Source organism: Natator depressus, chromosome 2 (assembly GCF_965152275.1).
Source record: "Natator depressus isolate rNatDep1 chromosome 2, rNatDep2.hap1, whole genome shotgun sequence".
NCBI classification, from domain to species: domain Eukaryota; kingdom Metazoa; phylum Chordata; order Testudines; family Cheloniidae; genus Natator; species Natator depressus.
The window spans coordinates 258,237,994-258,309,553 of NC_134235.1; the positions used below are offsets into that span (position 1 = coordinate 258,237,994).

At 49.2% G+C, this 71,560-nt stretch overlaps 1 protein-coding gene across 1 annotated transcript; it reads right to left on the minus strand.

Moving 5' to 3' along the window:
- Positions 1 to 6,632: 6,632 nt before the first annotated feature.
- On the minus strand, positions 6,633 to 47,751 carry MYL3 (myosin light chain 3). Its single transcript, XM_074946445.1, has 7 exons — positions 47,478 to 47,751; positions 28,351 to 28,378; positions 18,324 to 18,473; positions 14,998 to 15,171; positions 10,942 to 11,019; positions 10,472 to 10,507; positions 6,633 to 7,475 (listed from the first exon to the last, which is right to left on the minus strand). Exons 1-6 carry the CDS (start codon positions 47,607 to 47,609, stop codon positions 10,479 to 10,481), a joined length of 591 nt encoding a protein of 196 aa, XP_074802546.1. The 5' UTR covers positions 47,610 to 47,751; the 3' UTR covers positions 6,633 to 7,475; positions 10,472 to 10,478.
- Between the last annotated feature and the right edge of the window lie 23,809 nt (positions 47,752 to 71,560).

The following is a 71,560-nucleotide window of genomic DNA, read 5'->3' on the forward strand; positions in this document are numbered from 1 at the left end:
CTTCCCGCATGGTTCTTATTAGTCCTGTTATGGCAATCAGGGCTCCATTGTGCGAAGTGCTGTAGAAACACAGAGCAAAAAGTCAGTTCCACCTGCAGAGAATTTAGGAACAGATCCTCAAAGGTATTTTGGTGCCTAACTCCCTTTTATTTCAGTGGGAGTTAGGCACCTAGGTACCTTTGAGGATCTGGCCTTATCAGCTCAGCGTAAGATGAGAGACAAGAAGTGGATGCACCAAACTGATGAGGACGCACAAGGGAAACAGTTACGAATGAAGCCCTGAGAAAATCATGGATATATGTATATTTTTTCAAATGCACAGCAGTGTCCTGACTAACAGTTTGAATTTCATGGGCTACGCATGGGCGTTGAGTCCTCCCCATTCCCTGAACTACTGTGATTTTTTTTGCAACAGCAGGGAGGTGGACACAGGCATCCCAGCTTCTGCTTGAGGCTGCAGCTGCTCCTGGAGGGTTAATGGGCCCATGCAAAAGCGGCAAGGGAATGTGGAGTGCTGGTCCTATCTTGGGGAGCAGAGGGCTGGTCTCACCAATGGCCAGGGTGATGAACATCACCTGGATGAGCAGCAAGAATCAGCTTAGTGTGTAGATGAGTCACATGGTACCAACCACTCCAGCCCAGCCCAGGTAGGGGATCTAGGCTACTCCACACTCCGTTCCAGCCCAGGCTGCCTCTGCTGCTTCCTGTCCAGCCAGCAGGGGGTGGTGCTGACAATGCGGTGACCGGGTGGCCCGGCCCAGCTCCGGGGAGACACCGCAGTGCTGGCAGGTGAGGAGCTGAGACGGGGAATCCATCCGGCTCCCCCAATCCAGATGGGGGGAGGGATAGCTCAGTGGTTTGAGCATTGGCCTGCTAAACCCAGGGTTGTGAGTTCAATCCTTGAGGGGGGCATTTAGGGATCTGGGGGAAAAAACTGAGGATCGGTCCTGCTTTGAGCAGGGGGTTGAACAAGATGATCTCCTGAGGTCCCTTCCAGCCCTGATATTCTATGGTTCCATGCTGGGTACTGGAGCTGGCTGCAGTGGTGGGATGGATCCTGGTTTTTTCGCTTCTTGCCAGCTGGTTTGTGGTATTAGCACCCCCCGCCGCCTTTCCCCTGCCAGCCAGCCACGAAACAGCGCTGAGCAGGGAGCAAGCTGGGCCCCGATCCCTGCCCCGGGCCGGAATGCCGGCGCGGCTGGTGCCACGTGGCTCATCGCGGCAGTGGGCTTTCGCCGCATATGCAGGGGGGGTTTGTCACCCTAGCCATCAGCGAGCCCCCCCCCAGGATAAGACAAGGAGAGGTGGGAGAGCACCCGCCTCCCCTCCCCCCCCGGGAAGGAATCAGCCCCCTTACCACCACCCCCCGTCGGCATCACAGCATCGGGCAATCGTGTTTCCTCAGGGCCACAGTTACCAGCCCGGGACGCCGAATGAGCCCTGAAAACCAGCCGCGGGGTGCCGGGGGCGGCGCACACAGCCCGGCCCAGCGGGGCGGCTACACCCCGGAGCAGCCTCGGGCCGCCCCACGGCCGCCGGCCGCTGCCCCGCACCGCGCCATGAGCCGCAGCAGAGGAGAAGCCACCAACGCCGCTCCCAAGTCTCGCCCTGAGCCAGATGCTCCGGCTATAAAAAGATCTGCGAGAAACTTGGCAAGTCTCCTGGCCCCATTTTAGGAAAAAAAAAAAACAAAAAACCAGCAACGTTCTCCCGAGAGGATGTTGTTTTCTTAAGGGGGGCGTGTGGGGGGGATATTATTTGTTTATTCTTGTTAGCTTGTGAGTGACTCTTGTGCTCATGAAAGCCAGGGGCTGTAACGGCACGTCCCGGGACAAGCCGAGCACGGACTGAACACGCGGCGAGCGCCCAGCCCGCGCCCGGCTCGGCCAAGTCGCCTCAGCGCCGCACCGCCCGCTACGCCGGCCCCGCGCCCACCCATCGCTCCGCGGGGGCACCTCCCCCGGCGCAGCGCCGGCTGGTTCGGCCTCGCCCCCTCACCCTGTTCGGCCGCTTCCCCTCCTTCCGCCCCTCCCTCCGTCCCGCCCAAGGGCGCGGTGACCGCCCCCCTCCCTCCCTCCCTCCCTCCCGAGCGCCCTGCGGCGGCCTGGCTCCCTTCGCTCCGTCGCAGTGCCCTGGGCGGGACTTTTCGGCCCTGGGCCGCCTCCCCCGCTCCTCGCGTTCGCTGTGTGAACGGGGTGAAGCGGGAACGCGTTGCCCTACATTTGCAACAGGCCCCTGCGGCGCCTCCTGCTGGTCATTGGGGAATTAGCTCTTTCCAGCGCAGAGCGCCCTCTGCAGGCCGGTGATAAGCACGGCTCTGCCCCCCGTGTCCCTCACAGACCCCGGTGCCCCTTTCTCTGGGTTCTGCCCCCTGGCAGCACCCCCACACTCTGCCTCTGGGTCTCCCCTTCCTGGGGAACCCCCAACCCACTATCCCCACCTTGCCTCAGTCTGGGCTACTGCCAGTCATCACCAAGCCCCCGTGCCCTGGGGCAGACTGCCGTGTAAAGGCCACTCATCTAGGCAAGGGGGTTCGGACCGGCTGCCTTCCTCTGCCTCCCAGGACCTCCATGGGCCTTGGACCAGGCCCTACAGCCTGGGGAGTTGCCAGCCTGGAGCGCCTCCGCTCAGCCTGCTCCTTCCCCAGCACGGCACCACCCTCAGTACCCGGGCGGGCGGGCAGGCCCTGCTCTCTCCCGGCCTGGCGAGAGACTCCTGGCCCGCTGGCTCACAGCCTTTCCGTACAGGCCAGCTGGGGCCTGATTGGGGCGTGGCCCAGCTGCGGCTGCTTCCCCAATCAGCTATCCCCAGCCACAGCCCTCTCCAGGGCTGCTTTTAACCCCTTCTATTTTAGGAGCAGGGTAGCCACCCCGCTACAGGCACCTAGAAAATTACAGGGACGCGAGGTGGGGAGGTGCCCAAGCTAGTCAATGGGAAAAGCCCACCTGGGGGGGGCGCCACCCCACTCTCGGAGTTCGGCACCTAAGTCCGGCCCTCTGGGAGGTGCCGAGGTCTGCTTACGATCCACAAACCAGCGGGAAGGTGGGCGTTCGGGGGTGATCCAGTCAGCGTGCCTGGAGGGCGCTCACCCTGCCAGTCCTTCAGGAGAGTTCACACAAAGCAGCAGGGGGTTGGAGGACCACTTCCCTTATAACCTGTAGCCCAATGGTCAGAGTACTTGGGTAGGACGTTTGCCACGTCCCCCAGCTCAAGTCCTGCCGGGATTTGAACAGGGCCGTGCTACTTCTCTCGTGAGTCCCTAACCACCAGACTCCAGAGTCATTCTGACTCTTTCTCTGGCCCAATTAATATTTAATTATTCAGTTACTTAATTAAAATGGACCAGCTGCAGTAGGAGAGACTGGAGCAGACTCCATGAGAGACTATCCCAGGGTTTAGAGCACTTACCTCTGAGGTGGTAGATCCCAGTTCAATCCTCCCCTGAGGTGAAGAGAGGACTTGAATGGGAGAGGGTCTCCCATCCCAGATGAGTACCAACCAGTGGGCTAAAGGTTACAAGGGAGCTCTTCCCCTTCCCCCTGCCCAGCTGTTTTGCGTTGAACCCGCCTGAGGGGCCTGATCCAGTGGGTCGGGCCCCGCATGCAGCGTAGATGGCCAAGCGCCCATCTTTCCGGGGTTGTGAATTGCCCTGGGGCCCAGCTGGGAGAGGGGCGCCTCGAGAGAGGCAGCAGAGCACAAGCCCAGAGGCAGACACATCGGCGCCTTGGGAAATTTCGCTGCACACACTTAGGCGCCAAGTGAGGTTAGGTGCCTACAGCATTCGGCAGGAGTTTTGTGCCGCCTAAAACTGGTCCTCGGGCACCTAAACCTGTGATTTAGGCACCTAAGTCTAGGGTGTATTAGCCTACGGACCTTTGTGCGTCCCACCCTAAGTGCCCAATACCAACAACCCATCTTGGGGTCTGGTTAAAATTCAAAATAGATACAGAAGACCCTCTTCTGAGCAGCCGCTCCCAGGCCTGTCTCCCCAGAGTCTGCCCCTGCACTTTATTGTTGCAGGACCCCCAGACTTTTCCACCTGGAGTCTGCCACAGGCTCACAGCAACCAAGTGACCCTCCCAAACTCTTCCACCAGCCCAGGGTCTCCTGCAGGGGCCTCTGGAGCAGAGTAGCTGTGGCCACAGCTTCTTCTCTCTCTCCGTTTCCTGGCCCTTTCTGGCTCTGTAGAGATGCCAGCTGTTCCCTAGCACAGTGGTTTTCAAACTTTTTTCCTCGTGACCCAGTTGAAGGAAATTGTTGATGCCCGTGACCCAACATAATTATATCTTTTGACCAGAGTTTTCATAAAATCATAATATTGTAATACATTCCAGCTTAACCCACTTACATAACTAACACTAGACACTAGCCTTAGTAAGCCAATGGTAAGGAGTGTGGTAGGTGGCCCAGGGTAGGGCAGAGGGTGCTGAGGGCTCTGTCTGGGGCAGAGGGCTCTAGGGTGGAGCTGGGGATGAGGGGTGCAGGGTGCAGGAGGTGGCTCAGGGCTGAGGCAGAGGGTTGGGATGCAGGGGGTGAGGGCTCTGGCTGCGGGGGGGTGGGCTCTGAGGTGGGGCCAGGGATGAGGAGTTTGGGGTGCAGGCAGGCTGCCCTAGGGCTGGGGCCAGAGGACTCCCCCAAGCCCTCTCCCTGCTGGCAGCAGCTAGTCCTGGGGAAGGGCCTCTCTCTCCCTATGCACGGAGCCCTAGGGGAAGGGTCCCTCTCTCCCCGCTGGCAGCAACATGCTCCGGGGCCAGGGGAGAGGCCCACAGCAGCCCTGCAAGCCCCAACTTGTTCCCCTCCCCAGTTCCCACCCACCCCCTACCAATCTCCTCTCCAGGTCCCTGCTGCGCAGCAACGATCGTTATGATTTGAATCAGCAAGACGACCCAGTGTCTGACATTCCAAGACCCAGTACTGGCTCGCGACCCGTACTTTGAAAAACACTGCCCTAGCAGGCCCCTTAAAAGTCTATTCATGAGCCACAGTGGGCTGGACCCAATCCCTCTTCAAGGGCCCAGCTCTGCTGGTGTTCATGACTCCTAACGAGCGATGCTCCTTGGTCGTCTAGTCCTGGGCTCTCACTCAGTTCTGCCAATGACCCTCGGTCCTTTCCTGCAGTGTTACCCACCCTCATGGTTTTATTGTGAGACTCCTGATGTTTGGGGTTTTCTTAAAGTCCCAACTCCCGGAGTCAGTTGAGTGTGTCTTCACACTGGGGTAGGAGATCAAAGTTTGGATTTCAGTATAGTTTTGTAATCTACACCTTGAGCTCAGCGCCCTGTGGTGAGGGGAAGTCCTGAGGCCAGAAGCCGCCTGATTCCTGCATGAAAAGGACGCCTGCCAGCAGCAGTCAGCAGCCCCTCTGCAGTGACTGAAGAGTCCAGAGTCCTCTCTGAACCTGAGGCTGATTCACATAATTATGAGTCACTATCTTTTAGTTAGCTAGTCAGGGAAATTGTTTGGGGGACCCTCTACTCCCTGAACTGTGTCCTCAAGCCAAGGGGTCAGGGTTTGGGGATTTTGTTATCTGCTGCCCATTAAACCTGCAGAGGGACTTACCACCTTATCCCACTTGTGAGTCTTTTGGGCTGTACCGAGTCCAGTCAGCCACATTGCTAACTGCTGCACAGAAGATATCATGGTCGCAAGTCATTGAGGGCCCCTACAAAGTTTGTGTACCAATGGGATACTCATTTTCATTGGTTATATCAGGTCACATGACTGGGAAACATCACAGGTAGTATGAGCGTGGGCACCGGTGACCCTGAGAATAATGTTCTACCCTGTTAGGTTATATTTCTCTCCTGTTTAATATAATGACTGTGTTCAATATATTGTAGGTGCCAGGAAGGAGCAAGGAGGGGAGGGAGGCACTGCCAAATAACTTCCTATGGAAAGAAAATAAAGAAGTTACATATTGATGAGTGGGTGGCAGGATCCAGAAGAACCCAGGCCTGTCCATCACAACCTGTAAGCAGACTGGCATTTAAGAAGGTAACTGGGTAGATAGGGGTTGCTATGTACGCAGCTTCAAGTCAGTGCCGCTAAGGTTCTATCAGTTGCATGGTAGCAAGTGTTTGCAAAATGTTTTATATATAACAGTGCGTAGCAAATTTCATTGTGACCTAAATCATTTTGGGGACTTGTCTAGAAGGCATCTAAGTGATGTTTTGTCTCCCCTTGGAGAAAATGGCTGAGTTTTATCTATTCAGTTGGACCTACCCAGAATCTCAGCTCTAGATTCAGATCCAAGTTTGCATCTTGAAACTGTACAATCCGGCTCAATAGAGCCATAGGTTTTAAGGCCAGAAGAAACCACCGTGATCATGGACTCTGCATTCCTGCATAACACAGGCCATAGAAATTCACCCAGGGATTCCTGCAGTAGAGGGAATTAAGCTCTAAAATGTACGAACACAGAATCCAAATGCCCTGCCATCAGATTTGGAATGCATCTCAAACCACCACATTACAGAAGGGTTGGAACCATGATTTTGTTATGCCCATCACAGAAATGAGAAATTGAGACCCCCATCTGCAGTTCAGACTTGTGGCTTTAGCTATGGCCCCTCTCTAATACACACACACACACGCACAAAATGCAGCGAACAAGGAACAAAGACCCCCCCCCAAATGAGAAAAGAATGCTTTAATGAGAAAAGCTACAGTAACAATAGGCATGTATATTAGAACATTCTCCAATCTGAACCGGGACAGACATTTCACTTACTCCATCATTCAGGCTGTTGACCTGGAAGAGACCTTTATGGACAAGGTGGACTTTTTTTGTGACACCTTTTAACTGACATAAAAACAAGTTAAAATGCCCACACTTCATGCCAGAAAAGGGGTTTTCTTCAGGTTGAAACTAAACTTGCACCTTCTATATCCCAGAAGCTGGTGCATTAGGTTGCATTTGTTGGCGCATTGGTGGGTATTACGCATCTCCCTCCTCCACGTTCCCTCAAGGTCCAGTACACCCCCAGACAATATTTCCTGCCCACCAGAGAGATCTTTACACTAATCAGTGTTAATTCCACCTATTCCAGCTTACTTCTGAGCTAACTTTGAAGCCTCAAATTCCTCCGGACGCAACAAATGCAAAGAGATGGATCCAGTTGTGTTAGGGGGAAAAAAATCTCTGCTACATTTCAGATCTTCCAGTTCTTTTTTGGTATGAAATAAGTGAAATATCCTTCCCCCCAGCCTATATGATTCAAGTCGCTGTTTTATCTCAGGTATCAGAGAGCAATGAGAGTGCCCAGGTACTCAAAATTCAGACCCCAGTTCCTTCTGATTGCCACATCTCTGTAAAGGCCACCCATCCTCCCATGAAAAAAAAAATTATCCAAATAACCTCAGGGCTGGGACATTTTGTAGCTTTGTAACAGGAATCTGGGCTGGAAAATGAAGAGACATTCCGTTACGTCAAAATCCAAGGCCAGCATCGGGGGTTCATCGGAATCTGTCTTGTCCTAAAAACAAAGTTATTTTTAAGCACGAGGGGGGAAAAAGAACAGCAAAAAGCAAAGCCCCAAGCAGCTCCAGTTTCTCTTGGATCTGCACTCGGATTATCAATAATGAAACATCAAACTGATTCTCACTCCAGTGTTATTATTTATATTGCAGTAATTGCCAGAGATTGGGGTCCCACTGTGCTAGGCACTGTACAAAGTGAAAGACAGTCCCTGCCCTGATGAGCTAAGGGTCTTAAATAAAAACACAGAAAAGGGAATAGAAGAACAAAGAGGCAAAGTGACTTTCCCAAGGACATATGGCAACCCAGTAGCAAAGCCAGGAACAGTGAGTTATAGCCCAGTGTCCTATCTTCTAGACCATACTATCTCCCTATCTTGTTTCTTATATTGCACTCATTACTCTTATCTGACCACAGTTTCCATCCCACAGAGAGGGAACAGCATCGCCCGTGCCTTGTACCTTTTCTGAGTTATTAGCGTAAGAAGTGAAAAGAGCAGCAAATCTGGGAATGCTTCCCTACGGCCAGGCTGAATGTGAAGCAAGAAGAGCTGGCTGAGATCCAGAAAAGCACTTGGCCCAGAGATCTAACAAAATAAACTGAGGATTCACTAGCAGAGGATGTAACAAATTATACTGTATTATCAAGAGTTTGCAGCAGCCGGTTGGAGAGTAAGTGGAGGGAACAGTCTGTGGTTGAGAATAAAGATGCAAACAGGCAAACTAGTGGTGATAACCCATGATCATAAACAAGAAGAACACAGATGAGCTTAAGCTGCTACATATGGCTCCAGATCCATGCTTCCCTCAGTGCTTGGGATGTTCAGGCCTGATGCTTTGGTTTGACCTATTAAACAGAGCCATGCTCCTAATTCAGATTCAGATCCAAACCTCCACAAAACTCAAATGGATTCATGTCCAGGGTTTGGAGTTGGCTTGTTATACCATTAGGGGTCTGTTATACATTTGGGCTCCAGATCTGAATTTTCCCAAAGCTGCGGTGGGGTGACGTGCATTCGATTTGGGACTATCTCTAAATAATAATCATTATGCATTATGTTAGCTGTGGGCACAGTCCATTCTGGATGTGGGCCAGCAGGATTTTAAATGTGCCAGGCATTTGCTAAAACAGTGTGTATGTAGGGATGAGAGAGAAAGGCCCAAAAGAAAGAGAACTGGACAGTGACAAGAAAACAGCAGCTGTTTAAAGCCAACTCACATTTTAGTGGCAAATTATATTTTGGAACAAAAGTATTGGAGACCTGGACTTGACTCCTACTGAAATGAACTCAATCTCTGGGGCCTCAGCGAGCACAAAACCAAAAAGCCACTATTCTGCTGTCCTGTCCGTGGGTTGTGACAGTGCCAGATCTCACAAGCTAAGCAAAGTTGGGCCAAGTCAGTGCACAGGTAGAAAAATAAACCAAAGCTGAAGAGAAAGGAACTGGTCCAAATGAAGCCAATCTCTTTCCCGGCCTATCAGATCCTTTGCGAAATAAGTGGGGTGGTTGGTTCCTAGGTCAGACTTTTCCCATGGGCTGTAAAGATATCAATACTGGGATAAGACACTCAGAAATGTTTTCCAGGAAGGGATAAAAAAACGATGGGCAGTAAATACTGGAAATGAAGTTCAGCCAGTTTGGCATGGCGACACTTGGGTTTGGGGTACTTAAGCTCTATTGTGGTTTGGAGAACACATTACTGAATGGGAGGCCAAAGGTACTGCCTGGAACAACTGAGGTCTTCATCTGGAAAACTGGGATAGCTGCCCATAAAGGTGGAGAATCTGTGTTGTGAATGGCCAGTAATTCTCCTGAGGATCTGGGTTTAGAGCCATAAGCTTGAGTTGCCTCTTTCTATTTAGACATCATTTTTCGTTTACCCGTGACTTCCTCCCTAATCGGTTTCTTCTCGACTTCCCTACAGGGAAAGACTATGACAGCAAAGCCTTTAAATTACACAACTATATTTTCAAAAGTGATGAGTGATTTTAGGGTCCTCAGTTTTCAGGTGTTCAGCTTGGGACACCTTAAGGGGCCTGATTTTCAGAAAGTGCTGAGAGCCCATCTTCTGAAAGTGAGGCCCTTTTAGGGTGCCTTACATTGGAGTATCTAAAATGTAAGCACCCTAAATCACTAGATAGTTTTGAGACGGTAGGTCACAGGGTCTTTGTACTTTAGTTCCAGTGCATTGTGGAAAATTATGTGTAACTCCCTTGAATGGAAGTTCTCGGCTGAGTTCCTCCTACAGTCCACTGAAAATTTTCATCCCCTGTAACTGATCATTTGCATTTCACGCCATGATGGGTTTTCCAAGCCGAACTCAGAGACATAGATAGATTCCATGCTCCCCCCAGCCACCCTTCACCCTCTTCTCAAAGGCCTGTATTATGGCATCTAGCAAGAGATAAGCCAAAACTAAGGGTGAGTTTCATTTTACATCCCCCAAAATTGGTGGGGTGGGTGATCAGACAAATAGTTATGAATTGGGCCTCTCATTATCAGTGTAATGGGGATAAATTATTTCCAGCCTCTTGTGCAATAAACTCTTGATTTAAGAGCTGAAAATCTAGCCCTGAAAGATTTCATCTCTGAAATGCCCTCACACCCAAAAGTGCTGTTTTCCAGAACAGAGATGGAAGAGCAAATTGGAAATATAACTCTGGACAAAACTGAAAAGAAAACATAGCTTCAGATTTCATAATGCTCATTCACAATAGTATTTGTCTTGTGGTCTCCTGAAAATGATCTGAAGGGGATAAATATCCCTATTATACAAACTGAACAACAGATACCACCTCACAGTGGGGGGGTAGCTGGCCAGACGATTCTCCTCAGTGTCCAGGGCATCTTTGACAGTGGCTTTGGAGAAAACGGCTGAGTTCCAGCTACATGGGACCCCACCCTATACCCCCAAGATGAGGCGGAGGCTGCAAAGCCAACAGGGGAAACTGAAATAATGGTGGGATTGGGGGATGAAGAAGGAAGAGGCTCACCTAGTGTTCAGTTGGACATGATGTGCTTCACAAAAGCTGGAATGAATAGAAAGAGATAATTTAGCATCTATTTCCTTCACTTCAGGAGCATTCTGCATCTGTTCAGCACTGTTGTTATTTAATTCCATTCCCCACTCATCGTTTTGCATAATTAATGCAATTTAGCTTTGTAAATAAGCCCCCAGGTGCCATGGTGGCAAGTGCTCTACAGATCTTTAAGATAATATCTACAGTATGTTCTAATGGTCTCTCTAGCCCACATCTGAGTGGCCAGCCTCAGCTGCTTCTGTGGAAGGTGCAAGGAATCTCATTGAGGACAATGGACTTGAACTGGATCATGGCACCCAAACTTTGGGGAAGGTCAGATTCAAATCTTAGCTTTGTGGTTGAGGCCCATCATTGCGCCAAACTTTCACAGGCTTACTGACACCAAGCCTTGTGAGATTAATCCAACCCTAACCACCTCATACCTTCATAGTTGATACAACCATTGGCATCTTCCTGGCCAGCCATTAGCTTATCAACCTCCTCTTCACTCAACCTCTCACCTGGATAGAAAAAAACAAATTCCTGCTCAGTGATTCAGAGTGTCCGAACCATCACTTGGGTTGGGTAGTGGTCACCGTCCAAAAACTACCTACACGATAACAGCACCTTCTTACTCATCTTAGCTGCTCTCTGTCTGTTTGTCTGTCTTCAAGTTATAGCTGCTGACTTGGTGTAGAGAAATCAAACTTTGCAATTCTCATACAGGTTTGGGAGAGACACAGATTCTATGCTACCTCGCATACCTGCTTCATTTCACACTGAAGATCTAAGTAGCAAAAAGAACCTGGATGAAATAAGGTATTGGTAATGTGTGTTTTTAATACTCAGTAAGTGCTCAGGTGCTATGATGATGGATGACACATAAGAAAAGACAGAGAGAGAGAGAGATCCCAAGGTGAATTTGCAACACTGAGTGTTAAAAATCCACTTTAGGGCTTGCAAACAGAGGAAATTTGATCTAAAAGCCAGTGACTCTGAACAAATATGGAAATCCCCACCATATCTTTTTCACATTGTCACTTTTCTAAGTATAACCATACTTTAGGGGCAAAATCTTAAAGCCCTGAGGTCCAGATTTTTAAATATGTTTAGGCACCTCACTTCCATTGAAATTAATGACATCAATTAAAATCAATGGGACTTTGGCATCGATGGGACCTTTTTCCCCTCAGTTTTCACTCAAGAAAAACTCATAGTAAAGTCACTTCAGTTTAGCTTTGAGTTTTAGATCCAGGAGGGATCCAAGATGTAACACAGGACCCCTGCTCTTTCAGGGTCTGCTCCCGCTTCCACTGAAATCAGTGACACAAAAACTATTGATTGAAATGGTGCTCTTGGGAGCGAAGCATGGAGCCATCTGGAGAGTTAACAGAGACTAATTTATAGAAGGAATTTATTTTAGATAGTACTAACTATGATTATGATTTACAACGTTGCCAACTCTGGCAATTTAATTGTGAGTATAGTTTTCTTAAAGCCCCAACTCCGGGAGTCCTGTGATTAAGTGAGAATCTTAGCTCTCGTTTTTTCTAAAAAAGTGAGTTTCTAGTTGTAGGGAAAACCCTGAGAACATGACCCAGGTTAACCTAATTGCTCTGAGATCAGAAGACAAATAAAAAGAACCGAGTTTATTTTTAAAAAGTATCATGTATTTAAACTGATGGCATGATTTTTGAGTACTTCAGGTTAGCAACACTGTGATTAATATATTTATGGTAGTGCCTAGGGACTGCCTAAGGATGCGGCCGCATTGTGCTAGGTGCTGTAGAAAGAGTAAGAGACAGTCCTGGCCCCAAGCATCTTATAGTCTATATAGGCAAGACAGATTCGGGGTAGGGGACAAGGAGTATAACACACAATTTGTGATGGTTGGCAACTGTCATGTTAGTGTCAAAGTTTTTCTTTTGAATTCTGCTCTATTAGGAGGGGATCAGAGAATGGAAAGGCAAGGGGAGGGAGAGAACTTAAAGAAGGAGGGCAGGGCAGGGCAGAAGAGAGAGGAAAGAGAGGAGGGGAGAACAGAGGGCATTTGGAGTGAGGCTGAAGTGAAGATATTGTGGGTTGGGGACAACAGTCAGTCAGCACAGGGCAGAGGCTGTCCAGAGTCCAACCTGTAGGAAGCATCCAGATGACATCATCAGTGCCTGGCCAGTCCCTGCTACAGTTTCTGCACGGGCGGCTACTCTGCATGCCCCTGTCCACACAGTGGGAGGCTGGAGCGTGGGTCCTATTGCCTGCATCAGGTGGATGGGAGTTCTCCCCTGCACTGTACTTGTTCTGTGGGTGGTCCTGGCTGGGCCCCATCTCCCGTCACCTTCCCCCAATGTTGCAGAGTCTGCACAATCTCTCCTGCCCATTGGTTAGGATTGAACTTTCCTGCCCAAGTGACCACAACTTGAGCTGAGTATTTAGCACATTCCCTAACTCCCGGTCGCACCTCTCTGCCCCCAGCCTGCCATGGTGTCTGCCCCGAGCCCATTCCTGGCTCATCCACTTGTCTCCCCCTCTGCTTCCTGGCACCTTAGCACATCCCATTTGAAACTGAAGACTGGCGCGGTGTCTGCTTTAAAATCTGAATTCTTCGTGACGGCCCCATCACAACTGCACTGGACCAATTTGGATTTCAACACTGGTGTAAATGAGAGCAGAGTCAGGCTCATGGACTAATCACATGAGGAAGGGAGCTTCTTCCTCTCTCTGGGCCCATTTCTTCTCCCAGCCTGCGTCTGTCTAGTCTCTTTAGAGTGTAAGCTCTTTGGGGCAGGGACTGTCTCTTTTTATGTGAATGGGGCCTTGGTCTTTTCTGGGACCTTTAAAGCAACACCATAGTAGCAGTATGTAATAATCACCCGGAGCAGGCCCACAATGAGCTGTCTAGCAATTTTACCTTGCTTCACGTACCTTTTGCAATGAAACTTCAAAGTTGGACGCTGACAGAGCGGCTACATGCCTGCCCATTGGTGTGTAGAATGGCCCAAATCTTCAGCTGGGATAAACTGCTGGAGCTCCATCGAAGCCAAGGAAGCTGCACCAGTTTTCACTGGGTGAAGATTTGGCCCTGCTCAAAAGTCCTTTGAAGTCAATGCAAATGTTTCCAGTGACTTTCATGGAGTTTGCTTAAGGGTCTTATTCAGCACCATATGTGACTGCCAGGAAAGTATGCTGCAATTAAAGGGTCCGCGGATGTGAAGTCACACTCAACAGGTTTTCTATTAACTGCTTAATGGCGAATTGAAAAGCTTTCCCCCCCGAAACATAGAGCCAAATACATGTAAAAAGCCACTTCAGATCGGCTAATCAGTAACAAGATATGTGTGCCGATTTTAAAAAGTTGGGGTCAATCAATATTTCAGCTGGAAAGTGAAATTGTCAGGTAGCTTTAGCCAAATATATAGATGGCATTTAAAATATAAATATACTGGTCAGGGTTCACCTCTGTGTTAATCCAATTTTACATCATTAATTTTGGGCACATTGGGCCAGCTGGTGGAAATCTATGTCATTCCACTGAACCCAGATTTACACCAGTTGGGGCTCTAGGCCATTAATTCGAAATCTTAATCTGAATAAAAATGCACTGACTTTTTTGCTAACTCAATGATTTTCCTTTGGACTGAAATATTCCCCACCAGGGCTTGAAAGCCAGACATTACAGTGTTGTGCTGGGTCAGGAGAACCAGAAAGGGGAAATGTCAAGCTAAAGAAGTGAAATTGACCAAACTGAGCAAACTAGTTTCTTTGTCCAAGATGCTTTGAATGGACGCAGCTCCCCTGACCTCACTGACATGGGCCCACGTGCCTCGGCACTGAATTTGGTCTAGGGTGACCAGATATCACGTGTGAAAAATCAGAATGGTGTGTGTGTGGTGGTGGGGGTGGGGGGCGGTAATAGGTGCCTATATTAGACAAAGCCCTGAATACTGGGACTGTCCCTATTAAAATCGGGACTCTGGTCACCTAATTTGGACCCCAAAGTAAACAAACACCATACATGGTAAAAAGGGAATTTGACATTTAAAATTCTATTTTAATCTTCTCAAGTGTCAGTAGCAGAGATGGGCCTAAAATGGAATGCCTTCATCATAAGTCTATGCAACTAAAGAAAAACAACAAAGACACAGATGAATTTTTCACAGTTTACAAAGAAAGTGTCTTCCAGAGCTGGACAATTGACCATATAAATTAACGGTTGTCAGGGAGAATAGAATGATAGAACTAGAAAGAGAGAACTCAGAACTCAGAAAGAGAGAAAATCTGTGAACATTTGAGCTGAAAGATAATGACCCTGAGCTGGAATCATTTTAGGAGTTCTTCGGATCCCTGCCGCTAGAGGGTGACATAATCATCCCACATGCTTTAGTGCACCTGTCTTTCTGTCCAGCAGAGAGCAGTGGTGCACATTCACACCAGTCAGTACGTTACCAGCTGTTCTGAAAAGACCTCAGAGTTGAAATGATATAAAGAAAGCTTTGCCTTACCCAGAGTTGCCAAAACATGGCGGAGTTCAGCACCCATGACCGTTCCATTGCCCTCCTTGTCAAACACTCGCAGGCCTTCCACAAAGTCCTCATAGGTGCCCGTGTCTTTGGTCTGGGAGATGTGCTGGAGCATGGGCAGGAAGGTCTCGAAGTCAATCATTTTGCTGTTCATTTCTGTAAGATCACAGGTTCAACAGAAAGATGCAAGGGATTCTGTGGAGACAGTGGGGCTCAGGGCCATTCAGAAGGTGAACAACACCTTGCAGGATGTGTGTGAGGGAGCTTGGCAAACTGTCAGCTAAACAGAAGGGCAGGAATATGGGACCATGATAAGAACAGAGGGGAGGGAGAGAGAGAGAGAGGTGTATGGAGAAAGCTAGATAGATGGATATTTGCAGTGGTGTTGTAGCCGTGTTGGTCCCAGGATATTAGCGAGTTAAGGTGGGTGAGTTAATGTCTTTTTACCTCAACATAAGTTGGTCCAATAAAAGATATTACCTCACCCAGCTTGTCTCTCAGATAGATAGATAGATAGATAGATAGATGGGGTGTATGGGGATAGATAGATAGATAGATATGTGTGAGGGTGGATGGATGGATGGATGGATGGATGGATGGATGGAAGGGTATGAATTAGGCTAGATAGATAGATGGGTATGAATGGGGATGGGTGGATAGATGGATATGAATGGGGATGGATGGGGAGATAGATGGGGATGATTGGATGATACATGGGAGGGATGGCTAGATGGAGAAGAATCGGGGTGGATGGATGGATAGATAGATAGATGGGATGGATGGGTGCATAGATGAATATGTATGGGTATGGATGGATACATTATCATGGTTGGGAATGGATACATGGGTATGTATGGGATGGACAGACAGCATCTGCAAGTATTTGAAATATGTAAATGTCATGGAGGGGAAACAATTGTTTAGGGTTAATCAATGCTTATTAATTAAGACTAAGTACATGAAACTGAGCAAATGAAAATTAATATCTGGAAAACAGTCCTGGCAGTGGAATCAGTTTTGCTTTGCTGTAGTCTCCCCAGGGCATCAGGGCAGTGGTGGCAGCCCTGTAGCATAGGCATGTTTAAAACTGGGGAGCAGGCAGAAAAGGGGCTGGTTATCAGATGGGCCTTTTCCATCTCTAATTTCTATGGTCCTGTGCCTCCCATACTGAGCTAAGGAACGAGGTCCTCGTAAGGTACAGTTCTTTCTTGGATAGCCCCGCAGTCCACCCTTGTGTCATCAGCCAAACTTGCTGTATCTTGATTGATCACAATTATTCAACAAGAGCCTGATCCTCCAAGGTGCTGAGCGGCCTCCATTCCAATTAGCTTAAATGGAGATGGCAGACAGTGTGGGCAGGTCTGCAGGGCTAGATTGTAGGTGTGGGTCAGGGAGACTCAGCCCTGCATTCCTATGAGCAGATATATTGAGTGTGGGGAGCTTTCAGAGGAGACCTGAAAACCCAACATTAAAGATCATGTGACACTTTTTTTTAAAGAGCAGAGAACACCCTACAATCCAGTCTACCTATCTGCTCATTTGACCCTCAGAATATCTGAGCACCTGCTCAACAGAAATGAATTTTATCCTCAAGGCAATCCTGTGAGGCAGGGAAGTATCATTATCCCCATTACAGAGATGGGGAATCAAGGCAGAGAGAGATTAAGTGTTGAGGGCTGAATGCACAAAAGGAGATAGGTGCCCAAGTTCCTGTTTTAGGTACCTCAGTCTCCGTTTTGGGACCACTGCAATGCTGAACCCTGAAGGCACCTAAACACGCTTGGCGCCTATGTCTCAGCAGTATGAGTTCCCTCGTCACCTATGTTTCTACCTTTGGATGTGCACACGGCTGCCTCCTTGTGGGTGCCCAGGGGCATGAGCCCCAAAGCCATCCACAAACCAAGGGAAGATGGGCATGTGGACGCCTCCCTCACTGGAGGGGCCCGATCCAGAAGGCGTGCCCAGAGGCTGCCTGTGAGCCCCCATAGGGGAGCTTACCTAAAACAGCTGGGGGTGGGAAAGAGGAGAAGATGTGGAATAGGCCTTCCCTCACAACTTACAGCCCAATGGTTAGGATACGCACCTGAGAGAAGGGATCTGAACAGGGATCTGCTACCTCTCAGTTGAGTGCTCTAACCTTTGGGCAATGGGCTTTTCTCATGTGGGGCTCCCTCAGTCTCTCCTGTTGCAGACTCTCCCTCCCTCCCTCAGTCTCTCCTGTTTCAGAGAGAGGGAGAGCATACCCACATAAGCATGACTCCATAGCCTGCTGGTTAGAGCACACCCAGGATGGGGGGGGACCCAGGATCCAGTTCTCCTGTTCCAATGGGTCCTTAATTATATATCCGCAGTGCAATAGCTTCTCCACTTCAGGCAGAAGGAGAGGTGAACCAGGGGTCTCCCACATCCCAGGTGAACACCCTCACCACCGGGCGAAAAGGTCTCTTCTCCCCCTGGCTTCTTGCTAAAATGGCATGAGGCACCTAACTCCAAGGAGGGTTCCCGGCTTCAGAATCACAAGCAGAACTAGGTGCCTCCCTGCAGCTGGCACTCAAGTGCCTATCTCTGTGAGAGGGGACACACCCCTCTGGCCAGCATCTCCCAATGGGTAGCTTAGGCGGCTGCCTGCCTTGTGTGGTGGCTTTGGTGAATCACAATGTAAGGTTAATTAATTAGCCTCTTAGAGTTGATATGGCAACTTCCACCTTTTCATGTTCTCTGTATGTATGTATATATATATATATATCTTCTTACTATATGTTCCATTCTATGCATCTGATGAAGTGGGCTGTAGCCCACGAAAGCTTATGCTCAAATAAATTTGTTAGTCTCTAAGGTGCCACAAATACTCCTGTTCTTTTTGCGGATACAGACTAACATGGCTGCTACTTTGAAAAATGTAAGGTACCTATATCTCCCCATTCATGTGTAAGAGCTTAGGTGCCTAACTCAGGCTTTGAGAATCACTGTGATTTTTCCAGGCACCTAGAAGTTAGTTGTTGTGACACTCATCATCACAACGCCGAATTCCTTTTGAGCATTCAGCCCTAAGTGTCTTGCCCAGGGAATGCATAGTAGAGCTAGGAATTGAGATCAGAGACCCCAGATTCCACTCAAGTGCCTTGACCGCAATGACCATCTCTTCTCATTGCCCCTGATTGACTTGGAACCCCAGAGGAGGCTGCTCCAGGTTGTTATGTTAACCTCAATCCATCTTTCCACCAATCGAGGGAGACACGATCCGACTGGCCTGACAATTTACTCCTGGAGATCTCTCACCGAAAACAAACAGAAAGAGGGTCACTGACCTTCTGGTTTGGGTCTGCCAAGGACTTTGTGGACCTCCACTTGGGTTGGATTCTGCCCCAAAGCCCTCAGAACATCTCCACACTGCGCATATGTGATCTTCATCTCAGAGCTAGGAGTTCTGTCGAAGAGCGAGAAGGCTTCCTTAAATTCTGGGAGACACAAAGAGAAAAACACAGAGAGAGAGATAAAGTAATAGCCTGTCTGAACCTTCCCCCCCAAACTCTCACTCAACCTGACCTTGAACCTTTTGGTTTGCAATTTGGAAGAGTTCATTAACATTGTTGTTCTCTGATATGTTTGCATTCCTCCTCCACCACACTTCCTGCTTCCAGCTGGGAATGGAATTAAACAGGTCAAACGGTTCTTCTTGTGGTATTTCCGACTCAGGGGAAATACAGGAAAGCTCATGGGAAAGCCAGACCTTGAGAGCTATGCACACCAGTGAGAGTGCGCTCCATGGCCCAGAACTCTCATTGGCTTCAATATCAGCTCTACATGTTAATTGCTTGCGTAACAATCCCCTGCATGAGTCATCCATAGGGTTTTACAATACAGGAGCTTCCTATTCCATTTGAGTTAAAGGGGCATCTCTGCTGGCTGGTAGCATTTGCAGGCTGTTCTCTTGTAGTGGATGCTCACTTGACACACACTGCCAGTGTGGGGATCAACCCCCAAGATGTTGGGGTGCTTATCCAGGGTGAACCCTACCTCTGACACTTGAGGTGACTAATTATAAAACAGCCCCTTCACCCCTTCAAGAGGTATTGTCAGTAAAGACAGGCTAATGTAATGGCCTAACTGTACAGTCTGCTCAGATAAAAGCCCATTGAACATAATGACTGAACGACGATTGAACGAATTCAACCTAAGGGAACTATATAGTGAGAATAATTGACTGCTAAAGACGAACAATGTAATAGTGGTTAGCAACCGACTAGGAAGCTTCCCTCTTAGCAATCTGATGAAGCAACAGCAGAACAGGGAGGATTGGTGTTGCTATTTGAAAGCCCTGGGAATCAGGAAGTCTTGTAGGCCTTAAAAGTTAAGGGCTAGATTCTGAGCGGCACAAAGGAGTAGCTGAGTAGCGCAATGGAGCCAGAATTTGGCTGTAGTGTAAAGATGGTAGGAGCTGGTTCCTGTACCAACAGGTCACCTATGCTGTGTGTCAGGGACAGGCAGAGGCAGGCAGTGGGCATGCAGGGGGTAGCAGAACAGAGCTCCACTCTCCGCTACTTCAGTGCACAGTTGGCATATGGTCTCTTAGGGGCTGTAAGCAGTTGTCATAATCGAAAGCAGCCCCTAGGCTACTCTAGCTGCTGTTGGGACAGCTTGAAAATCAGCCAATAACTTACACCACGAAACGTTTTCAAGAATGATAGACATTATTGGTGGGTGGATTTGAAATGTTCTGCTCTGTGATGAGGAAGTGACTTTGCAACAATAGAACTGTCAAACTTCCTGTTTCGCTGTTCCTGCGCGACCCTTGCTTCGCTGTAAATGTGAAGACCTTGAAGTGCAGCAATAAATACATAACCTCACACCCTGCGGTCAGTGCCAGGTTACCATCCAAATCTGTTATTTCAAATTGGAAAGAAAGGCCCAGGCAGTCAATGATGCGTAATACGCCCATTGTCCCATGTTCTCCCGGTTGGGCTGGGAATGGATTGAACTGGCATTAGCAATGGGTATGTATTGGACAGTGTATTTCTGGTCTCTTTGGGACCAGATTCCTTAATGGCTGGACGGGGGAGAAGAACACAAGCTATTCAAGCTGAGAATGTAGGTAGCAATTAGTCATAATAATATATCCACTATGCCTGCAAGTGGTTTAATGGCTAACTTAAGTATAGAGGAGGGACGAGCATCCCCGGTTTCACTGCTCTGAGTGCAACTGTGCGAGCCATTGAGCTCAGAAAGAGGGATGCTTTTGTATACGGCCACAAGCGATCCCCCAAAGCCATAGACCTTGTGCTCTCGTGAGAGCGCACTTTCATTACGATAAAGAACCACCCGAGCTGCAGGTGACTATGGCGCAGCATGTCCTATTACAAGATGCTGCAAGAGGCCCAGTTTCAAATCAAGTTCAGGCCTGCCCTTAAGCTTTCTCGGGGCTTCCACAGCACGGTGAGAGGTTAAGCATCTAAGATAGAAAGGTGGATTTCCCTGCTGCCCCGAATCCCAAGAGAACCGCTGGAAATGGAGCAAATTTGAATACCACGCACTATGGCGTTCTCTGTCCAGCCATCAGCAAGGGTGCCATGAGATGAGCCCCATGCTGTAGCAAATAATTCCCAGGGGATCTGGTGTCTGCCCTGTCTATGGGGACAATGCCCAGGAGAGGGAAAGAGAGAGAGAGAGCAAGAAGAAAAACAGAGAGACAGGGAGAGACAGAGAGACTGCATATCTAGGAAGGGAGAGAGGGGATGCAGAAAGAAGCAGTGGAAGAAAAGAGCAGGGGGGTAGAAACAAGCAAAGTGCTGCAGGAGGAAAAAGGAGAGTGGAGAAGGAAGGGACTAACAGGGAAAGAAAGAGAAAGCTGCCAGGAGATGCCAGTGGAAAGAATGAAAAAATGGAAATAAAGGAGAGAGATGATAAAAAATGAGAGGAGAAGTGAGCAAAATTCTGCGTGCAAACTAATGAATAAGTGAATGAAACAGGATCCAGGGAGGGCTAAGGAAATCTAGTCTCACCAGACTCCCATGACATGCAGTCTGGGGAGAGAAAGGCAGACAGGAGAGGAATAACTGCAATATTAAGGGCCAGATTCAGTAATGTGTAGCTGTTAAAGCTAGAGTGACAATTGTGATAATCCAGCCTAGGGTCCTGCATCACACAGGCCAGAGAACCTCATTCCTGCATTGAGCCCCACCACGAGTGGTGGGACTGGAGCCTAGAGGTTGGTGAGCATGGACTCCAGTGAGACTGCCCGTGTGAACAACTGCTCACCAGCGTCAGGGGCTCATCCTCTGACCCATAGTCCACAGAGCGCTAGGAGGTGAAGGAGAGATGGAATTAGGACAAGTCTGTGATGGGAAGTACCTGCTTGATGATGCACCCAAGCACAAGGTTTGCGAGGTGGGTATAAAACCAATTCTTTGGCAACATTTACTTCTCCTGACATGAGACACATTTCTGGTGACTGTATTTGTTGGCGTACAAAGGTGGAAAGTCTCCACAAGCGATCAGAGCTGGAACCTGGATCTGGGGCATGGATTGAAGGGTTAGAGGATCTTTCTCATAGACTTTAAGGTCAGAAGGGACCATCATGATTATCTAGTCTGACCTCCTGCATGTTGCAAGCCACAGAACCTCACCCACCCAGTCCTGTAATTGACCCCTAACCTCTGGCTGAGTTACTGCAGTCCTCAAAGTGTGGTTTAAAGACCTCAGTTACAGAGAATTCACCATTTACACTAGTTTAAACCTGCAAGTGACTCATGCCCCATGTTCAGATGAAGACGAGCCCCCCCGCCCACCCGAGTCTTAGCCAGTTTGACATGGGGGGAAATTCCTTCCTGACCCCAAATATGGGGATCAGTTAGACCCTGAGCATATGGGCAAGACCCACCAGCCAGACACCTGGGAAAGAATTCTCTGAAGTTACTCAGAGCCTTTCCCGCTAGTGTCCCGTCTCCAGCAGCTGGGGATTTTCTAGGTTTGTCTGTCCTCATTATTAACTGACTGCTAGCTTGTTGGGCCTGATTCACCCAAAGGCCCCTTTACATGCTTTGCCAGTGTAAAGGGACCTTGATGTGGATGTAAATAAACCTTTCCACCGGAGCCTTAGTGTAAATGAGAATCTGGCCCAATAACTTAACACTAAATCAGTTTCCCAAGAAGCAGCCCACTTCACCAGAGAACCGTCCTTTCTTGGACTCGCCTCTCCTTTACCACCCCAACCCACGTGTGCGTGGCTTTCAAAACCATTTATTTTGTGACCCTCCCGTGGCTCGTCTGTAACAAACCAGGGTGACATACATACAGGCTCAATAAGCGGTCAATGCGGATTGAACCCAGCTCTTTCTGCACCCATCTCCCAGGCGAACGGCAAACTCTCTTAGGTGTAAGTAGCAGGTTGTTCTACTTATGGAGGCCACATACTAGATGGCGATATGATCCTGGGATATGCTTGTAAAGTGTGGGTTCTGTCCCCCTCCAGTGGCTGCACCATGCTGAGGATAACAGCCTGCTACTGCTGCCAGCTAAAAGAGTTACTCCTTCAGTTCCAGCGGTGGAGGTCCATGCTAAAGGTGCTAGATTCAAAGCCTGCTGACTGCTGGAGGCTACAATCACATCTCTTCACCCGCAGTGACACACCCAGACCACAGTCTGAGAATCATAGAACTAGATCAGGGACCACTCAGGGCGCTGAAGGCTGGTTGTCTAGGAACAAGAACCATTGGCTAAGCTCCTTCACTTTGATGGTTTGCCAGGGACAGAAAGAGGCTCCTTCTGTGCTCTGACCACTTAGACATCCCGGCCTCTGAAAAATTCATGGCCTTTGAGATAGAAAACAAAATGCCCTTTTATCGTACTGCCTGGAGTGAAACAAATTGATGCCTCTGGAAAGCAGACGTGGAAAGAGACAAACTTGGGGATAGAAGCCTGGCCAGATTCAACACCAGACACGGTGCAATCGGTCTGTTTCCTCCACCCTTTGCTGCCAAGAATGAGGTTCTCCCCAGCCTGGCTGGTTATCACCACGCCATTTGCTGCGAACCTGTCCGAAGATCATGGCCCTTCCATCACCGTGGGCAGAAGGTGAAAGTGGCGGCTCTGGCCTGCCATTGTGGTGGCTCTTGCCTGACTGCAGCTGAAAAAACACACCGGGTTTTACTCGCAGTGTTTCTCTCTCATTTGCTTTGGCCTGTCCTTAACGATTTGAAAGTCCTTGCCAGCAGGAGCTCCGATCTCTGTCTGGCTCATTCAGTGGCGCTCGCAGAGCTGTGTCTTTGAGTTCCAGCGCAGACCTTGGCCTGATGCTGCCGTGCATTGCATGGGGGCAGGCAGGAAGGAAAAGGCTGTTGCACTGTGGGAAAGCAGGTCTGCTCTGATTCCATTAGCCCCCTCGGCAATGCTGCGATTTGGGAACTTCCACCGAAACACCCTCTCGAAGACATTGCTGAAGTTTCCAAAATCTACCCATCATCTTAAACTGTCCAGACCAAACAGCAATGGGACAGGCCTCTCTCTGTTTCCTCGTCTCTGTATTTCTCCTCCTTCCTGGGCACTCTTCATTTTGGGGCTCTTCCCCACCCCATCTTTCTGGTCTCTCCTCTCCCTGTAGTAGCAGGATGAGCGGCAGTAACCACGCTCCACTCCACGGGGGGGAAACTCACTCGAACGCCTCCACTCCATCTCCCTCTGCCTGTTGCAGAATCAAACAGACTAGATTGCTCTCGTCAGTTTCTTGCTGCAGCTGACTCCTTACGCAAAGGGAAAAGGGGCCAGGCATCTCCTTTGATGAAACTCCTAGGTTGAGCCCAGAAGGCAGCAGGGAAAGATCAGGGCTTGATCTACAGCTCATTGAAATCAATGGAAAGACACCCACTGCCAATAACTTCAGTGCTCCAGTCCACAAGGACCGGACGGGCGGGCAGTATTTTTAGCTCATTCAGTACGTGATGCCTTTACTGACCGGTGCTTCTGCCGGCAGTACCCTCACAGCACCCACACCATGGTATGTGGAAGCGTCAATAGAGCAGAGTGGAGTTGGCATGGGCTGGGATTTGGTGTCCTGTAGTGTTCTTCCTCCCCTCAGTAACTCCCACTGTTGCTGATGCAGTGCGGGAGGGGTGTGTTGCGCTTCATGGACGCAAAGGCTGACGTGGTCCCTGCCTGCGGGTCCCACTTTGAGACTGTCACTAGATAATATGGCAAACCTGGATTCTCAGCTCTGTCTGGTAGCCTGTGGGTGAAGGAGATGGGCATGGCTCCCTGATTCGAGGGATGGTCTATACCAGCCCTGGACCTGCTGCACTTTAGAGCAGCCTTAGGGCTGCTCCAAAATACACCATATATCTGTGGTCTCCAGAGGTTCTCTCCTGGCTGAAAGTCAGCAGAGTACAGCAGTGCTCCAGCCATGCCCTCTCCTCTATCCTCCCCTACATATCTCCTATACCAAGGGCCATTGGGGCAGTGGGAGGGGACAGAGCATAGGAGCCAGAAAGGGACTCTCCAGCCTTAGGAGAATCACCTTTTAGGGGCAATCCAGCTGTTTTCCAACCCCTTTGTGCCATTGAAATGGTGCAAGGGGGCTGGCTTGCAGCTCAGAATGTGGCCCTGTGAGCTCAGCATTTGCTCACACACAACCTTGGATGCCAGTAGCTGTGTTCAGTGAGATGGAAACTGTTGTCCAAGACATGGGGCGTTTCTCTTACCCTTTGTGGAAAGCTCTCTGGGATGTGCTTCAGCGCAGCATCTCATTGGGAGCAAAGTGGCTCTGTGTGTCAAGCCACACAGTCTGGGCCCCAGAAATGGACACACACGGAATCTCTAGTCATTTTTTTAAAATGATCTATTATTGTCAGAAGGGAAAGTGAGGCACAGGGTGGTGAAATTACTTTCCCAAGTCTTGCAGTACATCAGTGGCAGAACCTATGGCTCAAGACAAAAGGCATGAATCCAATACGTCCTGGATCAGAAAAACCCTTGAAAGTAAGAAACCCATCCTCCTTCCCTTCAATCAGCCTGTGGTCCCATACCCATAGGGGAGTTTTCCCCTGTGCTGATAACCAGCTTGTCAGCTCTACCTTTCAAACATTTGAGAACCTGTTAAAAACCCCATCAGACGTTCAACCACAAAGCATCAATTATGTCTAAACAAATCCCACATTGGGTGCCAAGCTACAGGCAGCCAGCTACAGCATGTGGTATTTGCAGCACTGCATGAGATTGGCTTCCGTGTCAGTTCCTGGGACCGGGGTGGCCGGCTAGGAAATTGAACTTGACGTTTTTCCTTCGAATGAAATAAAATAAAATAAATGCTCTGAGTTCCATTATGTAGCTGCAACAGATTAAATTCCAATTTAACTCAGGGAAAAGTTTTCAAAGGCAAAGAAGGGCTGTTTTTTGTTTTTTTTTTTAAAGAAAGGACATATGGTTACATTGAGTGATTTTATTCTTTCTCATTGGGGCATTTGTGTTGTCCTTAATGTAATAAATCTGCTTTGCATGTCTGTAATCTGAACGATGTGTGATTTTCAACCCTCTGCCGAGCACCGCAGAGCCATTTGGGAATGTGTCTTAATTTCATCAAGGAGTAAATTAAAGTGCCCTTCCCCTCAGTGTATTGTGCAGCATGTCTCCATGGCAGGCATGGTAAGAACAGGGCAGACACGGCTCAGGGATCAAGTGCTGTGAGATCGAGGAGGAGATGTGTGTAGCTTATAAGAAAGAAAGCGTTGGTCATTGTGAGATAAACAAGCTGTGCTCACCAGGTGGGTAAGGGTCAGGAGATACACCTCATTCAAAGGGACAAACAATGGAACTAAAAAACCCACTTACTGTTCTGAAGGAACATTCGTGTGGAAAGTCTCTGTTCCCCTCTGCAGCATCTCGGTGTGACCAAGCGTCACCAGGCCAACCATATGACCAAGTACCATCAATGATCACTTCTCCAGACTCTGTCAGGGGGCCCACCTCACCCCTGCTTTACATGCTAGATGGTGACTTGCCCAAGGAAGTCAGTCTCTCTTGCACCCCTGCAGGGTCTGCCTAGATCTTGGGTCCAGCAGCACAGGGGCCAGGAGGTGCTATGCACCAGCTTACTCCATGCCCAGAACCGGGGGCAGGGGGCACTGGTGGAGCCTTGGCTCTGCCTTTTCTCCTTGCAGAGAGATGTTGTAAATTGCTTCTGACATAGACCACTACTCTCCCCACCAGTAGCAAGAGACCAATGTGCTAGACCCCGTGCATACACACAGCCAGGGAACTGCTGTGGAAGGATCTGGACCCAAACAAAATTAGCTATCAAAGTAAGAAAAAGAAGAGAAGGACATTTCAACAATTGTTTGGTACATAGGCCTCGTCTACACTACAAAATTATGACAGCACAGCTATGTCAACAAGGAGTGTGAAAAAAATCACACACAGCCCAGCCGACACAGCTATGCTGGCAAAACCCCTCATGTAGACGCAACTAGGCCATACCTACAGGATGTAGGGGCTCTGTCCTGGGAAGCAGTGACTCTGACAAAGTTTTGGAGGACATGGTGGATAATCAGCTGAACATGAGCGTCAAGTGTGACTGAGGGTATGTCTACGCTGCTATTAGACACCCGCCGCTGGCCTGTGCCAGCTGATTCGGTATAAGGGGCTTGGCTAAGGGGCTGTTTAACTGCAGTGTAGATGTGTAGCTTGGACTGCAGCCTGAACTTTGGGACCCTCCCATCTTGCAGGGTCCTAGAGGCAGGGCTCCAGCCTGAGTTGAACATCTACACCGCAATTAAACAGCTCCCTAGTATCAATCCTGCAAGCCTGAGTCAGCTGGGTATGGGCCAGCCATGGGTTTTTAATTGCAGCATAGACATACCCACTCTGGCCAAAACAGCTAATTTAATTCTTGGATGCATAAGCCGGGGAATCTCAAGTAGGAGAGAAGAGGTTATTTTACCTCTGTATTTGGCCCTGGTGCAACCAGTGCTGGAATCCTGTGTCCAGTTCTGGTACCCATAATTCAAGAAGGAGGTTGATTAATTGGAGGGAGTTCAGAGAAGAGCCACGAGAATGATTAAAGGATGAAACACATGCCTTATAGTGATATATTCAAGAAGCTCAATTTACCTTAACAAACGGAAGGATAAAGGGTGACTTGATTACAGTCTATAAATGCCTAGATGGGGAACAACTATTCAGTCTAGCAGAGAAAGGTCTAACACAATCCCATGGCTGGAAGTTGAAGCTAGACAGATTCAAACGGGAAGTAAGGCATACGTTTTTATCAATGGGAGTAATTAACCATTGGAACAACTTACCAAGAGTCAAGGGTCCTGCCATGAGTGCCGGGGACTTGACTAGATGACCTCTAAAGATTCTTTCCAGTCCTATGATTCTATTCTATGATCCTATGGTGGATTCGCCATCATTGACTATTTTAAAATCAAGTTTGGATGTTTTCCTAAAGGATTTACTCTAAGAATTATTTTGGGGAAATTCTATGGCCTGTGTTGTACAGGTGACCAGACTAAGATGATCACAGTGCTCTCCTCTGGCCTTGGAATCTATGAATCTATGGTGGCAAAGTGCTAAAGTTGTATGGGGAGGTGGTGTAGCCATGCCAGTACGTCTGTTGGTTTACACTGCATCTCCACGAGGGGGCTCAGCAGACATAGCTATACCGGCAAAGGCTCTGTAGTGTAGACAAGCCCAAAGAAACATGACCACTGAAATCACTAACGCTAGCTGAAATAACTGAAACTACCTCAGTTTACACCAGCTGAGGATCTGGCTCCAGACATGAAATTAGGGACAACCCTATTTTGCTTAAGCCCAGAGAAAAACCACAGTTGTGATGTGCCTTTTACTCACATTGGAGTACGCTCTCACTGTTAGGTTTTGTGCCCCTGGCTTTAGATAGAACTTGCCCTGACCAGAGCATTTATCTGTTGCCATGGAATTACCCCAGTGGACTGCTGGCATTATGGGGTAGAAAGCTGGGGTGATATGACAGTTTGTTCAGTGACTAAGGCACTGGCTGGGAACTGGAGATACGGGGGTTCTAGTCCCCACTCTGTCCTGCTGAGTGACCTTGGGCAAGTCATTAGCTCATCTGTTCCTTCCCCCAATCCCCATTGTCTGTCTTGTCTATTTATCCCATAAGGGACAAGGATTGTCTTTTTCTATGCGTTTGTACAGGACCTAGCGCAGTAGGGCCCCAATTTCAGTTGAGGCCACCAGGTGCGACCATACCACAAATAGCAAAGCTGTTAATTAAGTATCTTCTTTGTCAAGTTAATTATAAGCTCCAGAGGCTGTGTTCATTCCGCCCACCGCCACCACCTGGAAAGAGAAGCAAATCCTCCTCACCTTCAATCTGATCGGGCGTGAATTCAAGCTGAAAGAGAGCAAGAAAAAAAAGTCACAGTTTAGTCCCTCTGCTGATGTACCTCAAGGACTGCGATCTCTGACGTATGGTGCTGGCCACTGCTGGAGAAAGGCTACTTGGCTAGGTCGACCCCTGGTGTGATCCAGTCTGGCACTTCCAATGGGCCTGTGGAAACCCTCTGTGTAGAGAGGGTCAATGTGAAATAGGGTGAGGAAAATAGGGCCCTGCCACTGTCAACCCAGCACCTTTCTCTGCTCTGTTTCTGATCAAGGATTGTTTTATTAAAAAATTGAAAATATGTCCCATTTTCACTCGGATGGATGGAAATCAAAATGTGAAAATATGGCCACTTATTTAGATTACTCAATCAGCACTGAAAATCTGGCCCATAATACCCAAAGCTAGGCGCTGACTAAATGATTTCACTATTCACTGCTCTTTGCCTCAGTTTCCCCATCTGTAAAATGGGGATAATGACCCTGACCTCTTTTGTAAAGCACTCTGAGATCTACAGATGAAAAGCACTAGAAAGATCTAGGGATTATTCTCAAGGTAACTTTTCTTTCCCAAGGACAATATTTTACACCCACTATTACTTACGAGTGAACCACGGTGTTTGTTTTAGCATGACAGTGTTATTTGGAACGAGTCCAGCTTTCACTAGTGTTTTCTCTGCCAGCCATTGTGTTTCTGAGCCCTTTGGGGCAAGGACAGTTACTGATTATATGTTTGTACAGCACCTAGCACAATTAACCTCATGTGGTTGTGGCCTTTGTGTGTGTGTGCAGGGAGTTTGCACCGGCATTGTTTCTTGCATTCTTTTAAACAACGCAAGCAAGGAGTCCCCAAAATGGAACCAATGTGTTTCTCTTCTACGGCAGGCTAAGGAATTCTAATGTTAATAACGAGGTTCTTAACTAACCAGGGCAGGGCTGGGTTAGGGATTAGAAATGCTGAGGATGGGAAGAGGCCCGGAAACCCATCAAGGTCTGTATCGTGGTGATGAGGTGGCATTTGTGACCTGCAAGATTTTTTTCCACTCAGTCCTTTTTAAAGCTATTAACACACATTGTGCTGGGCAGCAAAACCCACAAATCCATCGGTTTGTGCACAGAGCTATTCCGTTGCATGCAAAAGCCTGCAGTGCCCAGGCCCATGTGTTTATTAGTGTCAGGTCATGCTCCCTGGTTCAGTAGTCCATGAGCTTTGGTACCATCTGCTTCTTGAAATTCTTTCTGATCTGTGAATACCTGAGGTTCTCCATTGCATAATCCACAGAAGAGAGGATGGAGAGAGAGAAATGTGTGTAGGCAGGGGAGGGGATAGATAGATAGATAGATAAAGTGTGTGTATGGGGTAGATATAGCGGTGTGTATGGGGATGGATGGATGGCTAGATAAATTAGATAGATACTAAGTCTGCTCTTAATACTAAGGATGAGTATTATTGTCTGTTCAGTAACCTCTTTAACCTTCCTACAACCCACACCTGCCTCAATGCTCCTTTCATAGAATCATAGAATATCAGGGTTGGAAGGGACCTCAGGAGGTCATCTAGTCCAACCCCCTGCTCAAAGCAGGACCAATCGCCAATCAAATCATCCCATCCCAGGCTTTGTCAAGCCTGACCTTAAAAACTTCCAAGGAAGGAGATTCTACCACCTCCCTAGGTAACGCATTCCAGTGTTTCACCACCCTCCTGGTGAAAAAGTTTTTCCTAATATCCAACCTAAACCTCCCCCACTGCAACTTGAGACCATTACTCCTTGTCCTGTCCTCTTCTACCACTGAGAATAGTCTAGAACCATCCTCTCTGGAACCACCTCTCAGGTAGTTGAAAGCAGCTATCAAATCCCCCCTCATTCTTCTCTTCTGCAGACTAAACAATCCCAGTTCCCTCAGCCTCTCCTCATAAGTCATGTGTTCCAGACCCCTAATCATTTTTGTTGCCCTTCGCTGGACTCTCTCCAATTTACCCACATCCTTCTTGTAGTGTGGGGCCCAAAACTGGACACAGTACTCCAGATGAGGCCTCACCAATGTCGAATAGAGGGGAATGATCACGTCCCTCGATCTGCTCGCTATGCCCCTACTTATACATCCCAAAATGCCATTGGCCTTTCCACCTGCTGAACCTACTCCAAACCCTCTCACAATCATTCTGCTCTGAATTCCCCCCTTGCTGGTCAACCCACCCACTAACCCTTCCTCCCACAAGTCCTCACGCCCTCCTCCCTCTTTCCCAGCCATTGAATCCTCCCGCTCCCCTTTTCCCCTGGAAGGCAAACGGGGACCCCTGTCTGGGTCACAGGAGTTCCTGGGCTTGCTAAAAGAATAGGATGTGGCTGGAGCAAGATATCATGGGAGTTGTTTGCCTGGGGTGGCCCAGGGGCTGGCCTGTTGTTTGGATTAAGTGCCCTTCCCGATGATCGCTAGTCACACCTTCTGCAGTCATTGTGGAGCGTAAACTCCACAGGGATCCCCAGCCAGCTTCGGTGACTCACAGCAGCCCATGCTGAGTGACTTGCCCCAGGCCCTGACAGAGCTAGGAACAAAACCCTGGTCTCCTAGCCCTGCACTGTAATCTGAGCCTATTCTTCCTCTCCCCAGGCGTAAGCGGGTCATCTGAGGTCTGTCCCCATTAACTGGGTTTCCTGATTCTCTCTGTCTACATTACATGGTAGGTGATGTATCACCGTTGTCTGTCTAGTTATTCCAGCACTTATACTCATGGTCTGGGTACAGACTAAAGCCCAGATCCTCAAAAGCCTTTGGCAGTTAGGAGCCTAAATACCTTTGAGGATCTGGGCCAAATTTCCTGTGTTTGGGGCAACCACTCAGGGGCGCTGTGCAGGGAAGAAGGGAGGTAGGGCCAGGTCAGGGCTTTAGCCTGCACAGATCTGCCATGCCAGGTACCTCTCCCTTCCAAGCTGTACTCTCTGACCCTTCTCCTCCCTCAGCCTGTGGAGAAGCTAAATGGGGGAGGCTGGCTGCATGGGGAGCAGAGGCTCGGTGAAGCTCTGGCAGGGGTCTTATTGTTGCTCTATGCAGTGACCAGTGCTCTCAGGCGAGGAGTAAGCATGAGGCTCTACCTCCTGTGTGAGAAGCTGCGGGAGGTTGTGGCGAAGGTTAGGGAGAGGGAGGAGAGCAGTGCTGCTGCCGGGGCTAGGGTCTGGCTGGTTGACTGGCCTTGCTTAGAGAAGGGCCCAAGCTACGACACGTAGCTTCAGGTCTGCTCAGGGGCAGGGTTTCATTGCGGGCCCATCTCTTGTAGGGGAAACAAGAATTCTGTCTTCTGAAAAATGTCAACATGGCCACGTTTGGTTTTGTTTCCACATCAGAACGAGTCTAGCCCTGATGAAAATGTTCATGAAACCACAATGAAAGCCCCGCCCTGTGAGAGGCACTAGCCCAGCAGTGAGCATGCCCTCCCTGATTCAGAGCAAGGTCTTGAACCTGGGTTAGATTCGGAACTTCAGCTGAGCCATGGGAACCCAGGTTCTGGGCTATTGGCTATAACGGGGCAGACCAGAGATTCTACCCTGGACCTGAGGATCCTTCCTGACATTTCTGTTGACACTGATACATTTTTGCAAAAAGTTGCAGTTTTGACAAATTTGACACTCTCCGATGGAGTAATCGTTTCTGTAAAAAATTCTCAACCCGCTCTAATCTCTAGCCTGCAGCCACTAGAAGAGAAACCCACAAACCCTCGGGGTGTTGAGGGCTAAACCTAGCAGCCCATGGGGAACATGAGTCTCCAGTGCTCAATCTCCACTTCTCCAGGGCCACCAACCAAAGAGGAACAGGGACCACGTGCTCACACTTTAGTCTTTCCTATACTATTGGTGCTTTGGTCCCGGCCTGCGGCCAAACCACCCTGAGGTCTTTGGGTGGCTGACGAGCAGCAACCCGCCTTGACAGGGGACGGCCATCCCCAGCCTCCTCCTTGCAAGCATACTTTTTCAGAAGAGACTTTTTGAGGGCCTGGGGTCGCTCTTTGTTCTTTTAAATGCTAAGCCAAGTTGGCAGGGACGCTTCAGTCTGTAAAGTGATAGCCTCTTTCTTTGATTGAGAACATGCTCCTCTTTCTTTTCCATAGCATGGGGAATTCTGAGGCATCAGCAGGAGACGTAGGGCCGCTTTGCAGAAACTGAGACAGTTTCTGGCAACATTCGGCCCCAGAAATGTAAAACATTTTAACCTCACTCTTCCCCTTCAGCAACATGAGCTTGGATTCTCTGACCACTTATTGAAGGCTGGCTCACCTCCTTCTCTCCCCCCCCGCTCCCCCCAAAACGCACACCACACCACAAGCCTTGCAGCAGATGTTTGTTCAGATGTTCTTAACCAGCAAAGTAATATGAAAAATTAAAAACACCCTTGGATAAATGGCAGGGGAAGCCAAATATTGTGTGTGCTGGCTGCTTAAAGGAGAAGACCATAAAGGGCTGGGCTGGGTAGATGGTGCGTTGCAGGAATTACCCTGTAGCTGGGCCTCCAAGGGTATGTCTACACAGCAACCAGACACCAGTGGCTGGCCTGCACCAGCCGAATCAGGCTTGCAGAGCTGTTTCATTGCTGTGTAGACATGTGGGCTCAGGGCTGGAGCCCCCACTCTAGGACTCTACGAGGTGGGTGGGTCCCAGAGCCCGGAAGTCTACACAGCAATGAAACAGCCCAAGCCAGAGTCCACTGGTGCAGGCCAGCCAGAGTTTTTTCTTTGCTGTGTAGACATACCCCAGAGTGAATTCTGGATGACTCAGAATTTCCCGAGAGTCACATAGCAGAGGTCCAGGACTGACTAGGCTATCGAGTCCAAAATATCTTCTCACCGCTAAAGACAGTCCTCTCAGACACAGCCATGTTGCTTTTCCACGGCTCCACAAAGGACTGTGGGAGTGGGTGGGTTGCATCAAGGAATCCCAGGTGGCCTTTGAGTCCCACGTGGATAAAATTGAGAACCTCTGCTCTATAGCCCAGCATTTCTGTCATGGGATGTCACAGTTACAACACTATGAACCTGCAGTAGTAACCCCACAACCCACAACAAAGCAACACAAACAGCATTGTCACAGTTTCAGGGTAACTGCACCCTTGTTCCCTTCCATGGTCCACTCCAACAGTCTCAAGTCTGGCGTCAGGCCCCCAGATATGGTGTCTTTGGGCAGGGACAGAGTGGCTCCTTTCTAACCATGCATTTTAAGTCTTCACAGCCTCCTGCCATGTACTGTGATACCCCCAGTGAGCCAGTCTACCCTATAAGCCAGCACCTGTGCGTTGCTTTCTCTCTGAGACCAACAGTGACCACACAGCTCTTCCAAAGCAAAGTACATTTATTCTTAGGGCAAAAGCATCACAGAGAAAACATATAAAACAATAAAAGGGTTTAAATGTGCACTAAATGTACCAGGAATTGCTCATCTTTTGCAGTAGGCCAATGTCCCTTCCACCTCTTCAACAAGGGTTGGGGCCTCCCCGTGGACAGAAGGGCCTGGCCCTTCACTGAATCAAAATGAAGCTCCTGGATCTGTTTAAACTCAACCTTTTGTACCAAAAGCCCTCTCTTTGTCTCTTGGTCTCTGGAAAAGAGATGAAATCAGTACCTTGCCCTGACCTGACAGTCAAGCTTTATAGACAGGCTTAGGTTTTTCATTAATCGCCCCATAGTGATTCCGGGAACCCCCAGATACACCTCACCTGTATTGATACCAAAGTCTATGAGTATTATACAACTTATGTTGCCTGGTCCATCTCAATATAATGGCTTTTTGAGATTTTCATGCTTTCAATGTCAAATACAACAAGGTTCCCAAAGATACTGACTGTGCTTGCAATATCTGTCACAATCATAGAATCAAAGGACTGGAAGGAATCTTGAGAAGTCATCTAGTCCAGTCCCTTGTACTCAGGGCAGGACTAAGTATTATCTAGACATACTCTTACAGGTATTTGTCTAACCTACTCGTGACCCTGTGACACTGTGGTGAAAATCCCACAGCGCCATCATTATGGTTATAACCGGCATGCTGTGGCATGCCATAACGGTTTTAGTTAGGCATGCAACAACTCATTTGCATGCCGTAGGCGGTCCAAAATGGAGTCCTCCATATGGCGTGGACAGAGACCACTCGTCAGGTTATAAACTAGACACACCTATTGGGGTGTTTCGTCCCCCGTCTGGTATTGAGACAAAACCGGAGGTGGTTTTGTCCGGTATGGGACAGGGGACACCATAATGGAGAGCGCGCCACTCTGCCCCTGCTGGCGTGACCTCACACACACCGTACATGCGAGGTCATGCTGGTGGGGGCGGCGCAGTGAGCGCTTCAAAATGGCATCCCCCAGGAGGCATGACCTCACATGCACCATGCGTATGAGGTCACACGGAGGGGGGGGCGGGGTCACACTAGCGGGGGCAGGTTCATATCATTCCTGAAAGTGCCAGTATGTCCTGTATTCCGGGAATGTGTGAGTGGCCACCCAAGTGGCCTGACCATGCGCCTCTGGTGTGTGAGGTCATGCTGTGCCGAGGTTGGTTCTACAAAATGGCGCCCTCCATGGGGGCCAAATGGAATTGTGCCGTGGGCCAGATCTGGCCAGCGGGCCACCAGTTGGACAGCAGCCAGCCAGTCGGGCATGGTTTCCTGGCATACACTAATGCCTCGCCACCGCCATCCTGGCCCCACCAGTCTGACTTCCTGATGCTGCAGTGAAGGCCTCCTGATATCGTGACACAAATGTCCCAACAGTGCAACCTACACTGGAATGGTGCAACGTGCCCCTGAGGATCCATGCTCCTTGTAGGTTGAATCAGTGCCTTTGCACTCGACAGTATTAAAATTCCAGCAGGGTAAATCATAGCTAGCCAGCTAGAAATGTCAACTGCCTGGTGTCCTGTGTAACCGCGTCCCTGAATAACTAGGGTCACTCCGGCTCTTCCAAAGCTGCGATAAAGAATTGGCACGAGAGAGAAAGCTCTGGTTTTGTTTCAGAGTTGGCAGTCAACCGGCGTGCCTCTCCCGAAATAATCATCCTGGAATTCAGCCATGGTCTTTAATGGGCCAAACTGATCCCCTGAGCAAATCATCGCATCAATGGATCTGCCCCCGGGGCACAATTGGACCCATTACTGTAATTTATTATTGTCCTACAGAGGACACTCTTCATTGCAAACTGACAAATATTGTGTTCTGAGTTTTCTTGGTAATCCCAACTGTTCTAGACACTTAGTCTGGATCGAGGAGTTTACTAAAAAAATGGGAAGCTCAGACGAAGTTTGCTGGTCGGTATTGTTGGAAATGTCAAAATTGTGATGCCCTTTTCCAGCAACATTTCAAATTATAAAAAGGGAGGAGGATCAAAAATTCTGCTGAACTAGACGTGGGTCGCAGCTGCAGAGCTGAACCCAGATCCAAACCTTTCCACAGCTCGGGGTGCTTGGATCCAGGTATTTGGTTCAGCGCAGTTGAGCATCCAGGTTTGAAGGTTGGAGCCAGATGAGTGTGTTCAAATTTTGGCAGTGTTAATGAGGTGTGAACCATGACTGTGTGGTCCAAGCTGGGAATTAGGGGGCTGTTTAGTTAATCTGGGAGTTAGAAGCCAGAGAGAACTACACAGTTTGTCTAGGTCCAACAGCCTCATAAAGAATGCCCATTGCATTCGTACAGCTGAGTCTGTCCTTTTCTACCTCAAAGGACGCAAATCATTCAGATGAATGGACTGTGGTTCAAAATCTTGGGAAATCCACTCTGGCCAAGTTTGGACCCTAAACCAAGTGAATATTCTGCAATTTTTGCCTGTATTTTTCTTTCAGTTTGGGCTCAAACCTGTAATTCAAAATGAAACTCAGGGGGAGGAAGTGTCCAAATCCAGACCGATCCAAGCCCCAAAATTCCTGCTGATAGGAAACCTGAGACTTTCACCACCCCTAGCCATAAACCCTGAGGGGGTTTGCAACTCAAGTCTGTTTCCTTACCAATGTTTTTTCCCCACATCCATCGTACATGTGCAAGTTTACTATTGTAAGGTCGCTTCTAAGCACAGTTGTGTCTTTATAGGGTTCTCTTTGTAGGGCATGGATCAGCATTCACTTTGCACTCCCCATCAGTCCCCAGCCAGGGGAAGCTAATGATCCAACCAGCGGACCAAATTCGGTGATGAATCTTGGTCACCTGCCACCTGAGGCATGTGGCGCAGACGCTAAGAAGGAGGGTTCTCTCTAGACATTGTTTTGTTATGGGAGGGTTGCACACAGGCACTGTTTTGTTACCAAAGGGTCAGTAATAAGCACTGCTTTGGTGTCCTAGGGCCGGTCGTAGGCACGGCTCTGTTATGATAGCGTTGTCTGTGAGCGTCTGATGGATGGTGGCGTTAATATGTGACTCTCCGGACATGCTCATGCACATCCGTGCTTGCAGGCTCGGCTGGCCGTCTCCGGGGAGAGATCAAGAACTGAACGCCATCGTCACGTCCGGGCGCCATCCCTCCCTGCACATCAGTGGGGTGATGTGGGGGAGAGCTCGCCCATGCTGCACCTGCTTTAGGGCTGGAGAGAGGCCTTCACTCTCCAAGGAGGTCATGCCGCCACCTCCCTCCAGCTCTGTATTTATGTGCCATTAGCACCCCGCCCAAAGAGCAGCCAGCACCAAGGGGTGGGAGACATAAAGGGCCATATCCTCGGCAGGCGTAAACCAGCACATCTCCATTGAAATCAATGGACCATATCCACAGTTGGTGTAAATCAGCACATCTCCTTTGACATCAGTGGGCCATATCCTCAGCTGGTGTAAATCAGCACAGCTCCATTTACATCAGTGGGCCATATCCTCAGTTGGTGCAAATCAGTACAGCTCCAATGAAATCAATGAGCCAGAGCCTCAGCTGGTGTAATTAGCACAGCTCTATTGAAATCAGAGGGTCATATCATCAGCTGGTGTAAATCAGTACAGCACCATTGAAATCAATGGGCCAGAGCCTCAGCTGGTGTAAATCAGCACATCTGCATTGAGATCAATGGACTGTATGATCTGCTGGTGTAAATCAGTGTAGCTTCATTAGACTCAATAGGCTGGCTTCTCAGGTGGTGTAAATCAGCCTGGCTCCACTAAAGCTAATGAGCCAAATCTGCAGATGGTGAAAATGGGTGTAGTTCCCTTGAAGTCAGTAGCTCCTGGACATGGACAGATTGTGTGAATTCAAGAGCTCTATGCTGCTTTTCACCAGCCGAGGCTCTGGTCCTGAGTGTAGCGAGATGCCACAAGTAAATGCATCTGAATCTTCCTCGGGCACTATTATTAGCAGTGATAACACCCGGCTCCCTGTACGTGACCATTCGGTACATGATTCTAGGAAGCAGCCATCTCATCTAGGAGAACTTGGCTCCTGGATGACCACATACCTTTGACATAACTTAATGCTTTCAGTTTAAATTTAGTTCCTCTGATGCCCCCCTCCTCCCTTACCACTCCTTGTGATTTGGAGTACAGGCCAGACAGAGAGATCAGGGAACAATGCCTTATAAGATGTCTGCCTGCAGCGGGAGATGAAATTACACTCGGGAAGGGATTTTGCTCAGGAACAATTCTAGCACGGGCTTGTGGTTGCACTGTCCCTCTGGCCATATCGCTTCCCTTTCCTTTCCCAGGTTTCTTTCCAAGCCTTGAAACCTGCCAGTGTTAAAAAAAAAGGATAGGATTGCTGAGTGTGCTGCCTGGCTCTAGCCCAGACTTGTAGCATGACCTTGGGCATGTTTCTTGACTTCTCTTGGCCTCCAGTCCCGGCCTGTCGGATAGGAGTAATACCTCTCTAGCTCTCCTTCGAGTGTTCATTCCCCTGCTATTGCAGGGTCCTCATGCATGGGTGCAGCTTGGCCCCTCCTGTTTTCCGCCTGTGGCACATAATAATCTAGTCTCCTGTGGGTCTCATTTCCATTGCTGGGTTTCGTGTGCAGGGGCCAGGTGATGTTGGTGGCCCATGACATACAGGGCATCTGACTGGATGGTCTGGTGGGCCCTTCTGGACTTAAACTCGATGGCTATGACATAGTGCTAACCATAGGAGGAGGCAGTGGGCCCAGTGACTAGACCACTGACCTGGGATACCAGAGATCTGGGTTCTGCTGCTGGGTGACCTTAGGCAAGTCCCGTCCCGTCCCCCCGTGACTCAGTTTCCCCATCTGTAAAACAGGGTAATGCTACAGAGAGCTTTGAGATCTACTGATGAAAAGCCGGCATTGGTACTATCCCCATTTTACACATGGGGAACTGAAGCAGAGAGAGGCTAAGTGACGTGTCCAAGGTCAGAAAGAAAGTCTGTGGCAGAGTCAGGACTTGAATTCACATCTCGGCCTACTGTCCCAACTGACAGCCATTCTTTGTCCATATACTAATACCTCCATTGTCTGGCTGGTCTACTTAGATTGTAAACTCTTGGGGTCAGGAGCTGTCTCTTACTGAGGGCTCAGTTGTGAACCCAACTAAATACCTGCACCGGGAAATCAAAGGGCATAAGAAAGGAGCCCTTTTAAGCCCATGTATATCTACCTGCATTGCCACAGCTTGGAAGGAGATAGCAGCCAATGGTAGGCAGGGAGTGGGTGGACCCTAGGCTCTGACCCCCTAATGCGGGGCCAATAAGCTGTGCCAAGAAAGGAACTGGTATATGGTACTCTCCGAGTCACATTTCAGTCCCTTTAGGTTTTACTAGTTTATGGGTGAAATAAATACTCCATGCCTACTTGCATAATGACAGGTCTCAGAGTAGCAGCCGTGTTAGTCTGTATTTGCAAAAAGAAAAGGAGGACTTGTGGCACCTTAGAGGCTAACAAATTTATTTGAGCTCAAATAAATTTGTTAGTCTCTAAGGTGCCACAAGTACTCCTTTTCTCCATGCCTACAGTTTGGCTTTTGAGTCACTTGGGAAAAGTTTAGCACTTTGGCTCCAGCATCCTGCATGTATTTAGTTGTGCATTTAACTTAAATTTAATAGAACAGTTATTGCACATTAAACAAATAGTGATTAAAACCACATTTATTGAGGTTTAGCAGCTATGTGAGAAATGCAGATCTTATTACAGAGTTGCTTGGTCTCCAGAGTGTGCTTTTAATAACTCCCTGCTCATCAAGACACATTGTGGCTGGGTTTTAAAAAGAATCGATACGGGAGGACCAAGATCTGGGAGGGCTAGTGGATAGGGCACTGGACTGGGAAACAGGAGACCTTGGTAAAATTCACAGATCAGGTAAAAATTGCCCGTGTGACCTGAGGTAAGATGCTTAAGCTCCTCTGTTCCTCCATTCCTTATCTGTGAAATGGGGGTAAAACTTCCCTACACTTGTAATGATTGTGAAGTGCTCAGATACTACAGTGATGAGGTGAGATAAACATGCAACTAGAGAGCAAATAAGATACTTTGTTGGTGTAAATCAGGAAAGCTTCACTACCAAGGTATACTAGCTGAAGCACAGCGCTCGTCCCCAATCTTCTGACTGGTACCAATAACATTTGTAACTATGCAGACTATGGTAACAAAGATAATACTAAACAACCCTCATGCTTCAAAGCACCATCGACTTGCCTGTGAGAGTCAGGAAGGCATTCTACTCTATTCCCCAAGCCCCAAGCACATTGATGACTAGAGCCAACAGGCTGTATTCTCAGCTAGTGTGAAGCAGGGTAGCTCCATTGAAATTAATGGCCATATCCTCAGCTAGTGTAAACCAGTGTAGCGCCATTGAAATCGGTAGGCTGGATTTTCAGATAGTATCGCTTCTCTGAAGATAATCAGCCTCCAATTGACTTCAATAAGAGCTGGATTGAGCCATGGATTCACACCAGGTCCTTTGCAGGAGCAGATTCTGAGCATTATTAGACACGGGTTGTCATTAGATTAATTACACCAGTGTCTTGGTCCGGACACAGCTCTATCCCTGCGTTCCTGCTTTACTGAACATTCCTGTTATGACTAGACCCTTAAAAGCCACAGACCTCACCTGGCTGACACCACCTTGGCAATGCAGGGGTAGCAATCTCAGCACATCCTGATTGAGCTCAGACAACGACTTTAAAGCAAACCCCCCCAAAAAGATTTACAAACATCTATAATGCTGATACTTAGAGCTGTGCTAAACTATTGTACCAAACTGAGATGCCAGGTGAGACTCTAAATTCAAGCCAGAAACTATGATGATGAGAATCACATAAGTATGAGAGAGGAAGAGAGAGAGAGAGATGGGTACCTATGGAGATGATAGATAATTAGGTGGATAGATGGACATGTATGCATGGGGATAGATGGATGGACAGGTATGCTTAGGGATAGAGAGAGAGAGAGAGATGGTTTTGGCTGGTTTTATGGTAGTTTGTGCCAGGAGATGCACAATGCCAAGTTCAGTTTTAAGCAACCCAGGGTCTACTTTCAAAGAGCCCCCAGCTTGAGTTTTGAATGTACTCTGAGTTTCCTGTGGTTCCATAACCTGGACTGAATTAGTGTAAACGGTGAAAAACATGTGACACTTGAAGGGGTCCCAACGGTGGCTCTAATCTCCTGGGTCCAATACAGTTCCTTAACCACAAACCCTTTCTTCCTCTTGACTTTCTGATCCCTCGATCTGCCCTTGTGTATCTAACCTGGCAGCTCTGTCCCTATCTCCCCATCACTATCTTTCAAAACCAGTCCTTTCCGGGAATACCCCTCAACACTGGGCCTGTTTGTGCTCCAAGAGCTGGAGCAAGTTATGGTGACTCAAGCCCCATCTCTACTTACAAGGAAAGGGTTCGATCCTGCACCCTTTCCTTACATGAGTAACCCCCAAGGAACTGTCAGGTCCAGCCAGTGCTACTGCATACATTTGTTTCCTAGAGTCCAAATACCACCCGCCACGTCAGATAGCGACCAACTCCTGCAGAATTAGTTGCCAGATTCAAGTCAACCCAAGCCAGCTGCTCAGAAGGGAGAGAGGGGGAAAAATGTGCTTTCTCCGATGATTAAAAGCCTGCCCCGCAGTGCCCAGCCTGACGGAGGACGGTCTGTACCTCTGGCTTTACAGGCGCTGTGATAAATAAAGAGCAAAGCTGCCTTTAGAACTGTACTCTGACTTTCTGGTGTTTCAATTATCTTTGCTGCTGGGATCCATCCACAAGCGCCAGAGTAAATTACTAATAGGGTATTCTGAGCATGGCATGGGCTGTATTGCCTACATAAAACAGACGCAGTCTTGGCTGCAGGCTCCTGAATGCTGAGGGAAAACTCGCTGGAGGTAATTGAAGACAACAACCCTTTGCAGCAGAGGAGGCTTGTGAGAGGAAACAGAGATTGTGTTGACAGGCCAGATCTGGATTCCTCTTGCTGAGATGCCCCCTCCCTGGGTGTACGCGCTGTGTGTAACATCACACTTTCCTGCCTCCTGTTACAGAAAGGGGACACAACCGGGGGCAGGGGGGGAGGGGGAAGAAAGACCCTTCCATTTATAGAAGACAAGAGCAGAGGGGAGGCAGACCTCAGCTGTGGTGTATGCCGAGGGTGGCTGCTGGACCCTGATAGAACACTGCTCGAGCCAAAGCCCATTGAAATCAGAGCGAAAACTTCAGTGAACTTTGGATCAGGTGCTTTGCCCAGGCCAAAACGTCAGTAAAGACTGCTACTCAAAGACTGCTGCTCACAGATTGCGACTCAAATTTCTTTTTGCTCAAACTCCTCAGGGAAAAAAAATCACTTACAGGCAGAGGAAATAAAATTTCAGCCTAACAGGTGATCACTGAAACGTACAAGTGCGTGAGCAGAGGGGGCCGTAAGGGAAACTGTTCTGCAAGTATAAATCCACTGGGCAGCACTGGGCACCAGTAATAATAATGGGGGTGATGATTAAAAATATATTTCCTAAGAAAGAAAGAAAGAAAGAAAGAAAGAAAGAAAGAAAGAAAGGCCAGACTGTAGCTAACCTCTGGAGACTATAAGAAGTTTCCACCTCCTTCTTGGGCCAGAGCAAGCCAGAACCCCAATGAGATTCATGTCTTCTGGCATCCTGAAAGATGCCATGTGCCCCAAGGTGGGTGAGGCCATGGCTCTACCTTTTGCCTAGCCAGAAGCATAATTTCTACCTCTTCAAGGATGACCGAGCCAGTGCCCATGGCATATCCAAGGCAAATCCCTTCTGAGTCAGGATTTTGGTTGCTACACCCCTCCTGACATTACACAGAGCACCATATAGCCCGTGCAATGGGACTGCGGGAGCAGAGAGGGTGTCTAATTCATGCACTGTTATAACATCATGGAAAAAGTGACACAAATTTGACCAATTTTCCAGCTTTTCCCAGTGAGGAAATACACAGAGATTGGGTCACTTCCTTTTTTTCTTTCCCTCCTGGCCCACAAACTCTTTAAAGAGACGTGCAGGATTCTTCCAGGAGGGAGGAACATGGTTTATGTTCGAGGCCCTGGCTCAGCAAAGTATTGAAGCGCGTGCCCAACTCCAAGCACGTGAGTTGTCCCATTGAGCAAGATTGCTCAAGTGATTCTGGGTGCCCATCTTGCGATGCCAGAAAGGGCCCTAATTCTCAGAACATGCTGAGCAATCATCCTCTGAACCTCACCCTCTGCTGAGGTTCTGGCCCACCATTTGGTAATGATTTAAAGTTATCAGTTGATGGCTGTTGAGTGACTGATATGAGCAGAGCTGGTGGGTCTCAAGCCATCTCTTGTGGGTTCATGTCCCATAAGCAACCTTCTCACCTGGCGCTAACTGATCTCGTCTAAGGAGGGTTCAGCACAGATGCCAAAGAACGACAGCGGATGGAGAATGTATGCAGTGTAGTTGTAGCCATGTTGGTCCTATAGATGAATAAAATTCAGTTCTCCTCTCACTCTAGGGAGGACCACGTGGATCAGGGTTAAGGCATGGTAATGGACAGGGTGGAAGAAGCCAGCACTTTTGCTGCCCATGCTGCTCCGTGGAGACAGGGCTCCAGATCCCAGGGCCGCCAATCTGCCAGCTTTCGCCAGCCTACTGAGACTTCAGGAATCTGTCTGTGCCAGGACATCCCAATCTTACTTCCAACAGGTGGATTTTCTCCTGGAAACAGAAGCCCCTTTTGCATTTTCTTATGCAATCAGTCCATTCCCCTTTTCAAACGAGCCCCATTCCTCAGCCCCATACACCTGTCACTGGCCATTTAGGATTCTAACTGTGGCAGACTTTCATGTGCCAACATACAAAACACAGAACTACCCTCACAGGTTGAAATCCTCTCGTGTCCCCTATGCACGCACGACCCCCATGCCCTTCCCGCTTCTTGTCCATCTGAGTCTGCCTCTCCTCCACTACCCTGCCAGGGCACAACACGGGGTCTCTGAATGCTCTCCGTGCCTGTGAACTGAACCCATGCCTCTGAGAATGGGTAGGGAACTCATCTTCCCTGTCGCCCACTGCAGAACCAGCTTCACTCCCTCATGGCTGCAGCAGTCCCGGAGCCTTAAAATCCTTCCTTTCCTGCCAAAAGAGGAAGGGAGCTTTGTAACCAGAAACTCAAGGTTATACCAAGGTGTGCAATCTGCAGGGCAAGAAAACCCTGCAGGAGAGGTGGGCTTTCAAGGTTCTAGGACAGTAGGCGCCCAACGAAAATAAACCATGCCCATCCCGTCTCCAAGACACGTACATTCGTGAATATTGTTACGATGGGCAGGTGGAATGGAGACATCTGCCCAAGCTTCTGTAATGGTGATCATTAGCCCAGCCCTTCTAGCTCCCTGCATAGACCTAGTTGGTGTTGGTCCTGCTTTGAGCAGGGGGTTGGACTAGATGACCTCCTGAGGTCTCTTCCAACCCTAATCTTCTATGATTCTCTGACCTACTCCTCTTGGTCTTTGGACTCCAAACCCCCTGGACTCTCCACCACTCTGGGGCCAAATCCTGCCTCAATTTATGCCCTGTGCAATCCATGGGAGCAGAATGCAGGACAAAATTTGGCACCCTGCAACATTATAAGCACGCTACGGGGAGTGAAGGTAGTTTGCACTGTGTGTATAAAGAACCCAATGTTCTGGCTCCAGAACATCTGAAGGACAATTCATCCCTCAGGGGAGGGAGGCTCGGGTGCAGATTTATCAATGCCAAAAGTCTGTGCAGAAAGTTCACGATATTGGTCACAATGAGACAAAATCCAGGGAAGGGCTTATGTTTTCCATGGGCCCAGTCCACTGCCCACTAAAGTACACAGAAACCTTTCCGCTGACTTCAATGTGCTTTGGATCCCATCCGATGTCCTTTACCGTACCACAGTGTCAGACCCAATCCTGTGCTCCCATCCACCACTGCAGCTCCTGAATCACTCCACTGACTTAAATGGAGTTACTCCAGATTTTCACTAATGGAACAGAGACAAGAATATAGGGCCTGATCCTGAACCCATTAAAGTCAATGGCTTTAAAGTCCCATTCATTTCTGGAGTGCAAGATCAGGCTTTTAATCCATTATTTATTAAGATAGAAGCTAGAGGTAGAAAAGACCATTTATCTCCGGCCCCAAGAAGCAGAGTAGCTACACTCCCTGTGTGCATTTACTAACGTTTAGCCAGTCTTGTTTTAAATGTGTCAAGTAATGGCTTTCAGTCAGTTCCCACGGAGACCATCCCACAGACTGATAGATCTCACCCCTGGGAAGTTTTTACACTTCCCCACCAAAAAAATGGCCCTTTTTCCTTTTATGAAAAATGTTGTATTTGAAAATTCTGGTCTAGGAGGATGGAAAATCATTCCGCTGGCGGAAAAGTGCAGCGTATTTATTTTAAAATGAAAAATCTGCCCACTTGGAAAACTAGTGGCGTGAAACTGTGTTCAGACGTTTTGAAAAGCTGGTGAATTTAAAAGATATAGATATATTTTGACCCGCTCTAGAATGGACTGATGCCCATCTCTCTAGCCTACTAATATGGCTCTCATTACTACAGAATGTGAGCGCCTTACAGCCTTTAATGTATTGATGCTCAGAATGCACCATGAGGTAGGGTGGTGCTGTTATCCCCATTGTACAGATGGAGAACTGAGGCACAAAGAGGCTAAGTGACTTGTTCAAGGTCCCTCAGGAAATCTGTGGCAGAGCATGGACTGGAACCTACCCCTCCCAAGTCCTAGGCTAGACCCATAACCACCATCATTAGAGTCCTTTTATGCCTGTTTGTTCTCTCTCTTACTAGGATGCTACAGTTCTCCTCTTGCTGGTCCGCCGTTTGCAGACCGTTACGTCTGGGGCCCTTGCTATGTGAAAGAAACCAGAGGAGGTCCCAGCCCAGCTCTTCCTTTCTCAGAAACCCTCAGCTGAAATATGGGGTCACAATCTCTCCAGGGTAGCAAAGCACCCGCCATGTTCTGCTACTCTGCCTGTGGGCCAAGTTGCTCTGAGCTGAACAAGCACCCCACGTCGGCAGCAGCATGACACATTCATGTCCTCTGGCGTTCCCCGGCTCCTTTATTTGCCTTGACTTTTTAACTAGCAGGAAAAGCTGCTGGAGGTGTTGCTCCCCTCCCCGCCCCTCCACATCTGATAGTTAATCAGTGTCTCTTCAGAGAAGCCGGGCCAGATCCTCAGGTGGTGTAAATCAGCATGGCTCCATTGACCAGTCAAACTATGCCAACGTGCAACAGCTGAGAGTCTGGCCTTTGTACACCAGCTGGGGATCTGACTCCATTCATTCAAGGGAGTGACACCAATTTGCACCAGCTGAGAGGCTGTTCCACCGCAGGTTTTTTGGCCCCCTCTCCCTGGAATTACCCATTTTCTCACTGATGCCTTAAAATCTTCTGCTCGTCCTAAATGGAAACAGTCCTCGGGACACTTCCCAAGCAAGAAGTTGGATCATTATTAAAGCAATGGGCCAGATCCTCAGCTGTTGCACCTTGGCATCGTTTTAAACCAGTCAGTGGAAATATTCTGATTTACACCACCTGACGATCTGGCTCAGGTCCCCACAAGAGTTCGCTGCATGAATTGCCACGGTGGGTCCTTCATTTCCTAGCTCAAAAGCAAACCCTTTGCAAAAGGCAGACAGACCTGCTGTTTGCAAAAGGCAGACAGACCTGCTACTGCCTGGTGGCCTCCATCTGTTGCGTAGCCTTTAACGCGCCAACGGTGTGAGAAAGTGCTTCCTAAAGACATCTGTGGGGCTTCTGGATTTCAATCCAGTCCAGAAAGAGCGAAGGGTAAATGTAGCTGCCCTGCCTTCAAATCTTTATTTCTTTCATTAAGTTTGTATGAACCAACAGGGCAAACCCTCCAGTAATTCATCTCTGATACTGACATTTGGATGCATTCTTGCTCTCTTTCTCAGTCTGGGCCAGATGCTCAGCTGATGTCACAGCCACAGCTGAAGTCAATGCAGCGACACCGATTTACACCAGCTGAACATCTGGCCCTCTCTGTGCTATATAGGAAAGGAAATACACACAAACACAGGCATATGAACACGACTTAACCAAATACTCAAGGGCTCAACAGGATCAGCTGTGTAACAGAGCGGATCTAAGAAAGGTAGAATGGAATGAGGCTCATTGCACTTGGTTATCCTTTGGGGCAGTCCCTTAAGGCAGCAGGATGCTCAGTATGCATGGACTTTCGCCCGGCTTTCTCTCTGCATACCTAGCATACGTGCACACTGAGGCTTCATATGCCACTGTGTTGTGCTCCTCTTAGAAACTGTGGGGTGGATTTGCTCACTTGCTTTAAGGCAAACAAGTATTTCTTATTGGCATGGAAAACCTTGCAGCATTAGATTTCCCATCCCCGTGTGGAAAGGCGGAAGGGGAGGGATTTGCCTCTAACCGGGGGCAAGAGGATCTAACGTATCCCTTGTCAAATGGAATTCAGCCCTCAGCTTTTCTCTTGGGAAAAGAGAAGCCCCTGGGAGTTCGATTATATTGCTCAACTGCAGATTTGACTCCAAGAGCTGGCCCGAGGGCACAGTCCCTCTGCTGCCCACCTCCCGCAGCAGGATCTGGCCAAGTGACAAAGAGTAGCTCCAGATAGGCTCGGCCCTAACCTCATAATGCACAGAAGGCAACAGCCCTGCTCCAAACAGCCCTGGCCATGCCTCCTGCAGTAGGTTGAAAAGATACCTACTTTGATGTTAGCTGGGTCAAACAGGACTTCCTTGGGGGTCTCCGGCTCTGGTGGTGGTGCTGGCTTAGGTGCTGCCTTCGGTTCCTCTTTCTTTGGTTCGGGCTTCTTTGGGTCAGGCTTCTTGGGGGGCATGCTGCTTTTTCGACTGTTTCACAAAGAGGGAAAAAAAGAGAGAGGGAGAGAGAGACAGAGTAGGGGTGGCTGCTCAAGGATAAAGCAGAGCACAAGTCACTCCTCCAGCAGAGGTCTTTATCCCTGCCGGTCCCTTAATGTCACACATTGTGTCATTCACCCAGCCCATCACATGCCAGGGCCCACAATAGGGGCACTGCTATAAAAGGACAAGACATTTACCCTGCTATTTTAGAGCAGTCCGTTATGGCATTGTTATGAATTAGCACTGAAATGGAAAGAGAGTTTGGGGATTTTAGGCATGAGGTTGGAGCTTGATCAAATTTTTCTGGGGTGTGTGTATAGGGGAGGGGGGAGTGGATTACACTGCAGGTTCCCATCTCTTTGTTCTGTGTCCAGTGGACTCTTTAAAGCTCACCTGTTTCTGAGTGACCAGCTCTGCTAGAAGTGATGGAGCTCTGTGCCTTTGCTACAGTATTGAGTTGATTGTCAGTAAAAGCCCTGGTCTACACTGGGGGGAGGATCAATCTAAGTTATGCAACTTCAGCTACGTGAATAACGTAGCTGAAGTCGACGTACTTAGATCGACTTACCGGGGTGTCTTCTCCGCAGTGAGTCGACTGCTGTCGCTCCCCCGTCGACTCTGCCTGCACCTCTCGCAGCGGTGGAGTACAGGCGTCGACGGGAGAGCGCTCAGGGGCTGATAGACGCAATAAATCGACCCCCGCTGGATCGATCGCTGCCCACCGATCCGGCGGGTAGTGTTGACATACCCTTAGTTCCCATCTGAGACAAGAACGGTCTCAATTTTAGATGTCAGCTCTCTGATTCCTAAGAGAGGATAAGGCACAACGGGTCTGTCCACACGGCAGTTAGGCACCCGTGGGCCAGCTGATTTGGGCTTGGGCTGCTTAATTGCAATGCAGACATTGGGCTAGGGCTGCAGCCTGAATTCTGGGACCCTCCCACCCTGCTGGGACCTAGAGGCAGGACTCCAGCCCAACCCTGAACGCCTACACTGCAGTTAAACAGCCCCTTAGCCTGAGCCCGAGTCGGCTGGCACGGACCAGCCGCCAGTTTTTAATTGCCGTGTAGACAGACCCTAAGAACCCTGGCACCGTACATACAGTCCTCTCCCAAGGGAAATTAAAGGAGCCAAGGTGGCCGGATACGTAGCCGGCATGGTTTATCCAGCGAAACGCAGCGATGCGCACACACACAAGCATTCACACTCTAGTGCGATACTAAAAGTCTCTATCGAAAGACGGGTTTCACCATCGTGGGTGAGATTTCCGAAACTGCCTTAGGGACTCAACTGATGAATTAAAAACAACAGGAACTGTGTGGCCCAGTGTCCCAGGGAAGCTTGGATAATGTCAGCTTCTGTTCTGATTAAAAAAAAAACTCACCACCATCAACGTAGGGACTAGGGCAGCCTGACCGTTTTTCAAGCATCCCTAGAAATGATGCAACTTCCCCAGTTCAAGATCGACAATGCACTGGGGGTGTCCCCAGTATTTCAGATGAACAACAGTTCCAGCAATATTCTCTTGCCCTCTGTCATTCTTTCTGGGTTAATGCAACATTCGGGGTTCCATCAGGCAAGCCCCTATGGGACCTGCGTTGATTTATGTTTGACGTCCTTGGTAGCTTACGGTCCCCATCCATCTGTCTGTCTCCACCTGTTGTCTCGCTTCTACCTAGATTTTAAACTCTTTGGGCCAGAGACCGTTTTTCTGTCCTGTGTTTGCACAGCGCCTAGCACAATGGGGACCCGGTCCATGACTGGGGCTTGTAGGTGCCCTGGTAGTACAAATGATAAATAATCAAACTGTATTTATTCATGTGTCTTGAAAAATCATGATTGTCCATTATGTGTTGTCCAGCCAGAATTTCCCTCCTGTAAACCAAGGTGGATGTGAAAATAATCCAGACACTTGGTCGGCTTTTCTAGCCTGATGCTCAGCTTCATTCCTTGTTCCACTGGCTAGTCACTGATTTCCAGAGATCTCTAGTGAGCTGTGGATTATTAGACAAGAGGATCATTTTTTTGAAATGTAGCTTCACGTTATCGAACTGGTTCCTACTCCTGATACCTCCTCACCCTCCACCGCTTGTAAGGAAGGTAGAAAGGATGCAAGTTTCTATTTGGCATTTCTGAGGAGGCCAATCCATAGGCCTCAGAATCTGCAGGCGGGTTAGCACACTGAAATGATACGTACCACCAGCCCCTGCCAAACGGAAGGTCACCTGTTCTTCAGCTATCTTAGGCTGAATGCCAACAAGAGCCGCATGCCCGGCTGGCATCTCACATTTCTTTCTGCTGTATTTGGTCCTGCCAGGGCTCCCGTCTGCAGTTGTCTCTGCTCAGGCCCGGCCCAGGCGAAATGTGACTTGCGAGAAGCGGTGGGGTCCCGCTGAAATGACACATTCAAGAGCCTCCAGGCGACGGGACGAGCGGCTACCCCGCTGGGGCAAAAGTTGGACAAGCCTCCCATCATCTAAAAGGAAAATGTCGGCTCAAAGCTTCCCAGCCTTCTTTGCTTCTCCAGTTACCAGGGCAGATGCAAAGCCACCTCGCCTGGAGTGAGAGAGATAAGAGCAATCAGCAAGGGCAGCCCTTTGTCTGCTCACACCACAAGGACATTGCATTGCTGGCTTGACAGATCCTAGAGCCTGACACCTTCTATCCACAGAAAAGGACTAGGGGCTGCCAACTTTCTAGCTGCTGAAAACCGGATACCCTGCCCCTTCCCTCCCTCCCCAACCCCCACCGAGGCCCCAGGCCCAGCCCTGCTTCTTCCTCCAGGCCCTGCCCCCTGCTCACTCCTCTTCCCCCTCCCTGCATTGTCACTCCCCTCCCCCCATCATCACTTGCTCCCCCCCCCCGTCCCAGGACTCACCTGCTGCCTGCAGAGCTGGGCTGGGAGGAGCTGACGTGGAGCTCGCCTGCCTGCCCAATCAGGACATGGCAGGGCAGAGGGAGGAGGGTCAGGGCCTGGAGCGAGGGGATGGGGAGCAATCGAGGGACAGCGGGGCAGACAGGGGACAGACAGGATCTCCCCCCACACCTACTTCTCTGCCGGAGAGGCTATAGCCCCTCAGAAGCCAGCCAGCCACTTCTGTCCATGAGCTGCTGAGCAGAGAGCAGCTCCTCCAGGCTCCAGCCACAGCTACTCCAGCCATGCAGGCAGAGACCGGTTACTGCAGGTAACCGGTTGTTTAGTGTCTGGTCAGCAATGCTGACCGGACACTGCCAGGCTCCCTTTTCAACTGAACTCACCGGTCAAAAACCAGACACCTGATAACCCTAGGCAGGACAAACTCCCATGTCAATGTGCCTTAGCGCTGCCCTGCAGGGGAGCTCTACTCACTGGTCTATCCTACAGGATTGACACCCAAGGGGTTCATTAGTGCCAGCGGTAACAGAGATGCCAGCCCCCCAGGAGCAGCACTCAGATCCAGCCACTCATTTCACTTAGGCCAGATTCCAGTGCTGTCAATCCGCACAGGCCTGTGGGGGACATACCGATGGGGGTATCCAGCGCCCTTAGTGTTCAGTTTTTGCATCATCATAACTGAGAGCAGAACTTTCCCCTCCCGCCACAGGAAACTGGCTCTGCTGCAGTAGGAAGGGCAGGGAATGGAGATAAGGCGCTAGAGTGACAATACAAGTGCAGAGATGGACAGAAAGCGTGGCAATCACAAGAGCACCCCACTTGGTCAGAGTGGGAAGAGATAGATGTTCATGACCTTGCTGAAAGCAGAGGGAGGGAAGGTGATGGCCATATCCCAAGCCTTCCTCTACGTACTGCAAGGCAAGCATTGACAGAACTAGGGTGCATCAAGTGCAACCACATTTTGCATGCACGTGACCACCCATGTGCCACTTAGCAGGTTATCCCCATAAAGGGTGGTAGCTGAAATCCTGCCATCCTTTATGCCTTCTAAATGGTTGTGTTGCCTTTATGGTAAGTGTCCATTTACTTTAATACTGTCTTGAGGGAAATTCACTGCTGGAGAAAAGTGCCAAATGGAAAACAGAAGTTCTCCATGAATAAAGAACATGGATCCAGCAAAAGCAGAGCCAACACAAGCTTCCACCACATTCCCCCTCCAATGTGCCTCAGCCTAGAGGGACCAGGTCTGAGAGTGGGAAGGGGAGTTCAGACTTCCATTTACTCCTTGATCTCATGGCTGAATCAGCCAACCGAGGGTGCTAATGAGTGCTCAGTGTGGGGGCGGTTTGGGGGCATGGAATCAAGCCCCCTCCCCGATTCATTTCACGCAGACCACTGAACATCCAGCAGATCTTATTTCTGAATTGGCCATGGCCATGAAGAGAGGGGAATATCAGGCATGCCAGAGACAGCTTAGCAGCAGCTCAGCATCTCGTCAGCTCGGAGGTTACAAGGTAATAATAACAACAAGGCATTTTCTCCATCCAGAAGTTCACAGATCACAGTTAATTTCTCAGCCATATTCATAAAAAGACAGTGGAGGACTGATAGTGCAGGTGGAAGACCTTGTCGGGTCAACCTGTATAGACTGGAAAGCCCACCACAGTCTGATTGTACGCCCAGGTTCTGACAAGGGGACAGACAGAATGTAACGAGTCACGGCATCGCTTTGACAGCGATATCACGGCATGTGGGCACTGATAGCTTTTGGGGGGAGGGATAGCTCAGTGGTTTGAGCATTGGCCTGCTAAACCCAGGATTGTGAGTTCAATCCTTGAGGGGGCCATTTAGGGATGGGGGCAAAAATTGGGGATTGGTCCTGCTTTGAGCAGGGGGTTGGACTAAATGACCTCCTGAGGTCTCTTCCAACCCTGATATTCTATGATTCTAACATGGAACAAAGAGCCCAAGAAATGCTGAATTCTCACTGTGCTCTTAGGGGCTGATCCAAAGGACACTAAAGTCAATGGGAGTCTTTCCATTCATTTCAATGGGCTTTGCCTCAGGCCCTTGCTGCAGAGATGCTTTTTGCCCTGGGCCACCAAAGACACAAGTTTCAGCGGGGTTGCCGTGTTAGTCTGTATCCACAAAAACAACGAGGAGTCCGGTGGCACCTTAAAGACGAACAGATTTATTTGAGCATAAGCTTTTGTGGGTAAAAAACCCACTTCTTCAGATGCATGGAGTGAAAATTACAGATACAGGCATAAATATACTGGCACATGAAGAGAAGGGAGTTACCTTACGAGTGGAGAACCAGTGGTAACAAGGCCAATTCGATCAGGGTGGATGTGGTCCACTCCCAATAACTGAAGAGGCGGTGTCATTACTAAGAGAGGGAAAATTGCTTTCCTGATGTCTGATTTGTGTCCATTTATTCTTTTACGTAGAGGCTGTCCGGTTTGGCCGATGTCCATGACAGAGGGGCATTACTGGCACACGATGGCAGATATCACATTGGTAGATGTGCAGGTGAACGATCCCCTGATGGTGTGGCTGATCAGCAGCGTATTAACAGCTAGGCCGACAAGGCCTAGGCCTAGGGCGGCAAATTTGCAGGGGCGGCAAATTTATAACAGCAGCCGGAGGCTGCTTCCCCCAGCGCCGGTTTGCGCCCTCCGCCCCCAGCCCTGCCCCAACTCCACCCCTTCCCCGCCCCCATTCTCGGCCCCCTCCCTGCCCCTATTGGTCCCCTTCCCCAAATCCCCACTCCGGCCCAGCCTCCTCTCCTGAGCGCGCTACGTTCCCCCCTCTTCCGCCCTCCTTCGCGAAGCTATTTCGCTCACTAGCACTGGCAGGGAGCGGGGAGAAGCAGGACCCGATGGCGCACTCAGGGAAGGAGGCGGAGCGGAGGTGAGCTGCGGCAGGGGGGCCGGGAGCTGTGGGGGGGCGGGGCGGGGGCAGCAATTATTTCATATTTAACTTGCTTGAGATCAATTATAGAGCTGGATGCAGAAACCAGGAGTTCTGATTTCCTAATTCAGTGCTCTAATCCAGTGGTTTGCACCCTTTTTTCATTTGAGGACACCTACAATTTTCAAACGGAGGTGCAGACCCCTTTGGAATTCTTAGCCATAATCTTTGGAACCCCCGGGGTCTGTGAACCACAGGTTGAAAACCCCAGTTCTATGTTAATGACACCCATTCGCGGACCTCTTACACACGGTCTGCGGTGCCTCAGGGGCCCACGGATCACAAGTTGAGAACCACTGCTCTAATCCCTAGCTGCCATGCCATTGCTATTCTGATGGCATCCCGGGAGCAGCAACAGATGCAGGAGGCATTAGCAAGAATTTTGCTTCCTATTAATTGACTTTCAGGTGCAGAAAAACATGTTTTTCTGTTTTCAGTCATGCTCACGCAACAGATGTTAGTGGCAGCTTTCTGTGCCAGAAAGCTGTTCCAGAATCACCTGCGCATTTTATACAACATAAGAATGTAAGAACGGCCATACTTGGTCACACCAGCGTCCATCTAGCCCAGGATCCTGTCTGCCAACAGTGGCCAATGCCAGGTGCCCCAGAGGGAATGAACAGAGCAGGGAATCATCAAGAGACCCATCCCCAGTCGCCCATTCCCAGCTTCTGGCATAGGCTTGTTGTGGATCTCCTGAAATACTCTTGTTTATTACGTTTTGAGAAGTTCCACCTGAGAGCTGGGTTGGGGTAATCACCAAAGACAGTGGAGCTCATCGGAAAACGGGCGTTTCCCAGAGATAATTTCACCTTTTTTAGACAAAAAATAAATAAATCAAAAGCCAAAAGATTTCGGGACCAAACCAGAATATTTCCGTTCAGAAATGCTGCCGTGGTGCCCCATGGGAGTTGTAGTTCCGGTGTCTCACGCAGCCCATTCTCCTCCATCAGTCCAGCTCCCTGCTCAGACTACAGCCCCTGCGCGCCTCACAGAGAGGTGAGGAGAGTGCATCATGGGAATTCCTGGGAGCGGTGAAAACGGGAGATGGAGACCAGCCCATATGAAAAATGCGTGCACGAGGAAACTGACCTACAACGCCCGTGAAGCGCCACAGCGGGACCTTTGACTTTAAATATTTTGATTTTCAGCCACAATTTTTCAGTTTTCAGATGCTTTTTTTTTAAACCCCTCCACCCCCCCAAAAAATGAAATTTTCCATGGAAAGCAGGCATGTGTTATGAAAATTTAATGTAGTCAAAAATCTCAATTTTCCATCTAAAACTAGGTTTGATCGAAACATGTTTACGAGACCTAAAAGAGATCCCGGGAGGCTGTTGTGTGGCTTTCCCCAGATAGGAATGTCCTCTTTTGGCATTAAGACAGTGTTCACTTTCAGCATCTTTCCTGGAGAAGGATAGCAGAGAGGCTTTTGCTGACATGCCTGCAGAAGCTGGTGCGTGTTCATGTTCCTTCAATTCTCACCCCACCACATACCATGTCAGTCACTGAATGGAGAGGGAAAGCACTAAACCAGAGGTAGGCAAACTACGGCCCGCGGCACCCTCCTGTCTGGCCCCATAGCTCCTGGCCTGGGAGGCTCGCCCCCGGCCCCCCCCCTGCTGTCCCCCCTCCCCTGCAGCCTCAGCTCGCCGCGCTGCCGGCACAAGGCTCTGGGCGGCCAGGCAGCGCAGTTGCAGAGCCATGGCCTGACCCAGTGCTCTGGGCTGTGTAGCTGTAACACCGCCAGCCACCGGTGTTCCAGGCAGCGCAGTAATGGGGCAGGGGGGTTGGATAGAGGGCAAGGGGAGTTTTGGGGGTGGTCAGGGGCCAGGGGTGTGGATAGGGGTCGGGGCGGTCAGAGGGCAGGGAACGGGGGGGGTTGTATGGGGCAGGGATCACGGGGGGCAAGTCAGGAATGAGAGGGGTGGTTGGATGGGGCGGCAGGGGGCAATCAGGGGTGGAGGGTCCAGGGGTAGTCAGGGGACAGGGAGCAGGGGGTGGTAGGAGTTCCGGGGGGACGTCAGGGGACGGGGGGGGTTGGATGGGGCAGGAGTCCTGGGGGAGCTGTCAGGGGGCTAGAAGTGGGGGGGGTCAGATAGGAGGCTGCGGCCTGGCTGTTTGAGGAGACAGAGCCTCCCCTAACTGGCCCTCCATACAATTTTGGAAACCCGATGTGGCCCTCAGGCCAAAAAGTTTGCCCGCCCCTGCACTAAACCACATCTGCTCAGATGGCAAGTTGAGATCTACACACTGAACTAGCCAAATATTTCAAATTTTCAATCACATTTCAAATGTTGACAATTAAAACAAAACACTGGAAACATTTCTATTAAATTGTCGCCATCCCCCCCCCTATTTTTGAACAATTGTACAGCTATTGAAATTCTTTTCATCGTCAGAAATTTTGAAGTTCACAAATTGAAATTTTTCAGCTTTCAAAATGTCAAATTTTGGAAAATATACATAATGTTTTCAATTTGTAGTCACTTTATGTTAATCTTAGAAGTGGAGGGTAAGAGAACGGCTGGAAGACCCAAAACTAGATGGATGGATATCATACAAAAGGAACTGATTAGCTGAAGAGTTTCCCAGGAACTGCTTCAAGATAGAGTCCTTCTTCTCCATTCCAGTCTAAGAACTGACCCATATAGATGGGACTAAGGCTAGTAGAACAAGGAGATTTTTAGTCACTTTATGACTTATAGCACGATGGAGCAGCACAACCATTCTGTTATCGACCTCTGGGCAACTATCAGCTGACCCGAACTGGCGTGTCGTGAATGACTATACCAGAACATACATGTTAGTTTCTGCATGTCTGTATCCACATGAAACATTCTACAATGCTGCTGTAGGAAGAAGTTATTAATAGAGTTGGGCAACAGTTTTCCAGTTTTCAAAAGGCTGTTGAAATTTTTCCTCAAAATGTTGAACTTTGATGACCAAATTAGCTTCACCCAACGGACTACAGTGGAGCAGGGCCGACTTTCTGACTCTTTCCCAGTCTTCCCCTCCCCTTGTCTCTTCTCTCCCGCTCTCTCCCCCTTTGGTGACAAGCTAGATCCTCGGTTCATATGACACTGTAACTATTTTTTACAGCCTTCGCCTGTTCCCACATGTACCGCAATGCGGCTGCCGTAAATTAAAAAAGCTGAGCATTGCGGAGACAGCTGCCATGCTGGGGGAAGGTGGATTTCTTTTCTTCTCTCCAGCTCTGTTGTTTCCAGCCGGGTCGACTGGAAATCAATCCTGGGGCTATACAGTAACAGCTGCTTGCTTCTGGCAACCTGTAACGCATGTAGGAGTCGACATAGGCCCAGGCTAGGAATATGACCTCCTGCACGTCCACAATGGAACCAGCACTGCATGCGGTTTGACTGAAAGGTTGGACCAGGAAAATCCATGTTCAACCCTTATCAGGGTTTTCTGAGGCAGAGCTCAGTTGACAATTAAATCATGCTCCTCCCTGTACAGATCAGAAGGAGAATTTTAACCTGGCACGTTAAGCATAGGCCTCCACCACTTCAACTAACTGCTTTAGCTGGTAGTACTCGGCAATCTTGCAGTGTATCGGCCATGAACGGGGAATGCAGCACATCCTCTGCCAGAACATCACGCTGTACCCCTTATCACAGAATCATAGAAGACTAGGGTTGGAAGGGACCTCAGGAGGTCATCAAGTCCAACCCCCTCTCCATCCCCAACTAAATCATCCCAGCCAGGCCTTTGTCAAAGCCTGACCTTAAAAACCTCTAAGGATGGAGATTCCACCACCTCCCTAGGTAACCCATTCCAGTGATCAGCAATGGCTATTTTTCCTACTAGTGTAGACAACCTGAGAAGGACAATAAGCTGCCCTTGTGTGACCCGCACTGTTCAGAGTGTGCTCCAGGTCTCCCTTCAATGGCTCAGGTCTATGACTTGGCTGCTGCTTCTACTTGTCGGGCTTATTTCTTTAGCTCAACCGGTAGCGATTCCCGTTTTCAGCATTAAAGGAACTGGCCACAGGTCCTGCTGTTCATCTCCCCTGCTCCAAGAGAAGCGTGAAAAGCCAGCAGGTGAACATGAAAACTGAGCTTGGATCCAAACTAAAAGTGCAGCCCTCCCCCCATGTCCTTTCTTAAAAATAATTCACATGCAGAAAGCTCACAGGTAAGAGTAAAGACCCAGATCCATTCACTTACAGCGGTTCTCTCTGCCCACGCCACGGACGTGTCTGGCAGGGGGGCTGGAGCAATTTGTATAGTGGGGGTGCTGAGAGCCATTTAGCCAAACTGTAGACCCTGTATATAATGGAAACCACTTCAAGCCAGGGGGTGTGGCAGCCCCCCTTACTCCTGGGTTCTAGATTGTGCTCTAAGAACCAGTGTTTATGGCTGCAGAATTGTAATTACATCACAGTGTGGCTGTGGGTTTAACATCCTGTTAAACTGAGTTCTGACAAGCATCTCCTAATGGTAAAACTGTAGGTATAACATAACCCACTGGTGTGTCTTATGGGATTGCTGATGGAACTGATCCTCAGAGCATAGGAGTGTGTTACAGCCCCAGGGGGGAAGCTCAGTCTCTTTATCTCATGCTGTAACAGCTTGGGCTTTTAGCTCTGAAGGTCCCCGGTATGCCAGCCAACCCAGCAGTTATCCCAGCAGAACAAAAATGGCATTGGGGGAAGGTGTTTCACTGTAGCTCCTTGACTGATGGGGTGGCAGCAATAGGATGATAGGAAAAGAAGAGAGAAATGGTTCCCAGGGATGCTTGGGAGAAGCTGATGAGATGGGGACAGACCCAGCAGCTGTGGGACACGGCCCAGACCATGAGGCCCTCGGTGTGGCTGGGAATCAACTACAGATGATTACTGACTGTCGACTTGTGCGGTCATGTCTGACGTTGGGTTGAGTGAGATTACTTATCCCAGCAATACTGAAGAGCCCAGCACAGGAATTGAAGAAGAATGGGTGGGTGATCCTGATGCTGCCAGGGAATGCTGGAATGGGTTACCCAGGGAGGTGGTGGAATCTCCATCCTTAGAGGTTTTAAGGCCCGGCTTGACAAAGCCTTGGCTGGGATGATTTAGTTGGGGTTGGTCCTGCTTTGAGCAGGGGGTTGGATTAGATGACCTCCTGAGGTCTCTTCCAACCCTAATCTTCTATGATTCTATGAATAGCCAGGGCCTTGAGGCAACTGGGAAGTAGCTGAGGTGCAGGACCACCCTGGCCTGCCCACGAATTGGGCCCAGTGAAGTAGGTATCACAGGACCTGGGCGTGATGACTGAGAGGGTTCTGAGCACTTGCAGCTCCTGTTGAAGTCAATGGGAGCTGAGGGTATCTAACATCTCTTGGGATCAGGGGATCACAATCCAGAGATGGAAAAGAGTCCTGTCCCAACATGTACCAGGTTGAGCATAAAACCAGGGATGAGCTCTCTTCTTTGGTTGTTCCCAAGTCCTGGTCAGGAATCGGGAGAGGACATTCCCAGGGCATTGCAAACCTTTCCCATAAGCACACACAGCAGCGCTAAGAGTGCATTGGAGACGCTCCTGAGCTAGTGGTGACTCGAGTACATAAGATACTAATCCCCCTTAGATGTGAGTCGAGATGGTGGGAAACCCCAGCTCACAAGAAAGAGCCAGAGCCATGTTAGGACTCAGGACGCTGGTGGTGCTTTCTGACCGGATGTCAGCAATTGAACGGCTGTTCACCTCGGGCCTGATCCTGACAGGAGCTGAGCAACAGCAACTCCCATTAGCATTATATGGGTCAAATGCCTTCAGGTCTTATCTCTAATTTCCATGTCACCAGAGCCCTGCTACACCCCAGCCCTGGTGCGGAAAGGGGACAGTGTCACCAGCAGTCCTGGTTAAAGCCACTCGAGCCCTATGATAATTTGTATCACAGTAGCACTTTGAGGCCCTGTTGTACCTTAACTATCACCTGCCTCTGTTTCCCCTTCCCCAGCGCCCCTTTAAGAACCCACTGTTTCCCATTTCCTTCTCAGCCCAGAATCCTTTAAGGCACCCTTCACCAACAGTGCTTATCAAAAATAGAACTCAAAAATCCCACCGAGAGCACAAAATTCCCCCCTGCTTTCATCAGTTCCAGCTCCACACAGTCTCCTGGGGTTCCCCAGCTCCCTGCCAGGCCTCCTGGCTTGGACAGTCCCAGTAACTCCTCCCAGCCACCCTCTTCCCTGCCGCATCCTGCTGCCTTTTATATTTGGAGTCCCTGGCTCCTCTCAGGTGAGTCTCGTCTTATAATCAGGGCTGGCTTAGCCCCAGGCTCTCCAGACCCAGGACAGCCACCCTGTTCCAGGCCCCAACAGAGACTGGAGCCCCATTGTATTAGGTGCCGTACAGACCTGTAGATACAGATTGTTCCAGCCCTGAAGAATTTACAATCTAGAGAGACACAGCAGCCAGAGGGAGTATTTTCATCTCCATTTCACAGACCTGAGGCACCGGGAGATTAAGTGATTTGCCTGTGGTCACAGAGGAGCTCTGTGGCGCAGCTAGGAATTAAACCCAACTCTCTAAAGTCACAGTCTAGTGCCTTAACCCCCAGCCAGACCATCCCTTCCACATGTTATTATACTACCCAGTGGCTGGCTACAATCCCTCTATAGGGCACCTGGCAGGAGCGATTATTAATTCCCATGATAGTGATTCTCTCTTACAGTGATAATATTGACGGTGAACAATTTCTTTGGTGTGTACTTGGACGTTTGTAACAGGATTTCCACAGGGGGGCTTGGCACGCAGCCGTGGGATCCTTTTGCATGATGTCACGCGTGTACAGTAACACTGCCTCCCAAAATACACACCTTCCTTTCTCATTCAGTGGAATTTCTGGCCCCAGAGTGAAATCCAATTCCACTTGTGAGAGCTGTAACACAATCTACAGCAGCCGCTCAGGAACAATGCTTGCCCGGGCTGACTTCAGAAGCACCTAAAGCCTGGCCTGGTGGTGGGGATTTCTGGGCTGCCTGTCTCCTCTCTGTGCTCCCGAAAATGTGGGACACTGTCTGACAGGTCACTTGGGTTGAGAAGAGGAGCCAGGCATATTGGAGAGGGCTGGTGGCATAGAAAAGATATGGGCCCATGCACCCAAATTAGGATCCAGATCCAAACTTCTCCAAAGCCTGTGGGTGCTCAGATCTGGCTTTGGTACTGATTCTTTATAGAGATACAGTCCAGTGTGACAAAATTCCTCCTCTGCCTTGTTGAGTCCTGCGCTTTCTGGAGGATTTGCTCGCCTCAGAGGTTCACAGCAGTCCTCAGTTTGGCCACTTTTGCTAGAGGCTCAAACCTGCCATTCACTCAGCTAACCTCATCACTGGCCAGCAAGGGGGAAAGGGAGGAGAACAATCTCTGAAGTCGCTGTTGTCCCACCTAGTGGGTTGGGGACAGGCCAGATCCCTTTCCAAATTAGACCTTCCCCTCTGGCGTGTCTCACAGACCAGGTCAACTCCTCCTGTGTCCGATCAGGAGTTGCGGGGGGATGGGGGGATCCCGGGCCCACCCTCTACGCTGGGTTCCAGCCCAGGGCCCTGTGGATAGCAGCTGTCTACAACGTCTCCTCTATCAGCTGCATGACAGCTACAACTCCCTGGGCTACTTCCCCATGGCCTTCCCCCAGCACCTTCTTTATCCTCACTGCAGGATCTTCCTCCTGAAGCCTGATCACGCTTGTACTCCTCGGTCTTCCAGCAGCACACCTTCTCACTCCCTGCTCCTTGCACACACCCCCCACTAACTGATGGGAGGCCCTTTTTAAACCAGGTGTCCTGATTAGCCTGCCAGCCTTAATTGATTCTAGTAAGTTCTTAATTGACTCCAGGTGTCTTAATTAGCTTGCCTGTCTTAATTCGTTCTAGCAGGTTCCTGATTGCTCTAGGGCAGCCCCTGCTCTGGTCACTCAGGGAACAGAAAACTATTCCTCCAGTGGCCAGTATATTTGCCTCTACCAGACTCCTGCCCCACTCCCGGACACCTGCCCCTTTTGCGGCGTGAGGGAAACCCTGGCGCACGTCTACCTGGAGTGCGCCAGGTTCAGCCCCTATTCCGGCTCCTCACCAATATTTTGTTCAAGTTTTGGTTGCACTTTTCTCCTCACCTTCTTATTTACGCACTCCCTGTCCGTGGCCCCACTAAGTCGCGGGACCTCCTGGTCAACCTCCTCCTGGCCCTGGCTAAAGTGGCCATCTATAAAACCAGGGTGAGGAGCTTGGCCGATGGAGTCTCCTGCGACTGCGGGGCCTATTTCCGATCCTCCGTCCGTTCACGCCTCCGGGCAGAGTTCCTCTGGGCGGCGTCCACCGACTCCCTTGACGCCTTTGAGGAGCGGTGGGCGCTGTCCGGGGTCCTCTGCTCGGTGTCCCCGTCCGGTTCCCTTCTTTTGACCCTTTGACCGCACTCCCATCCCTGTTCTTCATTAGTTGTCCCCCGTAATTACTTGGTTTCCAGGTCTTGTGGATCTCCCCCTTAGGCTGCGGGGGGGATCCTTTAGCAGTGGGTGAGCTTTGCCCGCCCACTTCCTGGATCCCAATAGACCAGACTCCTGCCCCTTTTGCGGCGTGAGGGAAACCCTGGCGCACGTCTACCTGGAGTGCGCCAGGTTGCAACCCCTATTCCGGCTCCTCACCAATATTTTGTTAAGGTTTTGGCTGCACTTTTCTCCTCACCTTCTTATTTACGCACTCCCTGTCCGTGGCCCCACTAAGTCGTGGGACCTCCTGGTCAACCTCCTCCTGGCCCTGGCTAAAGTGGCCATCTATAAAACCAGGGTGAGGAGCTTGGCCGATGGAGTCTCCTGCGACTGCGGGGTCTATTTCCGATCCTCCGTCCGTTCACGCCTCCGGGCAGAGTTCCTCTGGGCGGCATCCACCGACTCCCTTGACGCCTTTGAGGAGCGGTGGGCGCTGTCCGGGGTCCTCTGCTCGGTGTCCCCATCCGGTTCCCTTCTTTTGACCCTTTGACCGCACTCCCGTCCCTGTTCTTCATTAGTTGTCCCCCGTAATTACTTGGCTTCCAGGTCTTGTGGATCTCCCCCTTAGGCTGCGGGGGGGATCCTTTAGCAGTGGGTGAGCTTTGCCCGCCCACTTCCTGGATCCCAATAGGGCCAGACTCCTGCCCCACTCCCGGACACCTGCCCCTTTTGCGGCGTGAGGGAAACCCTGGCGCACGTCTACCTGGAGTGCGCCAGGTTGCAGCCCCTATTCCAGCTCCTCACCAATATTTTGTTAAGGTTTTGGCTGCACTTTTCTCCTCACCTTCTTATTTACGCACTCCCTGTCCGTGGTCCCACTCAGTCGCGGGACCTCCTGGTCAACCTCCTCCTGGCCCTGGCTAAAGTGGCCATCTATAAAACCAGGGTGAGGAGGTTGGCCGATGGAGTCTCCTGCGACTGCGGGGCCTATTTCCGATCCTCCGTCCGTTCACGCCTCCGGGCAGAGTTCCTCTGGGCGGCGTCCACCGACTCCCTTGACGCCTTTGAGGAGCGGTGGGCGCTGTCCGGGGTCCTCTGCTCGGTGTCCCCGTCCGGTTCCCTTCTTTTGACCCTTTGACCGCACTCCCGTCCCTGTTCTTCATTAGTTGTCCCCCGTAATTACTTGGCTTCCAGGTCTTGTGGATCTCCCCCTTAGGCTGCGGGGGGGATCCTTTAGCAGTGGGTGAGCTTTGCCCGCCCACTTCCTGGATCCCAATAGGACCAGACTCCTGCCCCACTCCCGGACACCTGCCCCTTTTGCGGCGTGAGGGAAACCCTGGCGCACGTCTACCTGGAGTGCGCCAGGTTGCAGCCCCTATTCCGGCTCCTCACCAATATTTTGTTCAAGTTTTGGCTGCACTTTTCTCCTCACCTTCTTATTTACGCACTCCCTGTCCGTGGCCCCACTAGGTCGCGGGACCTCCTGGTCAACCTCCTCCTGGCCCTGGCTAAAGTGGCCATCTATAAAACCGGGGTGAGGAGGTTGGCAGATGGAGTCTCCTGCGACTGCGGGGCCTATTTCCGATCCTCCGTCCGTTCATGCCTCCGGGCAGAGTTCCTCTGGGTGGCGTCCACCGACTCCCTTGACGCCTTTGAGGAGCGGTGGGCGCTGTCCGGGGTCCTCTGCTCGGTGTCCCCATCCGGTTCCCTTCTTTTGACCCTTTGACCGCACTCCCGTCCCTATTCTTCATTAGTTGTCCCCCGTAACTACCTGGCTTCCAGGTCCTGTGGATCTCCCGCTTAGGCTGGGGGGGGATCCTTTAGCAGTGGGCGAGCTTGCCCGCCCACTTCCTGGATCCCAATAGGACCAGACTCCTGCCCCACTCCTGGACACCTGCCCCTTTTGCGGCGTGAGGGAAACCCTGGCGCATGTCTACCTGGAGTGCGCCAGATTGCAGCCCCTATTCCGGCTCCTCACCAATATTTTGTTAAGGTTTTGGCTGCACTTTTCTCCTCACCTTCTTATTTACGCACTCCCTGTCCGTGGCCCCACTAAGTCGCGGGACCTCCTGGTCAACCTCCTCTTGGCCCTGGCTAAAGTGGCCATCTATAAAACCAGGGTGAGGAGGTTGGCCTATGGAGTCTCCTGCGACTGCGGGGCCTCATTCCGATCCTCCGTCCGTTCACGCCTCCGGGCAGAGTTCCTCTGGGCGGCGTCCACTGACTCCCTTGACGCCTTCGAGGAGCAGTGGGCGCTGTCCGGGGTTCTCTGCTCGGTGTTCCCATCTGGTTCCCTTCGTTTGACCCTTTGACCACACTCCTGTCCCTGTTGTTCATTAGTTGTCCCCCATAATTATTTGGTTTTCCAGGTCCTGTGGACCCCCCCCCTTAGGCTGGGGGGGGATCCTTTAGCAGTGGGCGGGCTTTGTCTCCCCAATTCCTGGATCCCAATACGACCAGACTCCTGCACCTAACTGGTCTGGGTCTGTCACACCAGCCATGGAGTGGGAATAGCGATCCACAGTTCATGGGTGTTCATCCAGGTCTTGGCTTTGGACCCATTTCTATTTAGAAGCCACGCTGTATCTTTGCTCTAGTACGTTCCTCTCATTCTTTATTGACAGGACCGTTTACCAGGAATGGAGAAGCCAATTCCCATATAGAAAGCACCAAGCAGAGCCCACTCCCCAAACTCTAACTGAATCTTCCTTGAGCTGTGAAAACTTTGGCTAGCTTTTCTCTCCTGTTTTGGGTTCCACCTGCGCTTTTGGGCTCCAGCTGTGACGTATCAAGAGAGATTTCCAGCCTCATTTTGCAGATTCCAGAGGGTTGGGCAAGATTCGGATACACAGCTGAAGTTTGAGGTGTGAATGGAACCTCCCAACTGTTGTCTGTTGCTAATATTTGAAGGGACCTTTATAAGCATCTCATCTGACCTCCTGCATAACACAGGCCAGAGACTTTCACCCCAGCACAGGCCAGAGAACTTCATTTGCTCCCACTGAGTAAGGGCAAGTCTACACTACAAAATTAAGTCAACCTAAGTTACACCAATGTACAGCCACCGCAGTCGTTAAATTGCTTTTGCATGTCCACACTACGTTCCTTGTGTCAGCGGTGCGTGTCCTCATCAGGAGTGCTTACACCAATTTAACTATCAGTGTGGATGGCTTCTGAAAAAGCCCAGGTTCAAAAAATAACTAGATAAATTCAATTGCTATTAGCCAAGATGGGCAGGGATGGTGACCCTAGCCTCTGTTTGCCAGAGGCTGGGAGTGGTTGGCAGGGGATCGATCACTTGGTGATTGCCCGTTCTGTTTATTTCCAATGGGGCACCTGGCTTTGGCTGCTGTTGGAAGACAGGATACTGGCCTAGATGGACCTTTGGTCTGACCCAGTATAGCCGTTCTTATGTTCTTAAAGGCAGCAACAGGTGATGTAAACAAAGTGGTGTCTGCACTGACACTACGTCAACCTAACTGCATCGACCTAGATAACTCCACCTCTCCCCACTGCAACTTGAGACCATTACTCCTCATTCTGTCATCTACTACCACTGAAAACAGTCTAGATCCATCCTCTTTGGAACCCCCTTTCAGGCAGTTGAAAGCAGCTATCAAATCCCCCCTCATTCTTCTCTTCCGCAGACTAAACAATCCCAGTTCCCTCAGCCTCTCCTCATAAGTCATGTGTTCCAGTCCCCTAATCATTTTTGTTGCCCTCTGCTGGACTCTTTCCAATTTTTCCACATCCTTCTTGTAGTGTGGGACCCCACCCAAAACTGGACACAGTACTGCAGATGAGGCCTCACCAGTGTCGAATAGAGGGAAACAATCACATCCCTCGATCTGCTGGCAATGCCCCTACCTATAATCGCAAAATGCCATTGGCCTTCTTGGTGACAAAGGCACACTGTTGACTCATATCCAGCTTCTCATCCACTGTAACCCCTAGGTCCTTTTCCGCAGAACTGCTGCCTAGCCATTCGGTCCCTAGTCTGTAGCGGTGCAGGACTCTGCACTTGCCCTTGTTGAACCTCATCAGATTTCTTTTGGCCCAGTCCTCTAATTTGTCTAGGGCCCTCTGTATCCTATCCCTACCCTCCAGTGTATCTACCTCTCCTCCCAGGTTAGTGTCATCTGCAAACTTGCTGAGGGTGCAACCCACACCATCCTCCAGATCATTAATGAAGATATTGAACAAAACCCGCCCGAGGACCGACCCTTGGGGCACTCCACTTGATACCGGCTGCCAACTAGACATGGAGCCATTGATCACTACCCGTTAAGCCCGACAATCTAGCCAGTCTTTCTATCCACCTTATAGTCCATTCATCCAGCCCATACTTCTTTAACTTGCTGGCAAGAATACTGTGGGAGACCGTGTCAAAAGCTTTGCTAAAGTCCAGGAACAACACGTTCCTTCCTATATGCTCTATTGATTCATTTGTGGGAAGAATAACTGTATTTTTTTCTTGTGTTCTTTCTTAGTACATTTGAAGAAATCAATTGCCCAATTTTTTTTAACATGATGGTCGTACAAGGTCGCAAAGGCTCAGGAAGGATAAGATGAATGCTAGGATGATAAAAGAGACAAGTCCTTATTCATGAAAGGAATGAGGGGGTAGGACTGTCAAGCGATTAAAAAAGATAATCCCAGAGAATCGCAAAATTTAAAAAAATTAGTCGCCATTAATCGCAGTTTTAATCACACTGTTAAACAATACGAGAATACCACTTTAAATTTATTATACATATTTTGGGTGTTTTTCTACATTTTCAAATATAGTGATTTTAATTACAACACAGAATACAAAGTGGACAGTGCTCACTTTGTATTATTGTTATTATTACAAATATTTGCACTGTAAAAAAGAGAAACAAAAGAAATCATAGTTTTCAGTTCACCTCAGACAAGTACTGTAGTGCAATCTCTTTATCGTGAAAGTGCAACTTACAAATGTAGAATTATTATTAATTATTATTATTATTATTGTTATATAACCGCAGTCAAAAACAAAACAATGTAAAACTTTACAGCCCCCAAGTCAAAGCATGAAGGGGCATACAAATGTTTAGCATATCTGGCCTGTAAATACCTTGCAACTCCATCTACAACAGTGCCATGCAAATACCTGTTCTCGCTTTCAGGTGACATTGTAAATAAGAAGTGGGCAGCATTATCTCCCGTAAATGTAAACACACTTGGTTGTCTTAGAGATTGGCTGAACAAGAAGTAGGACTGAGTGGATTTGTAGGCTCTAAAGCTTTACATTGCTTTGTTTAACAGTGTGATTAACACTGCAATTAATTGCGATATTTTTAAATCTAGTTAATTTGTTTTGTCTTAATCACATGCATTAACTGTGATTAACTGACAGCCCTTGGGAGTACCTTTACACTTAGCAGACTGGCCAGATTTCAGTTTGTTATTTATTTACCTCCAGCCTGCAGCGTGATCATCCCAATACCTTTCACCAGCACAGAGTCTGGGTCAGTGTTTGTTTCATTGCAACTGCTGGCCAGGAAGTCTAGCAAACTCAAACACAGGCCCTTTCAGCCTGCATTCTAGTGACAGCTCCTGGAAAACAGGGCTCCCATGCTGGCTGCATGGTAACCACTAAACCTCTCATCCACCAGTGAATCATCAGCAGAGCGTGAAGCCTTGCACTAAAAGCATGAAGCACTTCTTGGGATAAAGGACGAAGGTCCACATTCTTATGAGTATTTAGACACCTAATTGATTGATTTTGATGGGAGGAAGGTGCCTAAAGACTTTTGAGGAGCTATGCCAAAATCCTGTTGTTGGAAGCAATCACAGACTTCTAAATCTATTATGTGGAACATTCACTAGAGGGCGACAAAGACCCACATTCTGGCAGTTCCCCCAAAGATGACTTTTGTATCGCCATGTCCTCATGCAATCATGATGCGGCCAAGCCTCCCTGCAGGAACAAAATGGAGTGGATCAATAGATGGGAAAGCACCTGCCTCTGCCAGGTGGGGCTTGAATTTCCACCCAAACCTTCTGCCTAAATTTATCCCTGCAGAATGGGGGTGGGGGCGATGAAATCAAGTCTTCCCTGTCTGACGTGAAATCCTGCTGCTTGCAGTGAATGGCAGAGGATGCCAAGCAGTGAATCATCAGCGGGCATGTCTATTTGTCATGAACTGATCTAATTTTCCACTCTCAATCAAGCAGCGGCCTTCCAAACTTTGCAGGCATTAAGGCATATCCCTTACATGACATTCACACCCAGGAGCAAATCCAATTTCTCAGTGGGCGGCCATAGTCTAAGTGTTTGGGCCACTGACATAAGAGGATGAGTTTTTTGCAATGGCACGGTCATCATCAGCTTGCTATTTGCATTTGGGTGCTTGCAGTCCATCCATTCCAGCTCTCCTTCCCTCTCCCGCAGCCTGCAGAGAGATTTATGACAGCAGCATGCTTTCACTTTGCTTTTTCATCACATCATCCCAGACCTTCAACAACCTTGGGTCCTAAGAATCAAGTGCAGTTGGTGGAAGGCCATGTTCATGGTGATGAATCCTTGCCAAAGACTTGGCAGTGCATGGGCCTGTGATATAATTCCAGTAGAGATGCAGTACTCTGTAACTGGAACCATGCCAAAGGGAACAGTTGTCTCAAACAACGGGCCAACTCCCATCGCAGAGACAATGAATGCTAGACAGGAAGCAATTGCTGGTCAGGAAGTAGTTTTCTTTCTAATGTGCAAAATTTGGAGGTTTTCATCAAAAAAAACCCAAATTCCTCAAAACATTTTAGCTTTTTACCCCAAACTCAAGCATGTTTGGGGTTTTTTTTGGCAATCAAAAACTGAGCAGTTTTGTTTTTTGAGGAAAACTTGAACATTTTAAATGGAAGTGGATTTTTTTTTTCTTTCACAAAAAATGTCTGGTCAGTTGGAAAAGAAGTTTGGACAAAAAGTTTACAGTCAGTTGTGCATTTTCTTCTCATTGCTTAGTTAGGCATCCACAAGGTACTTACCTGGCCCTCATCATTAGGGCCCTACCAAATTCATGGTCCATTTTGGTCAATTTCATGGCCATAGGACTTTAAAAATCGAAAATATCATGATTTCAGCTGTTTAAATCTGAAATGTCGCCGTGTTGTAATTGTAGGGGTCCTGTCCCCAAAAGGAGTTGTGTGTGTGGGGGGGGGGGGGCATCACAAGTTTATTGCAGGGCTGGTGGGATTGCGGTACTGCTACCCTTACTTCTGTGCTGCTGCTGGAAGTGGTGCTGGCCAACAGCCGCCACTCTCCGGTTGCCCAGCTCTGAAGGCCGCACAGAAATAAGGGTGTCAATACTGCAACCCCCTTAAAATAACCTTGTGACCCCCCCTGCAACTTCTTTTTGGGTCAGGACCCCTGATTTGAGAAGTGCTGGTCTCCCCTGTGAAATCTGTATAGTATAGGGTAAAAGCGCACCAAAGACCAGATTTCATGGGGGGGAGACCAGATTTCATGGTCATGACGGGCTTTTCACAGCCATGAATTTGGTAGGGCCCTCCTCATCACCATAGTGTTTATTTGCCTCACAATCGTTCACCTCATTACACCCCAGTGTGGGAAGTGCTGTTATTACAGAGGCGAGTCAAGTCTCCACTGTCATAAAAAAAACCCAGCACCGAGTCTCAAAGACCGGGTCACCCGACTCAAGCTTGCAGCGCACAAAATAGCAGAGTAGATGTAGCCCACGCTCTGAAACCCTCCCAGCTTGGGTGGTCTTAGAGCTCAGGGTCAAGTGCAAGCCCCAACATCTACACTGGTATTTTTTAGCCTTGCAGAGTGAGCCCTAGTCAGCGGAGGGTCTTTTATTGCAGCGTAGATGTTCCCTAATCAGCTTTCTCACAGTTACACAGAAAGCCTATGATAGGGCAGGGGACTGAACATGGGCCTTCCAAGTCCCACGTTAACATACTGGCCGCTGAACCAGCCTGCCTCTCTGCTACTCCAGATTCGCTCTACTCTTTCCATGATTTTTGGAGAGTGGGTGATGTGATCAGAACCAGGACTCCTGGAGCCTGGTTTTGCTCAGTCACGCCGTGTGGGGAGAAGCAGCAGGCCCAACAGGTCGGTGGAAGGAAGTTGTGCGGGACCTATTGAGGGAAAATCAAATTGGTCAGTACAGTGCTCCCCATAAGCTCTGGAGAACTTGGAAGCTTTGCAGAACCAAAGCCCCACTTCAATTCTTTGGAGATTCACCCCTCAATATTGAACTGAATTGAACTCAAAGTGGAAGCTGGACATTGACAGTAGCACAGCGTGTGTCACATCACCCTCTAGTGGACGGTCTGCATAAAAAGAAAACAGCCTACTATTGCGAGCAACTACAGCAGTCAATCCTATAATTCCCATAATAGAGGTCTGCACTTAAACTTTCCTCCAGACATACCAACTTTGAAAACTTTTTCTTTTTCTTTTTTTTTTAAGGAAGAAAGAAAGACAGAAAAAGTCCAAGTGTGTGAGAGAAAGTGTGCCAGGTGGGTTTTCTGAGCTGTTAAGAATTCATAATTTGCCCTGGCTGTGCTGATTTGAATGACATCTGTAATGAGAACAGCCACATGTAGCCTAGAAATTACACATCTTGGAACAAAGCAGCTTGTCACTGTCGCTCCCAGCTGGGTTGTCAAGAAGGAAAGACTTAAGTGTGAACTGATGGCAATGCTGTTCTCATTGTCTCATAAAAAGCTGAGCCTGCCTCAATTTGTCATGTGCACTGTTAGCTGTGAAATTCATGATTTCCCCAAACATCAGATAACTTCGCAGCTTTCAAGGTGTTCATAATATGTTCAGAACTGTCAAGGTGTTGTGCGAAGTGACAAATGAAGCTCATATTGTGTGGTGAGAACGACTAGAGAGAGGCAGAAAGAGAAGTGGTCAAAAACTTTGGCATGCCGTGAACTTTTTTTCGAAAATGGAAAATGTTCAGGAAAAACCATCCGTCTTCTAGAAACTTTCCACTTTTCACAACAGTTTCAATCCAAATGTCCGGCACAATTAGTCCCCCCTGCTTTTTTTTTTCCATTTACAAAAAGGGGGAAATTATGAAGATGATTTGGTAAACATTTGAGAAAACGATGATTCAAAAAATCACCCAAAGAAATGTCAAAACAGAAAAAGGCCGGTCCATGACAAACCTCGTGAAATGCAAACAACTCTGAAATGGTTTGCAAAATTGTTTCCCCATTTTTCAGCCAGTTTCGACAGATTGCTAGCCAGCCAACAAACACTTGTTCACCAAGAATGGACTCGAACTGTATTCGTTTTCACAGAGAGCAGATTCTAAAAAGGTAATCATTTTTAGGTTATAAATCTAAACTACAACCTACATTAGAGGTAAAATGCTCCATTTCCCATTGCTAGTCCCCTGGCACCTCCTTCCTCTCATTAAGTGCAATTTAATTGTGCTTTGCCATTGCATTTCATCCAGAACACTCTCTCATTAGAAGATAGCAATCAGCAGTTGCCTGTTATTGCTTTTTTGAAATTCTTTTCAGTCGCGTTGATTAAAAAAAAAACCACCAAAAACAAATAGCACTAAATATAGCTGACGCCAGCTGGGTTTAATTAAAATAGTATAAACTCATGTCTGCCAAAAGCAATCTACTCACAGTCCCGTTTGCATTATA

Bases quoted from the DNA above. Each gene is read 5' to 3' on its own strand.
- MYL3 (XM_074946445.1), bottom strand. From the start codon at position 47,609: ATGCCCCCCAAGAAGCCTGACCCAAAGAAGCCCGAACCAAAGAAAGAG. The intron at 28,379-47,477 runs GTAGGTATCTTT...GCTCTCTTTCAG, and splicing joins TTGACCCAGCTAACATCAAA to CTTGAATTCACGCCCGATCA. The intron at 18,474-28,350 runs GTGAGGAGGATT...TGTGTCTCCCAG, and splicing joins CACGCCCGATCAGATTGAAG to AATTTAAGGAAGCCTTCTCG.